Below are 72,085 nucleotides of genomic sequence, written 5' to 3'. Positions count from 1 at the left end.
CACACACACACACACACACACACACACAGATAAGTTCCATAACTTTAAAAAAAAAAATAGATGGAAGGGTAGGCATTCAGGTTAGTAGCTGCTGTTGCTCTCTCAGACAAATTTTTGTGGTATTATAAGGTCTGGGGCTTTTTTTTTCCTTTACTATAGCTTTGGTACCTTTTCCTTTTTTCCAATACCTTTTGAATGGACCCCTATTCCTAGGGGCTCACTACATTAATGTCAAACTTAGTTCCAGGACCTGATCAGCTTAAACCCACTGCAGATCAGACTTGAGCTCAAAAGATCCTCCGGGGCAGCTAGGTGGCGCAGTGGATAGAGCACTGGCCTGGGATTCAGGAAGACCTGAGTTCAAATATGGCAAAAAAAGATCTTCCAGCCTCAGCCTCCCCAGTAGCAGGGATTAAAGGCTTCACCACCACACCTGGCCCTCTCTTTGTCCTTTGTCCCCTTGCCATCTCATCTAAAAGCACATGTGGGACACTAATGTTAAGAGTCCAAGTGCGGTGGCTGTATTATGCTGGATGGTGAATACAGTTTTTGATAAATGTCTTCCAATTCTTTTTTGTTTCTCCTTTTCATTTTCAACTTTAAATAAACCTTCAACCTTAAACCATTCTTAGCTCACGGTTCAATGTACTCTGGATGACTTTTAGTGAGGTTTCTTTCCAAGATTACTTTAAACTGATTTCGGTTCACTGGTTCCCTCTGCTTTACTTGGTACTGCTGCTCATGATCTTTATCATCCTGCCCTCTCTGTAAAATTGTACAAACAGGTTTATATTTTAAAGTGGTGTTGCCTTTGGCTGCCGTTTTAACCTACCTGGCAATTAAGCCACCTGTTTGCTGCCTAACAGGCTATTTAGGTTCCTCTGGTCTCCTGGCTCTAGCGATTTATTTATTTCAATCACACGTCTAAGATTATTATAGTTTCTGTACTTTCCTTTGACTGTAACTCATTTTTCACTATCCATAACAGGTTAGAAGAGTTGTTTCAAGAAAGGAATTTGTGGAGTTGGTTTTGTCATGCAAACAAAAGCAACGATGATGTTAGATTTAAGGACCCAGAGGCAAGCTCGTCCAATCTCCTCATTTTACAGATAAGGAAAATGAGGCTGAAAGAGGTCAAGTGACTTGCCCAAGGTCACAAAAGTAGCAAAATGGCAGAGCTGGGATATACAAATACACTTCACACCATTTGACAAAGTGTTGAACACTAAGATAAAGGAAATACTATTATAGATTTTCTCCTGGTAATATCCAAGTGAGCCAGTCTTCTTTCCAAAAAGAAAGGGAGACACAAGTGTGTATGTATCTTTTTGACTTTCAGTTCAAGTCACTGTTACTCAAACACTAATGAAACAAATGGGTTGGGTTCAAGGGTCAACAAATGAGGGCAATTCATACCCCCTCCCAATTCACTCTTTTCATAACCCTTCTGGGGATAGCTTATCTCGCTGCTGCTTAAGTACTAATTTTTCCCGTGTTAGGGGGAGGATCTAGGCAGACTCATTCATTTGTGCAAAAGCCGTACCTTGCTCATGCTTTCCATGCCTCCTGCTACAACAATGCTGGACTCTCCAGTTCCAATAGACTGGGCCCCGAGGCACACGGCTTTGAGGCCTGACCCGCAGATCATCTGACAGCTCCAAGCTGGCACCGGGTAGGGGATTCCAGCCCCCACACTGGCCTGTCGAACAGGATTCTGACCACAACCTAAAAGGAGAGACTGCCAGAGTTAAGAGTTTGAACCAGAAAGAGTGGTAAGCACTCACAGGGATTAGTGAAGAAAGTGAGTTTTGACCTGGGGTTAGCAGAAGAGAGCAAGGGCTTTACAGTGAGTAGAAGCAAGAATGAGTGGAAGGCCCTCTAATGTGGTGGATTAGAGTCCTCCTGGGAAGTGTGGCTGATAGAGAGCCAGAAAGACCTGGGTTCAAATCCTGGATGTGACATACACTGACTGTGAGACTTTGAGCAAGTCAGTGTTCTAGGCAGCCCCTAAGTTTCTAAGTTGCAGAGAGGGTGCCTACCTGCAAAGGTGGAAGGAGTTTCCTCACCTGGAAATTCCCTTTTTAACCACTGAAATCACAGGTCTAGTCCCTATCCTCATTCCTGTTTGATTCAATCAACTACGGAACGACTAAAGAACAAAGAGAAATGCAAGAAAATAAGACAGTAGAGTTAGCTATGGTCAAACTTTAGGCTCTGCTTCTTTTTTCTTCATGCCTATAGCTCCACGGCAAAATGGAATACAGAGCACTAGGTCTGGATTCAAGAAGACCCAAATTCAAGTCTAGCCTCAGACACTAGCTGTAGGACCATGGGCAAGTCACTTAACCTTTGCCTGCTTCAGTTTCTTCAACTGTAAAATGGGTGGGGCAGTTAGGTGGCGCAGTGGATAGAGCACCCGCCCTGAAGTCAGGAGGACCTGAGTTCAAATCTGGCCTCAGACCAAACATCTGACATGTACTAGCAGTGTGACCCTGGGCAAGTCACTTAACCCTGATTGCCTCACTAAAAACAAACAAACAAACAAACAAAAAAAAAACCAAACAACCTGTAAAATGAGGATAATAATAGCACTTGCCTTCCTGGTGAGGATCAAATGAGGTATTTTTAAAGCACTTAGCATGTTGCCTAGTACATAAGAGGCACTTAATAAATGCTTTGTTTCCTTCCTTCTTTCCCCAAGGTAAGCAGAGGATGGTGGTGTCAAGTACTCTTATGTACCTCAGATCCCCTCCTAACCCTAGAGAAAAGTAACATGCAAATTTTATCCATGTTAAGATGTCACACTAAGATGTTAAGGACTAATGTGTTACCCTCTCAAGTCATAGCGATATTTTAACATCTGAAATTCGGTGTTAAGCTTACCTGCTGACAACACATGCCCAAAAATGACCTCAGACACATCTTCTGGAGCAACACCAGCCCTTTTCAAGACTTCTTTAATGACAGTGCAGCCCAGCTCATGGACAGGGACAGTAGATAAAGCACCATTAAGGGACCCTGAAAGAAAATATGAAAACATTCATTCTGAAACCTTAATTGAGCTTGTCACAGGGAAGCGGTTTTGAGAGAACACTACTAAGGTGTGTTTATCTCCTCCATCTCCTCTAATCCCAGCCCTCAGTTACGAAGTATCTGATTAAGTGTTAGGCATTGAAATATGACAAATGAAGACAGCTCTCTTTCAAAGAAAGCCTGGTCCTCTTTGGCATTTGTGATTCAGGGCTTTTGGCCCACTGATATATTGATGCAATAACTTATCAGAAATGATGCTAATGAATGGGTGAGTTATAGTCCTTAAATCCTGAGGCACTAAACTTCCACTTATAAACAAAACGCTGCAGCTGAGAGTCTGAAAAACCCAACTTCCAAATCCTGCCTCAGATCCTTAATAACTGCGTGACCCTGGGCAAGCTCCTTAACCTCTGTGCCTCAGTTTCCTCATCTATAAAATGGCCTTTAAGGTCCCTTCTAATAAGAGTTTGCTGGAGTCAGTTCTTAGTGGAGGACCTTAAATTTTCACTGAAGGCATTTACACCTCAAAAACCAGCAATTGTTACAAATCTTTCCCCAAGGTAAGCAGAGGATGGTGGTGTCAAGTACTCTTATGTACCTCAGATCCCCCCCCCCCAGCCCGGTTAAAAAACATTTACCAGCACAACTTTGCTTTCAACCATAAAATTATGATCCCGTGAACGCTCCATTCATTTCTCAATTAATGAACGTAACTCTTGTTTGCCTAGCTATATACCTTTCCCTAGCCTAGCTATTCCAAATTAAAACTAGAACCCAATGAACCCTTCATTTACTTCCCAATTAATGAACTACACCCTTGCTTGCCTTTAGATATACAGTAAAACTATAATTCAATGAAATCTCCCAATTAACGATCTCACTCTTACTTAGACGAGCGCCTCCCAAGCCCCAGTGCAGCAGTACCCCGCCCCCCGTAAACATGTGGTAAGATGACCCTGGGCAAGTCACTTAACCCCAATTGCCTCAACAAAAAGCAAAAAAAAACCCCAAAACATGTGGTAAGGTGATGGCGCTACTGGGCGCTGACCAATCAGACGCCAGCCCCGAGAGTGTATCTCTTCCCCAGCCAATGGCGGGGCCAGCATTCGAGCTGGTCCTATATCGGCGAGCCAATCACAGTCAGAGGAGCCAGGGGGGGCCGGGGGCGGGGCCATCCCACTACCTGGTGTCTCCCCCGTCGGTTCTCCCCCGCCCCGTCCCCTCGCGGGGCTCTCCTCCTTTCTCGCTTCCCCGTCCCGGACCACGCGAGGCCGCAGTCACGCAGGGGAGAGAACTCCCTGCCCCACACCGCCCCGGTCTAGGCCTCAAGGTCCCGGCACAGAGGTAGGGAAGCGAGCCAGCGCCGGCCGCTGCCGAGCCTCACACGCCTGGGCCCGCTCCGCGCGGCGTGGAGGCGGCCGCTCACCTATCGCAGTTCTGGCAGCCGAGACGATGGCCACGGGGTCCGAGCCTGCGCTCATCGTCCAGCTGGTCTCGGGATCCGGCGGCTGCGGCGGAGGCTGGAGCTCGACTGCACGACTTCCACGGAGCGTGCTGGCGACTCGACTCTCCGTGGCGGAGTGGGGCGCTGGCACCCTACCTTGGGAGGAGGGGTCCGGCAGAGAGACCCCTCCTCCTCCTCCTACCGCCTTCCCCACCCCTTCCTCCTCGGCCCGCCTCCAGGGCCAGTGCGCACTTCCTGGTGGGCGGTGGCCCCCCCTCGACCGAGCTGGGAGGCCGAGGGAGGGGCGCGGCCCTGCGGGGCTACCCCACTCTCTGAACGCATTCGGTCTGCGAACCCAGTCACGCATCGAACCAACTCCTGCGCGCGGCTCCGCCCTCCCCTCCCCCATCCCCCGGTGCTGCAGCGCTGCTGGGAAGCCTGGGACCCCCAGGTGGTGCGGGCATCCATCTCCTTATTCTTTAACTGGGAAATTCCATCCGCATTGAGACAGGAATTCAAAACTGGACACCGAGGAGAATGAGTTTAACTTTTTTTTTTTTAAATTTTGAGTTCCAAATTCTCTTCCTCCAACCTCCCATACCCACTGAGAAGGCAAGCAATATGATATCAATTGTACATGCGAAATCATGCAAAACATATGCGAATCCGTTTTGAAAGGGGGTATCTGTTGGGTTACGTATTCCGCATTTCTAGTCTTTCCTAGATGGCCAAATTTGCACAATTGCCAGTGTTCACTCCTTTGAACGTACATATCTTAAGAGGAAACTCTTCCCTGCTCCAGTCCTTCCTCCCTACTCAGCTGTCAAATTAATGTTTCTTAAAATGCAGGTCTGACCACGTCACCTTCCTATTCAATAATCTCCATTTGCTCCCTATTGCCTCCAGGATCGGGTATAAAATTTCAATTAAATAAACATTTACTGAACACCTACAGTGCTCCTGGCAATCGCTAGGGTATTTGTATACCTAAGAGGCAAAAGACAATTTCTGCCTTCAAGGAGCAATCTGATGGGGGAGACGATGCAAATAAATAAGAAGCCAGCTAGTTACAGGATAAATAGGAAATAATTGACTGAGGGAAAGTACTGGAATTAAAAGGGGTTAGGGAAGGCTTCTTGTTGGAGATGGGATTTTAGTTGATACTTGGAGGAAGCCAGGGTGGTCAGTAGACAAAACAGAGGAGAGAGAATGTTCCAGGCATGGAGAGTAGTCCAAGAGACTGCCTAGAGCCGAGAGATGGAGGGTCTTATCTGGTTTGTGGAACAACCTGGAGGCCAGTGTCACAGGATCGGAGTACATGTTGGGAAGTAAAGTGTAAGAAGACTGGAAAGGTAGGAGGGGGCTAGGTTATGAAGGGCTTTGAATACCAAACAGTATTTTGTATATCCTTCTGATAGCAAAAGCCAAAAATCTGTCTTTTACGGGCTTTCCTAACTTGATCCCTCCCTAACTTTTCAGACACCTTATTTCCTTTTCTTATTTACCCCACCTTTTTGTTGTTGAGGTGACGAGAAGTGTTTATTATAAAGAAGTGTTTAAAATGCTACACTAGATCATTATTAGATTCAATGTGATGCTATTCTCCCATCTCTAGCGATTCCCCTTTTGCTTGGTGTGATCCAGTGACGCTGGCTTCTGCAGTGCCTTCCCTCTGGGATTACCTCCTAGTTATCTTTTAGTGTCTTGTTTGTATGTGGCTGTTTGCATGTCGTCGTCCTCTTCCCCCGTCCTCCCCCTTAGATTGTGAGCTCTTGAAGATAAGGGTTGTTTTTTGCCTTTCTTGAATCCTTAGTACTTCATACAGTGGCAGACATATAACTAATTAATTATTGCCTAATTAATGTTGATTGGACTTGCTGACTGGGTAAATATAGTAATGCCCCTGCCAAAGATGACATGAAGTGGCCTTAATGTCTTCACAGGAGTAAAAGGTAGGAGGTATTTCTTAACTGTCTCTATACCCTCTCAGGAACTCTGACAATTATATTCTTAAGTATTTCTTCTGCTTGTCAATTTGAATTTTCCTGGAAGATGAACTAGCAGTTAGTTGGAAAAGTGTTGAATCTGCTATTAGAAGACCCTGATCCAAATCCTACCACTTACCATCTGTTTAACCGTGGGCAGGTTACTTCATTTCTCTGAGCCTAAATTTCCTCATGGAAAATGACAGGTTTAGACTAGATGATCTCTAAGGTAATCTGGAAGCTTTTGAGTGTATGAGTCATTCTTATCTTCATTACTCTAAAACAAAATCATTTCACAGTTCCAGGGTTCTTTACTAGATCCTATACCCAGTGAATCAGGCCCAGTTCCTGCCTCTTGGTAGGAGCTTTGTGTATCAAAGACATCAGACACAAGTAAACATGTAAAGTGAGGTGCAGATAATTTTTACAAATGATTGAATAATTAAATCAAATAGGGGATTAAATATTCATTTTGTTCAAGTAAAGGGTAAAGGCATTGGTGGGGCAGTGAGTTGCTAAAACTCAGTATGTCCCCAACTGAGTTAATAAACCCTTCCAATAGCATCCTTTCCTCAAAACTTCACCCTTCTGAATTCTCCACTTCTGTCCTTGTGAGCACCATTTATCTTATCTTTCATGCTGGAAACTGGTGCTTCCTTTGACTTTTTTTTCTCTTTTTTACTTCTCATATCCAAACAGTTACAACATCACGATCCTACTGAGTGTCTATCCATTCCCTAATAACCAATGTTAACAGGATTTTTACTGAGCCAGTCTCTAACCTGAGAATGCTCGGAGCCACACCAAGCAGGCCTAGAGATGGGAGTGCCAGTAATCAAACAGTTTAATCAGTTTCAGAGTGAGGAATGTTCTCTTAGCTGAAGTAAAAGCACAGGTTATATATACTTAAACCACAACTGGGGAAGGTGGATTATAAACAATAGTTTAGTAGTTTCCCATGAGAAATACAATACAATACAACAATTCTGGAGTCAAGTCTTTAGGGGTTGTGACCACCTCCGCTAAAGTATAGAAGCAGAGTTCTGTGATAGGAACAGGTTTTTCAGTCTTTGATTCGATTCAATTAAGGATGGTTGTGAACATTGTCAGAGGTTTGTTTTTTTTTGTTTGTTTGGTTTTTTTTTGTCGTTGAGTCATTTTCTTTTTTTTAATTATTAATTTATTTTGATTTATCAACAATCATTTACATAAGCTTTTGAGTTTTAAATTTTTCTCCCTCTTCCTCCCCAAGACAGCTCCCAATCTGATATAGCAGAGTTTTGATTAATCAGTTTAAGCTCCATTACGAGTTCTGACTCCCGACCCAGAGGGGCAGCTCTTGAGAAAACGAAATTATTAGTATATTCATTACACATGTCATATCGATTGTATGTTCAAAGCCTTCAGTGGCTCTCTGCTGGAAAGTTCAAGTGTTAGCTATCATTGTTATTATTGCCAGGAGTCTGGCAATGCTGTTGCCTGACTTGGATGACTCTGTGTCTGCTAGGGACAGGAGACCTGCTCCCTACTGATAATTACTGGCAGACATGCAGAGCCAACTCAAAGGCAGCCCTTCACTTCATTGTTAACTTGGAAGTAAATTGAGTGGTCACAGCAAGGCAACCTCTGGGAAGCCTGTATCTACATACACAGGAGTACAACCACAGTCTCATAGACCTTAAAAGCCCAAGGCAGGTATGGAGCCCATGGAGTTCAGGCACAGGGACTGAGGAGGGGGAACAAAGAGGAAGAGGAAAGAGAAATGCAACATCAGATTTACCTTTAAAATTTTCTGCTTTTCAGAGGCTGAGCTTTTTGTTGTGTCCTGGAGGTATTTTATGTACTATTGAAAGATTTCCTTTGATGTTTTCCTAGAAGGTCCATTTACATGGGAAATGTTCTCATCTATATTGAGGAAGTAAGGACTGACCTGTAACTTCATGGAAACTGTCCTATGCTGTTCTAGTTAAAATTATAACCAGTGGAGTTCCAGTAAAGTTCAACAACTGACTCTCTGAAAAAAAAAAAGGACACAGGACACACTTTTGAGTTTAACCTGCATTATTGGCAAGTTGTCCACCAGTTTGTTAAATCCAAACAATCAACAAAAAGAAAACTTTGATTTGTAGTATTTGCCTGTTTCTGAGGTATACATGCTCCCACTGAAAATTTAACAATCTTCAAGGCAGCAGATCCAAGCTGGCTACAGCATACCCTTGATTATATCCCATACATACAGAGTCAATTGGATGATTAAGAAAATTATCTAGATAATTCAGTCCATAAACTACTTGCCTAAAGTATTTTGGGATCTTTTTTTTTTTAAGGGAATAAAGAGGGCAGGTTTGATTATTCAAATTATGGCCCCAATTCTTTTTACCTTTTGTATTGAAACAAGCAAAGAGTATTTATGGCAGCTAGGTGGTGAGGTGGATAGAGTGCCCCTGGCCTGGAGTCAGGAGGACCTGAGTTCAAATGTGACCTCAGACACTTAGTAGTTGTGTGCCCCTGGACAAGTCATTTAACACTTTGCCTCAGTTTCTTCATCTGTAAAATGAGCTGGAGAAGGAAATGGCAAACCACTTCTGTATCTTTGCCAAGAAAACCCCAAATGGGGTCATGAAGAGTAAGGTACAACTAATTGACTCAACAACAACAAAAGATATTTATACACCAACTTACACTTACTTAAACATAGCTAAATAAACTGGTTGATCAAAACTGTGGTGATTTAAACTGCCTGTGTTATTGTTTTCTTCAAGATAAGTATCAAGGGTAAGATTCATCAGTGTTTCAGTTATATTTGCAATCAGGCTATTTGCATATGTACTCACCTATCTTCCTATAGGTACACCAGTTCTTAAACTAGTTCTACACAAACTGGAAAAGCATAACGACTATTCTAAGCCAACTGGATTAGCAACATTTTTTGAAAGATTGTAAATAATAGAATATGTGGTATTTATAGGACATACAAGTGTCGAGAAATTGATTTATAATTCAACTCAACAAATGTAAGTAACCGTGGCCTCAAGGCAAGTTGTTAATACTTTCTTCATTGGTGGATATTGATTGCTCCATGATCCACATCTTCATGAGAGTGGAATTCAAGAAAGCGTGGGAGAAGAGAAATCCTGGTCTTTTGGCTTCCAGCTTCTCTTCAGGGAGAGAAGAACTCTGGGAAGAAGCTGATAGGTAGAGGAGCAGCACCTTAGTCATGTTCCTACATGTAAGGGTATGACTAAGTGGAGAGAAGTGATGTGTATGAGAGATGCCATCAAGGTAACACTGGAAAGATTTAGCAACAGTATGCATATGGGGGGTCAATGAGAGGGAAAAGCTGAGGCTGACATCAACATTGTGAGCCTGAGTAACTGGAAGGATTGTGAATTCTTCAACAGTAGTAGGGAAGTTCAGAGGAAGGGTGGATTTTGGGGAAAAGATCATCGATTCAGTTTTCCATATGTTGAGTTTGAAATGACTATAGGACTTCCAGTTTGAGAGGCAAAAGGCAGTTGTGGGACAGGAACTCAGGAGAGACTGGACTGGGGCTGGATATATAAACCTGGAAATCAGCCACATAGAGACAATAATTGAACCCACAGAGCTAATGAGGTTTTCAAGAGAGCTGGTGGAAGGAAGGAAGGAAATAAGAATTTATTAAGTGTCTACTATGTGCCAGGCACTATGCTAAGCACTTTACAGATATTATCCTATTATCTCTTTTAATTCAACTTCTAGCCTATCTGAAGCTTTCACATGAATAGCTAGGATAGAAATCCCAGATAATATATACAATGATAACAATTTTGTAAAGACAAATAACAGGCTGAATACAAAGCCCTGGGGAACACCCACAGTTAAGGGATATGAACTAGGTAATGAACCGGCCAAGGAAACTGAGAAGGAGCAATTACATAGGCAGGAAGAGAGCTATGAGAAAGTAGTATCGTGAAAACCTAGAAAGGAGAGAATATCTGGAAACGGAGAATAACAACATTTTCAAATCCTGCCCATTAGGTCAAGAAGGATCAGAATTGAAAAGTGGCCATTAGATTTGGTAACTTTGCTAACTTTAGTGAGGGCAGTTTCAGCAAATGATGAAGTCAGAAGCAGGTTGTGGAGGCTTTGGAAGACAGTTGAGAGGAAAACCAAGATGTTGGAGTAATAGGAAGTACAGCAAGCTCCTTCCATTACCACCCCCCAAAACTCCTCCAAACAAATCTAGAAAACATACCAGATCAAATCCTGACTGGGAAATCGAAGGGGAAAAAAGAGTGAGTTTGTTCCCTAGCCCAGGTCAGCATGGGGAGATAAAAAGGTCTATGGATGTTGTAGACAGAGTCCGGCCAGGTGTGTGCTTGGAGCATTTCAGTATGGGGAGAGGCTGTGCATTGGGACAAGAAGAGGTCCCAGATCCAGCACAGAGGGGCCTGACTTTGTGTAAAGTGCAGGAACAAGTAACAACTGAGAGTTCTGTCATTTACTACCCTGTTTTGGATCATAGATACAGGGCCAACTGAGGAGGGGACCTGTACCTAGAGGTGGCATGCCAGGGTGAGGAATGGTTTCAGGCCTTAGGCTGTACACTGAGTAAGGAGCAAGTTCAGAAGGTGTCAGCAGCTGTGTGGCTCAGAGCTCAAGAGCAGATCAGGGTCTCAGTTCCAGCTTCTAGCCCATTTGGAAGCTTTCAGAGGAATAGCTAGGCTAGAATTCCAGGTAAGTTATCCAGTGATAACAATATTGTAAAGACAAAGAACTTTGAAAGACTTGGGCAATAATGACCAACCAAGATTCCGGAGAACTAATGAAGAAATGTGCTATCCATGTGCTAATAGAGCAATGAAAGATTCAGAGTACCGAACGAGACTTTTTAGGGGTAGAGAATGGCCAATGTGGAAATTTGTTTTGCTCAATTATAGATGTTTGCAACAGGGGTTTTGATTTTTCTTTCTTAATGGGGAGGGGAGAGGAAAGCAGAGAGTCAGAGCAAGTCAGATTTCTACTGATTGAAAACAAATAACATTTAATTTAAAAAACAGTTATTTCTGTAGCCTCTGCAGTGACAAATAGTATCATTCGAAAGCTGAAGATGGCCCTGGAGAGTAGTATATGCCATACTTCTTGATAGTCCAGAATACTCTGTGGCTGCAGAATTTTCATTGCCAAATTACAGTTATCAATTTTTATTAAGAATTATGAGACACCGTTATGGTAAATGAGCAAACCACTATATTTTTGTTGTTCATTAGAAAAAGGCGCCGTGTCAGGAAATTATAATATTTTTTGTTTAATAAATGCTTCTTCCCTTCCCCTTGTGAAATGGTCCCTCTTGTTGGGTCACTTCTCAGTTGAACCTGAGTAGGTTATAGTTGCAGCTGTAGCACTCACAAAATCTCTAGACCCTGAAGAAATCATTGCTCCAAAATACAAAGGATGTCTGTGAGGATTGACCAATTGCTAGGCCCTGGTTAACAGAAGTGACTTCGTATTTGGCCACGGACTGACCCACCTATGTACCAGGAAGTTCCTATGTACCCAGTACTGGTTGAGCCAGTTACATTTAGATAAAGAATGCTAGATTCTACTGATTATAATCAGTTTAGTAAACAACCTTAATCCATATAAGGTTAGCAAACTTTCCTAATTGCAATGTCCTTATCACTCCCCATTATTAAGGGGGGTTGGGAGGGTCATAGTCCAGATCACCTGTGATTGACTGTCCCTTAGGGTCTCCCTCTTGTGAATCTGCTCAGTAACAACAATTGGAGATAAGGGCAGAGATCCAGAGACCTAGGCTTGTAATTGAGGTACCTATTCCATTGTATGAGCCACCATTTTTGTGTCCATGTGACCATAGGGCTGAGAAGTCCCATGCTTACATACTTGTGAGAAATAAATTGCTTGACTTGTGATCCTGTGAGCATTTGCATTCTCTCTGTACCTCACCCATCATCTCCTCACAGTGGCCCAGGCCATAGGATGGTTGCCATGTCTTAGTTATATCAGTATAATTATGATAAGGGCAAGGGCAGGTGTTGGCTTTAAGTGAGTGGCAACCTGGAGTGGGGGTGGGGGGCGGGAAAGGGAAGGTGAGTGAAGAGAAGTAGGGTGGAGGGAAATTATGCTCACGGGTCATAGCCTATGATTTGTGAGTATTTTAGAGAGTGGATGAATGTACTGTTCTGGTAATATTTTGAATTAAAATGTCTCAATTAAAAAAAAAAAGACACTGCTTTGAACCATAGGCTTCTTCAATATTCTCCCAATTACTTCCTCACACCCCAGATGCACTGGTTCCTTGGAAAGCTGTTTGTATTTATATATTTATGATGCTTTCTCAGACCTTGGAGTACAGTATTCCACCCAGCTCAGCTGCCTAGGAACAAAGAGAGTTAAGGCAAGATTACTCACTCTTAGAGATGAGATCTTCTCAGCTTCCAGAAATGCCCTGTATTTGATAATAATAGGAGCTAATATTTATTATAGCATTTTCTATGTGCCAGACACTGTGCTAAGCACTTTAAAAATAGCTCATCTGATCCTCACTACCACCTCACTTGTAGCTGCTATTGTTCAGTCATTTCAGTTATGTTTTACCTTTCATGACCACTTTTTTTTTCTGGTTTTCTTTTTTTAGCAAAGATACTGTAGGGGTTTGCCATTTCTTTCTCCAGCTCATTGGAGAGATGAGGAAACTGAGGCAAACAGGATGAAGTGACTTGCCCAGGGTTACACAGCTAGTGTCTTGAGGGTGGATTTGAACTGAGGTCTTCCTGACTCCGGGCCCAGAGCTCTATGCACTGCACCACCTAGCTGCCCTTTGATCGTCTGTTTATTGATCTTTTAATTTAGCCTGATTTCACAGGAGCATAGACTTGAGAAATGGTCAGAATCTTAGAGAGAATTCTGTATGTTCATTAGAATCACAGAATTTTAAAAGTTATGCAGGATCATCTGAGTCTAATCCCTTCCTGAAACGTGATAATTAATAGAGGAAAAGGACCAGCATTAACGGGTATCAGGAAGGGCTTCTCTCAACATTTGTGATTTTAGCTGAAACTTGGAGTAAGCTAGGGAAGCCAGAAGGCAGAGATGAGGAGGGAGAACATTCCAATCATGGAGGATAGCTAGTGACCGCCAGTTGGTGGCAACGTTGTCAGTTGCTTCAGTCACGTCTGACTGTGACCCTATTTGGGATTTTCTTGGCAAAGATAATGTAGTGGTTTGCCATTTTCTTCACCAGTTCATTTTACAGATGAGGAAACTGAGGCAAATAGGGTTAAATGACTTGCTCAGGGTCACACAGCACCTGAGGCTGGATTTGAACTCGGGTCCTCCTGACTTCAGACCTGCCACTCTATTTGCTGCGTAACCAGTTGGTAGATGCAGTATAACAGCAAGGAAGCCACCATCATTGGATCAGTAGGAAGGAATCAGGTCATGAAGCGCTTTGAAAGACAGAAAGGTTTTATATTTGATCCTGTAGATGATGAAACACTGGAGTTTACTAAACAGAAGGAAAGAAGGGTCATACCTGTCTTGTAGGAAGAGTAATTTCACAGTTGAGTGGAGGATGGATTGGAGTCAGGAAGAGACCTGAGGGAGACCAACCAACAGGTTATTGAAGTAGTCCAGGTATGAAGGGACAATGGCCTGCACAAGGGTGGTGACAGTATTAGAAGAGGGAGTATATGAGAAGTGCTATGAAGAAAAAATGGACAGGCCTTGGCAGCAGAATTAGCCTGGAAAGATGGCCTCATGCGACTGTGAAGAGCTTTAAATGTCAAAATAAGTTTCATATTTTAACCTCAAACCAACAGGGAGTCATTCAGCCTTTTTGAGCAGAAATAACAGGGTCAGACTTGCATTTTAGGAATATTAATTTGACAGCTGTGTGGAGAATGAGTTGGAGAAAGGAGAAAAAATTGGAGGCAGTGAGACTAATTAGAAAGCTATTACAATTGTCCAAGGAAAGGCGATGAGGACCTGGATTGTGGTCATTGTTTTGTGAGTTAAGACAAAGAGATGACTGTAAGAGATGTTGTGTACATGGAACTGAGAAGACTTGGCCACTGAGTGCACATGTGAGGTAAGACTGAAATAAAGGATAACTTTTAGGTTGAGGGACCTGGGTGATTTCAAGAATGGTGGTACCCTCAACACAAAAAGGAAAATTAGGATAAAGAGTGGATTTTAGGAGAAAGATAATGAGTTGTTTTGGGCACATTATGCTTGAGAAGACTATGGGGCATCTAAGTAGGGGTGTCAAGCGGCAGTTAGGGATGCAGAATTGACATTTGGGAGAGAAATGAAAATGGGATATGAGCTATCTGCATAAATGATAATTTAATCCGTAGGGGCTGGTGAGCTCACCAAGTAAGTACATATAGAGAAGGGGCTTGGGACAGAACTTTAGGATACAGTCACGTAGAGGGAAGGTTATTTACCTGTAAAAGAGACAGGATATTCAGACAGGTAGGAAGAGATCCATGACAGAGCACTGTCACAAAAAGCCATCAGGGAGAAAGTATCCAGAAAAAGTAAGTAGTTAACAAGAGGAGAGAGAAAGAAATATTATCTTAGACAGTAATTACCATTGAGTGAAGAGAAGTCCAATAGAAATCTATGGCATAGGATCACAGATCACAAGTTTAGAGCAGAAAGGGACCTCGGAGATCATCTCCAACAACTGGGGTCCAAAGAGGTTGGCTTGCCCAAGTGTCATCACACAGGTACTAGATGACAGGTGGTCTATGAATGCAGGTCTTTTGAATCCAGATCCAGTGTTCTTTCCACTCTGCCTTTATAGTCTCTCAAGGGGTGGAGAAATAGAAGGGAAGCAAGGAAGTAGAAGCAATCAGGATAGAAAGTTTTTTTTAGGAGTTCAGGCCATCAAAGGAAAGAAGATATAGGCTGGTGTGAGGGTATGGTAGGAGGCACTTTTATTTCTCCCAAATCCCTACTCATTCTGGATATTCTACTTCCAATTTCTCCTACACATTCATTGCACTCTGCTGCCTTACTCGATTCTCTTAGCCTTCTTTCTCCTTTCTTCTGTCCCCATCCTGCTAACTCTCCCCCTATGTTCTATCTTCTGGAGACTTCGTTTTGTCCTCATAGATTTTTATTTGGAAAAAAATATAATTGTGTCCACTTTCAAACAGATTTTGTTCTTTGGTCTCCTGTATGTGCTGAAAGCACAAGAAAAAGCATAAGTGACTCAGACAATCCAAGATAGATATATTATTCCCCAACATTTACTTAAGGATTAAAAATATTATGATATGGTCATGTCCACACAGGGGAAAAATAGCAGTGCTTTTCAGTTTAGTCTTTTACATGTTAGCTCATTTGTTCCTTGCAACAATCCCTGAAGGCAAGTAATGCAAGGATTATCCCCATTTTACAGATGAGGAAACTGAGGCCGAGACATATAGACGTGGTTTGCCTGGGGTTAGTTTCATTGCACATATTCCCATTAGAAATAAGCCTACTTTCTGATTGTTCTTCATCGCAGAAACGAACTCCCCAGATGCTCCTTTCCTTTTTGTCACTGATTCAATCAATGGGAATGAAAACATGCTCCCCACTTTCACTTCAGCATCAATCCCATTCTTCAGCTTCTCAGGCTGAGAATTAGCCTCTTCATCTCTACCATCCAACAAATACTGGTTACTGCTATTTAACATTTTCTACGAACCACACCAAAAGATCAGTTCCTTATCAACATTTGAATGAAACTTCCTTCAACCAACAGCATTTTCCCTGACATTCCCACCAAGTATTAAACCTCTACATTTCCACTAAATATGAAATCTCTCTGAGCCTGTTTACTCAGATGTAAAATGAGAGAAATAGCACCCACTTCAGAGGGTTTAGTGAGGATTGGGAATGTAAAATAATTTGCAAGCCTTAGAATGACACATACCAATTGTTATTATATTATTAATAATTTCAACATTTGACTTCAGCATCTTAATTCACCCTCCTAATCTTCAGTCATTCCTAAAAATCCAGTTTCTTGATATTTGGATCACAATTCTCTCATTTTTCTGCTTCTATGTGATACACAGGATTACTAAGTGCCAAACAAAGAAGATCTGACCCATGATACATTTCACAATCTCTAGATGAGCTCTACTTTAACAGGGCCTTGGCTCACCTTGTCATCTGTCCAAAATCTTGACTCTAGTAACCAATGGTCATTCTAGTCCCTCACAGCTAAGAGCTTGCTTATTTTTTCTCAATTGTTGGAAAAGATTTCACCCGCTTACTCTTTAATTCTTAGTCTTTCCCTTTTATGTCAGATGAAACATCCCATTAGTTGTATTCTGTATTGTCACCCTCCCATGCCATAAAAGACCAGTTTTTCTGACTCATGCCTTCTCTTTCTAGCATCTTTAATCTTTCTTCTATCTACTGACTTATTTCTCATTGGCTTTAAAAACTTCTTAACTTTTCCTCTGTCTTCCAAATATATATATATATATATATATATATATATATAGGCTATGCTGTTTTCTTTATCATCTAACATTCTTAGAGAGATGTTCTATTCCAAAGGTCTTATTTTCTGCCTTCCTCTACAACTTTTTGCAAAACTGACTTTTCCACCATTTTACTGTTCTAAGATAAAATACAGCCTTTCTACTCTTGACCACCACACTCCATTTTCTTTCCTCCCTTGACTTCTATGACATTCTACTTTCCTAGTAATTGTCTGTTTGGCAATTTTCCATCTTCCTGCCCATACAGTAACTATGAGTATTCTCAGGGTTCTACACCTGGCATCCTGGTCCCATTCTATCTCTTATCAAGGAAGTTCATCAAGTCCAATGGTTTCATCTTCTACCTTCTTCATGATTCTTAAACCTCCATTTCCAGCATCTACCATTCTTGTTTGCATATGCTTAGCTTACAGGTCAGATCTCTACTTGTATTGTTGCTGCTGGAAAAACTAAAATCATGATTCTCCTCTAAACATCCTGTTCTTTTACCACCACTTCAGCTTACTCTCCCCATTGAGTTTCCAAGTCCTGCCACTGGACTGAGTTTCCTTTCTCTTGTATAACCACCATCCATGTCCAGGCCTCAACAGCTCATGCACTATTGGTCTTCTAAGTCTCCTGTACTTCCAATTCTTCCAATTAAAGAATTGTTCCTAAAGTAGAATGAATTGGAAAAAATACAGATAACAGAATTATCTCTTGTAAATAAAATTTCCATGTAATTCTCCTGCAGTGCTCCCTTAAATCTCTTGTTCTCCAACTCAGCATCTCTAGTCAAGGATAAAACGTAAGAAAAGTAAGAGATTTGCTGATTTCCATGACCAAAGGCACACCATGGAGAGACAGACAAAAGAGGAATCTACCTTTGGTGACAACTATTTTATACAAAGCATTCTTTTTTATTAACCACTTCCAAGATATCTTGTCTATTTAATCTCATACCATGTTACTCATTTTTATGGTAGTACTTATGCAATACCATTTGGTAAAGGTATATTCTTTCCTTCCATTCAGAATATTTTACAAAAGATATTTAAAGTAAAAAAATAAGCATGCTTGTCTCTGGCATATTTGTAAGGGAGACAAGAGATCATACATTACTAAAGCAAAATATAGTATAATGATTAGAAAGCCTACTAAGTCCTCAATTATATTACTGAAATTTTCTTGGTATTTAAGCTGATCATAAATGTTCATTTGTAATTCACTTCCCAGTACAGAATTTATATAATCCATCACAAGAGGAAAATATGCTTCTACGGCACACATAAAAGATACACATGCCCTCTAAGAAACTTTTCACAAAGTATTTTTTTCTTTCTACTTCAATGATTTACAGTGCATATATGTTGAATTAAACTTGCTGAGGCTTCAATAAAACTTTCTGTCCTATTGAGTGCTACCACTAATTTCCAGAGGAAATTAAACAGAATAATTCTATAGAATACTTTCGTTTGTACTCCATCATCCTCAGAGAGAAGCAAAGCACAGCCTTGAAAAAAAATTAAAAGAAAGCCAAAGCATCCTTTTTGCTTATTTTGAAAAACTTACTTGAAAGACTACTAATGTAAGCTTTAAAATTAAGGCTGTTATTTAAAATATCTGGGCAATAAGGAATACTTTGTAGAAGCTGATGATCTTTTTTGATAATCCTGGATTATATGTAGGAAATTCATATGATGAAATTACTTATATTTTGATGAACTCACATGGGAAAAAGTCCTACATTCAAGGATTTTAATCTACATTTGATACTACTCATTACCATAGACATACAACCTTAGTAAAAACAAATTATCAACATTTACTATGTCCAATATAACTAGTACATTTACTATGCTTGAACTATTGATATTAGGGGACCAGTGATTTCAAGAACAGGTACATTGTAAAAACACAGTATTCTGATGGATATTTTGAGGGAACCAATCATTACTTTTAAGTATTAAAACATAAACAAGAAAATTACAAATCCATTTATAATAGATAGTGCAGGATTCTAATAATTCATTTTGACATCTTACATATACCAAGATTTCAACACAGTCTAGTGGAACATTTTACACACCACTTAAGACTTAAAATTTACTCAACACCAGTTAAAAAAGTTTTTTTTTTTTTAAATGGGCTTACACTGTGTTATCCATGTCAAGTATTAATATTTCTATCAGGCTTAAAAGTTTCCTGACAACTTCTATGCTACTTTAGTTAGTTAATAATAATGACTAAATCAAATATTTTGTGTTTGGCAATGCATTTTTTTAACTTCTTAAAGAGTATACATTTTAAAATACCCTAAATGAAATCATTCCAACATAACTAAATTCTTAGAGACAATGTTTCATTCCTATTACATAAGAGAAAATTTCCAAAATTATTTGTTTACCTGTGACAAGAGATGGCTAGCCACTACATAAAAAACTATTTAGGCTTGATCTTGTGATCAGAAAATGTATTTTTTCCTATCGTAACATGTTATACAATTACAAATTCTAATACACCACAGTATTAATAATGTAGAAGTATAATTGAAATAGCATTGATTCAATATTCAAAACAAGCATCAACAACATAATTTACTGGATTGCATTTAAATTACACCATAAACACTAATTGTCCCTCTTTAAAAGCAGCCTAGACTTAGCATAAACTTAAGTCTCAGTCTTGCAACTGGTTGAAGTATGATGAACTGGAATTCAGATATTCATGGAAAACAGTGCTACTTAATACTAAAAAACAACTAATGAAGGAGTTACATTATTAAAAATCTTTATTTAGGTTTGGTCAGTACAGGTAAGATATAGTGGAGTCACAGAGCAATCTGCATTAACAGGATACAACAGTTCATAAAAACTGAGTAACTATGCACACAAAATTCTTAAACATTCAGTCACCTAAAGAGAAAATGCACAGATGTATGGTGGAAAAAACTGTAATTAACACTGAAACTACTACGGGACTCCATCAACAATCCAACTTTTAGTGATAAAACTACTGTACTGGGCAAACTTGGCAGTCATAAACCCACAACTACTATGACAAGTCTGAATGTTGCATAAGGATAAGAACAATATGAGTAAGAATGCCCTTACACAGCACAGGTTCTAGATATACATGGATTTGTACAGACATCATTGTGTTATACTTTGTGGAAATTATTTTCATTTTCAACTTCACATTAACTCATATAAAAATAACTTGAGCCTACACAAACGTCCTTTTAGCAACGTTCAACGTAATTAACTGTTACAATTTCCAAAGTGGCAGAGGTATTGAAGCAAGGAAAAAAACAAAAACAAAAACAAACAAAAAAAAACCCCACACTGCACAAAAAGGCAAATCGTGACAAAAAGTATGCACTAATTAAAATTGTTTCTGGACAGTATCCTCTCCCAAATTAAATGACACTGTATAAAAATGTTGCTGGAAAAATGTTACAAAACTGAGCCCTGTACATTTACACTTGAGTCCAAACCATTTTGAACATGACGGGAACCCGCAGTTCGGTTACCTTTCCCAGTCACTGCTTTCTCCTCTTGAGGATCATGATTGGAGTCTGTGTCATTTGAGTGGTGTGTGAGAGAGTTTTCACTGCCCGTGGGAGAGTCTACACTTTCATACCCCGTACTGAGTTGGTTTATGTAACTACTACCTCCTCTGCCAGTTCTCTCTTCAGAGTTGTTGGAGACCTTATTACCATTCCCTGGAGATGTAGGAAAATCATCTTCTGTTGTGTTACCCTCCCTAAAAAATCCAGGCCCAGACGTCCTCTGATGGGAAGAGCTGCCGTTACTTGGTCCATTAGCCAGACGGCTGCAGTCTTTACCCATGACCTCTCCCTGGTCTAAAGGCTCAGAAGATGGAGTCCTGCTGGTACCTGGGACTGAGGCCTGGGACTGCTGCTGGTACTGAGCCAACTGCTGACGGGTCTCCTTCAGTTGTTGCTGAAGAACTAGAATAGTACTCTGCATACCCTCTACTTCTTCGTCAAGCTGAATAATGAAATCATTGAGTTCTGTACAAAGAAAAAGTCAAACCTGTTTTTATTATCACTTAAAAACAAGTTTCATATAATAGGATAGTAATAGTATTATCTAGAATTCAAACAATTCAAACTTATTCAAGTAAAATACTGACAAACTGGATTTGAAATTTATCTAGAGTTAACTATCAGATCAGTTTCACATATTTTATATATATTATAGATGGTCCACTTGATGTCTTCTTCCTAAACCTTCTTACAGAAAGTTGCTTAAAACAGAGGTTAAAAGAAAAAAGTACAATAGACCACCTTATCAAGACACATGAATTCTGAGTACTAGGACAACTCACGGAAATTCATTTCTACTTGTAAGCACAGTTAATTAAGAAACCCACTAACTGCAAAATAGTTACAAAACACATTTTCAGGATTTAGGAAAAAGGAGAGAAGACTCTAGAAGGGAAAAGGCACACTTTCCTAAAAACCTCTAAGGCACTTAAGAAAAACAGCACATACGTGGGCAAATTTTAGTAGGCTATATGGATACATCAGAGTTTTTGTAAAACTTACAGATTATGCTTACTAGAAGTAAAAAGACAAGATAATATATTTTAAGAAGTTATCTGAGCAATTTATTCCAATTAAGCCCATATATCACGTCAAATATGAATTCTAGTTTGCAGAATCAATTCTTGGATATTTCCCTCCATATATTTCTACTGTCTCCATTAACTGTTAAAGAAAAGGAGAAACAGGATGGCTGCAACTATGCTGCCTGGCCTCCGTTAAGCACTTAACATACATGCATATTCACTTAATAATTTGGACAACAAAGGAGTGGCCTTTGTACTCATAAGATATCTACCGTTTAAATGTCCTTCTGCTTACTCCTGCTGCCCTTTCCCATCCTTCAGATACTTCTTTCTCCATACTGTCATTAGGTAAAGAAGGTAATCCTATACTACAACCTGAACTACTACATTCGAGCTGGCAGATTTTTAAAGCCAGCACAAAATTTTCAAGGAAACACTGTTCAGAAAGTAAGCCCTTACCATCCTGACTGCTCTTAAGTTCTTCACTATATTTCTTCTGTAAAGCCAACTCTGCTTCAAGTTGCGCAATACGTCCCTGGGACAGTTGCCTTCCAAGTTCTTGATTCTCCTGAATAAGCATTCGACACTTCGCCATTAACTTTTTGCCTGTTTGGCTGCAAAGGAAAGAGCCATCCATCACAAAATGAAGACAAAATCTTTTGTAATCTTCCTTGATTATAATTTTAATAGCAATAGTAAATGTTTTCCAGATATCACAATTTACACATTATAGCTCAAAATAGCTATGTCACAACAGTAAATCTCTATATAATTACCACTTTTTCCTCCTGTGCATGTTGATCTTCAGCATTTCAATTACTTGATGTCAGAAGTAAAAGAGCAAAACTGAAATATAAATGGCTAAAATGGCCATTTCTTGCTTTCGTATCAACAGGAATAAATCCAATCTGGAATCCATTCTTCCTTACCCCAATTTGCTAACAAAAACAATATGCACCTGGAAATCTAAATGCAGAGCACACTACCAAAAAATTTATCAAATATTCTGCTTATGGAATAATAATTAAGTAGTAAGGGATGAAAACTTGATATTCAAAATAGGCATATGTCAGGAATGCTCTGTTTCAAAGAAAATATAATGTAAAAATCTGTCTCAACACACACACACTGAAGTGTATGTTTGCAGGAAGGGTTATGCTGGGAATGTTGGTAAAAAAAAAAAAATAACTTCATTTAAATAACTACTTATTCTAGAGTAATTTACACCTGACTTTTAGGAACAAACACACAGCTTTGTGGATCATATCCACTTCATAAAGATGTTTATTAAACAGAACTTGATATTTAAAAAAATTCATTAGGCTCTTTTCTAAAGCAAAGAATCTATTAGTAGTAGAAGTACATGGTCCTTAATTTACCAGTTTTTAAAACTTTTTTTTTTGGTACATTAGTTCTTTCTAAACTTGGATTCATCTACAGGTCAATTTTGGGTTTGTGAAACACTTTATTTTTAGATATTTACAATCCTGGGTACAAAATGAGGCATCTAGGGATAGAATAGGACTAGGGGATATACTTTTCAAACAATAATGCAAAAATGGATATCTACCTAACTAGGCCATTTATACTTTCTGAAAACCATGATGGGGAACTATGTGTAAAATACAGCAATAAAAAATGTAAATCTAAAACCCCCCTCATTTCAGTTTGTCTACAAAACTGGAAGAAAAAAAAATCTTGTTCAGCAATAAATAATATGAAACTGTTTTTCATCATATATGTTTAAAATCCCTTAAAAAAAGACCTAATTTTAAAAATCTTTCAGAATTTGAATTTCTGTAGAAGGATATTGCTATCACCAAGTTTCAAACTCACAGAGCTCTTCAGTGAAGGAACAAAAAAGCTAAGTTAAACTATTATAAATAATTTAATCAAAGCTTTCCCTTACAAAATTAAATCAGATGTTTTAATTTGTGTTTTTTTTTTTTTTCTGGAAAGTAACTTAAAACAGGTTATATATTGCAAAAACTCAGTGCCAATACTGTGTTCTCTTTAATCTTTCCTTTAGGCTTCCCATACTTTCCAGATGTGTTGCTCCCAATGGCATCTGGTCCAGTCAAGTCTTGAAAACTTAACAACTAGAACATATACAACCACTTGTTCTCTGTCCTTGATGCGATGTCCAATGCCAGGTCTTGTAGTTAATTCAAGTAAATATTCAGTTTCAAATGCAAAATATGAATTAACTGAATTTCCTTATAAAATAGGAACTATGGCTAAACCTAGACAATTGGGGCTTAGGCAAAACAAAAGCAATTACAAAGATACAAACATTTATCTGGCCAAACTATAAGTCAACACCTACTAGGGGAATTATTCTGTTGCATTAAAAAAAAAAAGAATCAGATTTATATTTAGTATCCTTGCTCACTTCACTGCCACTAAGAACTCCAAATTCTGTGGAATGCTTTCCCAGCATTTTGTAATATTGTAATATTATAATTTGTAATATTACAGTTCCCAAATTTTTACTACTAATTAAGAATCAACTAGGAAATATATGTAGTAAAGATGCAGTTTGAAATGGATATTATGGTCACAAACAGAAATAGAGAATGTTAAAATTTTTCTTCATAAATACTTTCTGGTAACTCGCTTTCCTTGTAGTATCTGTGGAAATGAGCAAAATCAGTGTTTTTGACTACAATATGAATTATTCCTGAGATGCCAACTTATGCAAGGATATAAATGGATATTAATTGTAAAATCAATTGAACTGTTTGTTTCTCCTTTAGTTTTAAGCATGACATTTAACTCCATGTACTATAAATGTAATAAGGAATTGTTTTGTATACACAAAGAAATTTAGATCTTTCTAAAAGTGTTTTAATGCTGTTCCCTTCTATTTCCACAATGCAGCTACTCTATATAGTTATAAGATGGTTATCGTATTCTATTTGAGTTATTCATCGTGGGGTAGCAACTATACCAAAACTATTAAATGACATCTAACTTAGCAAATTCAGAAGAATTATTTAAGAGACTATGTGGTAAAAAAAGACTCTATCTCTAGAATAATTTTAAAATTCAGAACCTTTTTCAACCCACAAATCAAACATAATTCAACAAGTATTTTTAAAAGGGACATAATGTTGTACGATGCTGTTTCCCTGGTTTCTTTCTCTCTCTTTTTTTTTTTTAAAAAGGGAATTTGGCCACTCAAGAGATACAGCTTCTCAAATATTTAAATGCAAATAGGTAATTCAAAAGCACTGGGATTTATTAGTAGTTGAGATGTTCCTAAAATGTATCTTCACACGAATATGTAACAAGTATTTCTCTAAGTTCTTCTCCCCCTCAAAAGTAAGAATTAAATTGCATGTATGAAAAAAACCATGAATTTCTATTTGAACTATACAAGACAAAATATTGCTAAACCAATGATAATCTGTTTAAAGGCAATCATATAATTAATAAAACCTGGGATAATCTCTTCTATATTCTGTAATTTTAAAAAAATGTAGACCTCAAAGTATTCTTTCTAGTTACCTGTGTAGCAAGTTAAAAAAATGTCATATATTGCCTTGAGTAAATACATATCAATAAAATTTCCTATGATATTGAAATAATTCTCTTTTACCTTTAATGGCAAAAAGTTCACACATAATCTCCATGCTGTCACAATTGGCTAATTTCAAACACAGATTTCGTTATTTGTTTAAAAAGTTTGGAACCATGTTTTGTTTTGTTTTTGCTGAAAATTATACAAATAACCCCCCTTCACCAGCCCTCCCACTGCCCCACATAACAGTTCCCTAAATCATACACATTCAAGATACTTACAATTGATTTGAATGATTAAGAGAGAACTTAAGTCACCTTTCATAAAAATTACATTTAAACGCTGGGACATGCTGGAACATTTATCTTCCACTCATCTTAGAATCCAACATCACCTTATGAAAACTTGAATTGGTGATTTATAGAATGATCTGAAGAAAAAAATTCACCTCCAGGATAGTCGGATGGAGACATGAAGAAGTAATGCCTTATTTATCTAAGTGAGCAAATGGATTTGCTAGCAACGAACACTAGACCTTTGCCAATGCACAAAACATCAAAATTTTGCCAGCCCACATTTCCAAGACTGACACCCCAATCTTCAGGCAGGCATTCTGTGAAGTTGTCCCACAATATTACTGCAACGTCTTGGGACAAAATGACAAAAAGCACCAAGAATGACAAAGCTCCTTGACTGATATCAGCTGGATAAATGCAGGTCTTTAAGAAGTGAGAAATAAAAGCCTTTTTCCTTCATTTTGAAGAGCACAACAATACTCTTTCAACTGCCCTTAATAGTCCCCAATGATTCAAAATACAACAGAATAAATCAATAGAATTCCTTGAGCTATTACAACTATTTCAAGTCAAGAAAATAATTACAAAAGGCCCCAATACAATACGAAATAAAAACACATCCCCATTAACACTGAAGAACGGTTGCCATTATAACGTCCCTAATTAATGTGGAGATGTAATAATTTTCATGATACTGCAAAAAAATAATGCAGTGAGGCTTATCACAACCAATATCCTTAAACAGTTTAGTTGTGAAATGATTGCTTATATATAATTAGCTTCAGACAATTTAAAATCTATAGATACTACACCTTCATTTTTGTACAGTCCCAAATCAATTATCTACATCATTTGCAACCAAAGAACAAACCATTGCTTAAAACCACAAAAGAGCCCCAAACTAGATGGGCCCAAAGGTAAGCATAAGAACTATGATTGGTAGGTGTTATTTGATCCTGTCATCACTATTGAAGCAAATGAACCCTTCATATATATAGATATAGATATAGCAAAATTCACCTCATTTGAGTTTTGACCCAGAAGTTCAAAGAATAAGCAGGAAGTCCACAGTCTTATTGGCAAAACTGACTTCTAGTGTCTCTAAGTCACTAGGCTCAACATTAAGAGCGAAGCATATTCCATTTTTACATTTTACTGGAATTTTACATGTTCAATTCATGATTTAAAAATCTCTAGGTTTTCTTTCCTCCAAACTGTCTGTAGACACAGTGTGCCACAGACTTAAGACTTCTGTTTCTCCCTCTATTTTCTTCAAACAGAAACACTTGTCAAGTGTCTACATGTTCTAGAAAGGGAATTTTTTCGAAGTTGGCCACTTCTTCGGAATAGTCCGACGCTGTCAGGCCTCTGAAGCAAGGGGGGGGGAGGAGAGAAAAAGCTGAAACACAAGGTTCATCTGGTAAGTTTTACATTAAGCATTACAAGCTGGACAGTATAAGAATGTGGCTTTTTTGGCTCAAAACGTCTGAGTCTTGGTGTGGAAACGAGTACTTGGCTGTCCCACCACAGCATTCTCGTAGTGGGACTGTCAGGGAAGTCTTGACTGGGGAGTATGTTTTGTTTACCTATCAGGCGTAAACTTCCAGGCACTCAGTTCATTTTGGGCTTGTTCCAGTTTGTCTTTAGTCTGTTCCAGTTCACCTTTCATTTTTAGGAAAAACAAGTTGATTGCTGGGTCCACCATCGTCGATCTCAGTTGGGCAACACTAGGCTGCTGAACTTGTTTGAGGTACTGGATTTGAGTCTGTGCAAAATGAAAAATAAATTATTACTACCACATTGAAGAAGGAATTCATATTAGTTTCAGAGAACACAGTTCAAATTATGCACAAATAACAATGGGAAAAAAAGCAGCCCCAAATAGAGAAAATACTTGATTAAACTGATTAAATAAAACCTTTTAAAAACTTTTCAAGTGCTTTCAAATCAACAAAAAATAGCTATAATCTTTGTAAGGCTGCTTGATTTTACTATTTAAATTGTAAGTTTGAATTCGAAGACCCTATCTTTGTGACTTCAAAAGCATCTATACCAGTGACATTTGGGAATGGAACTAAAATGCTATTCAACTATTTTATAGGCCTACAGGGCAGAAATCAAATAGTTCCAGAAGGAGTAAGCAATTTTTGTTTTCAAGACATACTATTACGGAAAGAAAAATGGATTTGACTTAGAAAAAATAATGTAAAGAATGAATTCACAGGTCTGAAAAAACAAAAAGCATCTTTCATTCATATATATAGATATATATCTATGCATACCTGTGCAAACTACTAAATATAAAATGTACCACAAAAATATAACTAAAAACAAGACTAATATTAAACTAAAACTTCTGAGGTAAGATCTAGATAACCAATGTGACTTTACTGGTAAAAATAACTCCTATTGAGGAAATTCTTCCCTACTAATCCTGTCTAGCAACTTATAACACTGAGTCACCTGGGCCACTGAGAAGTTAAGTAACTTGCCCTGAGTCACATCACCAGCATATGACAGAAGTAGGACTTGAATTCAGCTTGTCCTGACTCCCAGGTTGGCCTTCTACCCACCGTGTTATACTGTCTCTCACAAATATAAATGTAGAAAAATAGACTGAAAAGTGAAAAGTTTAGGTCTTAGTTTGGCATTGTAATCTGATTTTTAAAAAACATAAATGTGGTATAACAAATTTAAAAAACAAAATTGTAATGTAAGTAGCAACTTAAAATATACAGCCAACACATGTGGTGCCCCCAGCAGAGTACACCCTGCTCATACCCCCCTACCCCAACATACTTGCACACAAAGTTCCAAAATTGTCCACTTCATTATTATTTATTAGCATAATAAAATTCCCATCGTGCAGGGTGTCCCTAAAGTCCTAGTGAAGTATAAATGCCACAAACTACAAAAAGCATCACTTGAAAGTTTAATTATTTAAATTTCATTTATACTTAGCTTTATGAATTTAAAGTAAATTTTAACTAAGATGTGGTGGAATCATGTCATCTATACATTGTGTGTGCATGCAACAATTTGTCAATGATACTTTCTTAGACTGGGGGATCAAGGGAAGGTCTTCTTGCCTGGCCACCCTTGTCACTTGAGCTATCTCCATTAGATTTTTTCTCTTGTGGGTGATGTCAAAACTATCAAGTATAAATCAAAACTTTATTCTTTGGACGATCTTAAGGCTAAGATTACAAATGCAGTCCTTTCATTCACTAACCAGCAGCTGATCAAAGTTTTTATAGAGTTTGAAAATTAATAGAGTTGTATGGCACAAGATGATGGTTATGTTGAATTTTATTAAGAAACATCAACATTTTAAAATTTTAAATACTTTCAATTTTTTTGGTAAGTTTGTAGTATTCATACCTCTGAAATTACTAAAGCTTAAAACTGCACTAAGACTCATAGGGCACATTGTATAAATTTATATTTAGCAATTTATAAAATACAACTGTACTAACATATTAATCCTCTTACCCCAAAGCGGATTTAGTTCAGGTGACCTGCCCCAAAGCTAAAAAAAGATTACAGCTGATGATTTTAAAAACACCTTTACTATCTTCTTTAAGTGGCACACTGTGGGGATCATTTAACTTTATTTCACTGTACATTTATTTTGAGGATATCTATAAAAGCCTGTGTGCACTACCTAAAACCAAGACTTTAAAAATGCTTACAGGGAATTTGTTTATTGCACTGGCCATACATTTAAGACTGTACAACACACAGCGACAGGATAGGATAGCGTGGACCTGTGATTTCATTGGTGCAGGGAGCTCCAGAAGAGGAACTTTTGTCTATCAACACAGGCAGGCAACTTCTCTTACACTTATGATCTTAGAGTTGCTTAGACCACACAGAGGTTAAGTGAGTTGCCCAGGGTCACATATCCAAGACGTGTCTGAGGAGGGACTTGAAGAGAGTTTGCTGGCTCAGAGGCCAGCTCTCTATCCCCTGTCATGATGCTTCCAAACACAAAACCACTTATAATTGCCATGGCAATTCACATACAACCATGTCACAAATAACTGCAATTCATAAAAGGTTCCAAGAGTGTTGATGTAAATTTAGTTGCTTATGGGAATGTTTACATTCTAATAGGCAAGTCTCATTTCAAAGACATTTAAAAAAATCAGTTAAGGCAAAAACAGTGAGGAAGATACAATGAACTCTTGCCTTATTTGTGAATATAAAGATAAAATTAGGGCAAAAATACCTGAATATATTTGGCCAATGCCTCTAAAACACTGAAATCAATCAAGAAATTATTCACAACATAAAATCATTCAATTCATTCATAACTTTTTGGACATTTTAAAACTGATGGTAATTTATAACATATCCCAGTTAAATCTATCTTTGTAAGAACCTAGAAGCTAAACACCTACTGCACTTTATTTAATGACAGCATCAACCAGTGAATGACTACAGTGAAGCAGGGGAAAGTCTCTGAAAGTAATACATTTAATTAATAATTCTGTCGGTAGCATAAAGGGAAGTTTTTGACAGTGTCCTGTCATAAGTTCTTCCCCTCATTTCCCAGGTGACTTAGCCTGGAATGGGATGTTATCTATCTTTGTCTAACATGGAATTGGAAACAAGGAAGATTTAGAACAGAAAATGAAGTAGTCCTCTAACTTCCTTTTGAGGTCAGGTTTTCAATACTCTTATTCAATTAAACACAAAAAATATATCCCACCAAATATACATTTTTGGATTACTGTCAATGCATATCATTAGCATAGCATCATTGAGAGTTGAAAGTAGCTTTCTGAAGACTTCTGTATTAAAAAAAAACTCATTTATTACTCAATTTCCCATAAAAAAAGGTAAATAAATATCTTACAGATGAAGAAAATCAGATGCATTAAATGCTTTGCTTAGAATGACAGGAAACATAAGAGATAGGTGTATTGCTCCTATTTCTTAGCCCACAATTTTACCTATAGCTAGAAATTTCGGCTTCTCATCAAACAACACTAAACAGGGATGGGCTAAGATGGGGAACTAGAAATCCTTTTATACACAAAACCTTTGAGTCTAACAAAAGTACTTTTAATGCTTTCCAAGATCTCAATCAGAACTGAGAAAATATTAAGTATTTATGGAATTCTGACAAAAGTTCAACTTCAAGATATGCATTATACTGTAGGTTAATTTGGATTATTTGGTAGGGTGTCTCATTTCTATATTCAGAAAATTTCAGTCAATGAAAAGATACTGATAATCCAATCAGTCTTCCATAGAGCTGCCAAAAATGTTGATCTGACCACAGGACTAACTCTGCTGAAAACCTGGAGTGGTTCCCTATTATCTCCAGGATAAAACACAAATTCCTAAGCACATTTTAAAGCCCTTTACAGATTGGCTCCGGATTTTTTTTTCCACATTATTCCCTTTACACACTATCTATTCCAACAAAAGCAGCCTACTTGCTGTTAGACAGATGGGGTATTCTATCCCTTGCCTCCTCTATGCCTTTCTTTGCACTGACTGTTTTCATTATGCCTAGAATGTACTCTCCCCTCACTTCTACCATTTAACATCATTTGCTTCCTTAAAGCCTCAGCTCAGGGCCATCTCCTATTGGAAACATTTCTTTTGGCGAGGCAATTGGGGTTAAGTGACTTGCCTAGAGTCACTCAGCTAGTAAGTGTTATGTGTCTGAGGGCAGATTTGAACTCAGGTCCTCCTGACTCCAGGGCCGGTGCTCTATCCACTGCACCACCTAGCTGCCCCCCATTGGAAACTTTTTGAAGCCCGTTAGTGTTCTCTACCTCTTTAGAGTTATCATGTATGGCTTTCCCATCCACCATGCAGATGCAGATAAATTCCTATATATGTTGTCTTCCTAATTTATCGTGTAAGCTCCTTAAAAGCAGGGACTCTTGCTTTCTCTATTTATATCCCCAATAAATGCCCTTTCATTCATTCAAGTGCAGTGGTAATCTCAGAAGGACTGACATTAGTTGTTGGGTATATATTAGGAGATGGTTTAAGTTAATTTTGTTAAGCATTACATTGAGTAACAAAGAACTAGTACTCTGAATTCAAATCCTCAGACACCTACAAAGTGCTAGGTACTATAGAAAATAAACCAAATTTTATCCCTGAACTCCAAGAGTTTATAATCTTGTTAAATAGGTCAATTGTATTTTATCATAAATTTAAAAAACTGACTCTACTTGGAGGGTGGGCAGTAGAGATTATATATTCTGTCCAGACATTACCATCAATTTTCCACATATAAAACCCACTTAAGAAGAGGTAGATTTTGAATTACCAATAATAATTTGGCTGACAGGTTCTATGCTATTAAGAAAAATATGGTTTTTAAAAAGGCATAAAGACCTAGTGGGAAATTATCCTGCCTGAAATGAAATTAGGCTTTTGGGCAGGATTACACAATGAAAACCAGCAAACCTCATTCCCAAAGCCATTCTGAACTAGTTTAAAAAAAAAATGCAATGGTGATGGAGTATCATTGAAAGCAAGGAGAATAAGGATTAAATAATTTTATGGAGAAAGCTGCAGCAAGATTTAAGAAAACAAGAACAGGAACTGGGAAAAAAAAAAAAGAAACTCATGGTGTTTTCCTTGAGAGAAAAAAGTATTCTTAAATAAAGTGACTAATGACTGATATGGTAACATAATAATGAGGAAGAATCAAGTGGGGACATTTAGGTATAGCCCAGAGTGTACAGGAAAGATCCACAGAGCAAATTATCTTTCGTAGGTTTTGTTTAAAGTAGTACAACAATGAGGCTGTTAAGAGCTCATGGGTATGGATAGAAAGGAAGAGGGCCAGAGTCTAGGATTGCACACTGAAGAATAAATCTGAGGATCCTAGAAATTTAAAGAGCTGGAAGGGACTCCAGAAATCAATTAATGTAACTCCAAGCCAAAGCACAGATTCTCTACAACTTCTGAGAGTGGCAATGCAGTCTCTAATTTAAGAACTTGCAGATCTCCAAGGACAAGGAACTAACTATTCTACAAAGTAGATCTAGAATTTAAATTTAATGAACACTTATTAAGTATCTTCTGTATGTAAAGGTTACAAGGATAAAAAGTGAAAAAACAAAACTGTTTCCCTTAAGAAGCTCACATTCTATTGAAGATGGGGTGTGTGGGTCAGGGATCAAGGGAGACATAAATAAGTTGAAGCATATGATAAAATTAAGTACATCATAGATGAGAAAAATTAGAACATTCTAAAAAATGTAATGATGTTGGGGTGGTGGGAGGGAGATGAGAACGACACTCAGGCTGGAGAATTTTTGTAGAATAGGCGACAATGCTCAATTTGGGTCTTGAAGGTAAGGAAGTGATCCATATACTTAGGGGGGTAAAGCTGGGTTGGGGGAGTGAAAATCCAATCCAGGGCTGGGAAAGAACATGATTGGAATACAGTAACTAGTACAATTAACTTAGAGACAGGACGGACAGAAATAGACAAAAGCTAATAAACAACATATGATTATCACAATTGAAAGTTACAGAAATTTTAAGGAGAATTAGAAAATGGGCACTAGATTTGATACTACTAATGACTAGTTATGGAAATGCCGGAATTTAAAGCATCAATGGGGATAGAGATAGCAAACTCCTTAAACCAGAACCATAAGAAAAGAGAAACAAAGAGATAAGTCAATGGAGAGGCTAGGTATAATCAACATCGTCTGTGGCTGACAGAACTCTCACTTGTATTTATAATAAGTAGCTCTAGTCACTCCATGTTATTTTAAGAATTAGTGAGTACTTTGACTTCTGGCTACTCATCTCCACTGACAAGTTAGTAAAGAAATGAAGAAGTGCAGCATACAGAATGACACTTCTAACCTAGTTTAGAGTAAGGCAAAGTTAAAATATAAGTAATTTGTTGGAACATTAAGTGAAGTGTGAAAAAAGATTTTATTTAGGTTGGTTTAAATTCAGATAAGGGAAACTGAAATAATAAAGAAAAAGAAATGTTTTTAAAAAAGAGATTAAAAGGATCATGAGGATACAGATGAGAAATTAGTGATATGGTTGGCTCACAGAATGAAAGAAAAAGAGGAAATTTAATTTAATACCTTTTCCTGAGATAAGATTGTTGATAGAAAGAACATAAAACAGGGTACTAACTCTTTAAGGTTGTGAATTCAGAGATACTCACTTTAAAGAAAATACAAACCTCGACCAACAACCCCCAAATTAAAAAAACCAATCACAAAGTGTCAAAAGGCTAATCTTAGCTGGGAGGAAACCTAAATTTAGCCTAACATAAGGTCAAAGTTTATCTATTCCAATGCTGAAACATGCTCAATATTATTATGCTGTTTTGAAGATAACATAAAATAGATAATACACTTACATAAAAATTTTTTTGCAAACTAGTTTTAAAAGACATGTGAAGTTTTAAATACTTACAGTACACTCTTGCATCTCTTGTTCCTTGGTTGCCAGTCTCATCACAAGAATATTTTCTCTTCTTGCAGACTCTTGCTGTTGCTGCTTTAACTTTTCTTCAGACTCTCTCAAGCCAGTTACATCATTAGCTAATGTTTTTGATAAAAATGGAGAGGGAAAAAGAAAGCCACATTGAGATTACTTGAAGCATTATTTGAACACTACATAGAAATATCTGCTTCAAATCCATTGAACACCAGAGTTAAAAATCTCAAATCATAGTTCAGGATGCCAGTGCCATCTATAAAAAGAATATGTGTGCTCTAAATCACAAAGTCTACTTCAGAAAGATATAATACAGTTTTATAGAGTAAACAAAAAAAGGCGCCTGCTAATAATTAGTTTAAAAGGACAAAATTCCACAATCTAATCCCAGCTCCACCCTATCTCCTCTAAAAAACTTTTGGAAGAACCTTCATCCTACATAATAATTGCTCATATTTATTGTTTATTATTATTTATAAAGTAACCTTATTACAAGAACTGTGTGAGGTTGGTAGTTATTAAATATTATTCTCATTTTAGATATGAGGAATCAAGGATCAGAGGGGAGAGGGGACTCACAGAAGCTAAGTGAAGTCTGAAAAAAAAATTTATTTAGGTTGGTTTAAATTCACATAAGGAAGGTGAGAATGAAATGATAAAAGTTTTTTTTTTAAAAGATTAAAAGGATCATGAGTCACAGCGATTTAAAACAACACATCCTCCTAACTCCAATTCTGATGCTCTTTTCACATTATCAGTTGCTTTTTCCTAAGAAGTATCAAAAATCTATAAATTTGTCATTTCTAAAAATTTTAGCAATAAATCATTATAATTTTTTATTAGCATGAAAAGCTTATAAGACTATTACTGTGTAGGCATTTAAAATAAGGTTTTTTAAACTAAGGTTTAAAAAAGTTTTTTTTAGTTTATTTTTTTTTAGAGGTTTTTAAAGTCCAGAAAAAACACAATTATATGTATGTGCACATGCGTGCAGACACATACACACACACCTCCCCCTTCCCCGATATTCTATATTATATACTAGAACTCAACAACTTATAAATGTTGTCAGGATATAACTTCTGGAGCTAGGGACAAATAGTTTACTATCTATTATAAACTATAAAGACTATTACTCTGACTTGTTTAAAGTGACCATTAAGTTAAAGGACCTTTTCTCAGAATAAGGTTTTCAAATAATTGAAGAAAATGCTAAATTTCAGTTAGAATTTAGTGAAAATAAAGACATAATGTTTTTCTATGCAAGTTCAGTGATCCCCTGAAATCCATTCAATGACCTGTTGGAGGTCTGTGAACTCTTGGTAAAGAACTATTGTACACTTAAGTTGAACTCTGATATCTAATATTGGCATGGCAATGATGCCATTTTTGAAGGCTATGCCAATGATGCAAAAGCTTTAGCAGCTCTCACTAAGGTGCAAAGACTTTTCAAGCTTGGACCTGAAGACAGAATTGTATTATGTTACATGACGACCAGTCCAGGTAAGTCTGGAAAGAATGAAGATCATCAGAGTGTTGGCCACTAAGCGACGAATGTCTCAGGGCATAGTAACTCATGAAAACATACAAGGGGAAAAAGGTCTGTCAGTGGAGGAAATACTCATACTGATGAAATCACAGATCTTGTGAAGTACTAAACCTTGTTTAAATATATAGTATTACAATTAAAGTCACTATGGAATATTTTATGTTGCTTTTGCATACTCACACTGATATCTGTACTGCCATTTGCAAAATCTTATTTTTCAAGTTATAGCAATCTATTCTCAGAGAGGTTGAAACTCAGATTACTTACAGTTTAAGTCTGTGTACTTGCCCTCCAAAGCTTGTACATATGCTTCATACTGCTTCCATCTATTATAAAAACAAATGCTTCAGTTTATTAAACAGGTTGAAGAAGCTTATATAATAGCAGGTTACATTTACATGGCACTTACAAAACACTTTCCTCAAAACAATCCTAAAACAAAACTAGCACAAATACTATTCTCATATTAAAGTTTAAGTTCAATTCCAAGAACCTAGTAGGCAATTAATAAATGTTTGCTGGATCAACTATTCAATACCTATTATCAAGGCAAATGAAGAAACTGAAGATCAGGGAGGTTAAATAAATCGTCTAAGGTCACAATAAGTGTCAGAGTTGGGACTTAAATCCTTTGTACTACACAGGGATACCATTACAAATACTAGAAAAGATGAAGTTATTTCATAAATCCAAGAAATTTACTATTCAATTAAATGCATCTAAAATGAGAGCTACTTCACTACCACAATGTTAATTCACAGGACCCTTGGTTTGGAAGAACTAAAGATGCAGTAAGGAATTTATGCTAAGTATATACTATATATTTATGAACAGCTAGGTGGTACAGTGGATAAAGCGTCGGGCCTGGAGTCAGGAAGACTTCTTCCTGAGTTCAAATCTGGCCTTAGACACTTATTAAGTGTGGGACCCTGGGCAAGTCATTTATCATTTTTGGCCTCAATTCCTCATCTGTTAAATAAGCTAAAGAAAGAAATGACAAACCACTCTAGTATTTTTGACAAGAAAATCCCATTGGGGTCACAAAGAGTCAGACAATAAACAACTGAATTAGAACAAAAATATGCTTATCAATAAATGACAATCCCTTCAATAACAAAATAGGCCAGACCACCAAGACAAACTGAGGGAAACTTGCATATTACTCTCTAAAAAAGTACTCAGGCAATGTGTACTGTAGGTACTATTAATAAATGTTACTTATTCTTGGATTAACTCAAACAACATCTTATTCAGTTAAAAAAAAAAGACAGAGAAAGCATGGACGTAGAATGATGAGCTGGAAAGAATACTGGATTTGAAATTGGGGAACTTGGGGTTCCAATCCCAATACTGATCCTTATATTTGTGTGACAATGGACAATTCACCAATTCTTCTTTCTGGGCTTCAGTTTTTGTAAATGAAAGGACTAGATCACACCTGTAAGGCACACCTCTCCCCCCTCAATGATCCTGTGGGTCCAGCAAGCTATAAACTATAGAGCTAATGATTCTTATTCTTGGCTCATGATTCTAGAAGTTTTAGCAACTCATTTGAACATAAGATACTATTTACTTATGTGAATACCATAACTCAGTAGTATACAAGTTGGTATTTAGTAACTCACTGTATATGTTAGCTCAATAGTGATGTTACCATTGTCCTGATGTTGCTACAGATGTTGAATAGCTACAGCAGATGGGTAGCAGAGATCTCTTTGTTGCTAATAGTGAAAACTCCACCTCCTGCCCCTTGATGCTAGTCAACCAGCAGCTGCTTTAGTTGCAGACTACCAAGAAAACTGCATTTCCAAAGTTACTGCTAGTGAGAAACTGTATCACAGACACATAAATTAATCCCAATTTTTTTGAGGAAAAAAAAAAAAAGATGTTCATCCCCCCTCCCCAATAATTTTTTTTTAAGTGTTAAGATGTTAATAGCAAGACATCTTAATTAAGAATTTTAGAGCTGGAAAAGCCCTTAGGAGTCATTCTATCCAATTCTCTAATTTTACAGATACAGAAACTGATCTTTAGAAAGGTTAAATGGCTTGGCCAAAGACACAGAAGGAAGAAAAACAACATATATCTCACACAGAGAGATTGCACACAGACATACATCTCATTATCATTTTTCATTAAAACATGATATTAATGAATTCTTTACAGACACTAGGGTGCAAAAACCTAGTTGACCACAGCTTTGGCTTTAACTCTGTGTTCATAATGTATGGTCTTAAACCGTATTAAACAATCTGTCTTTACAAAGCATTTTCATAAAATTCATCTAGACCTTTAGGAAAATGGAAGGCCACCACCTAGAGAAGGGCACAAATAGCTGTTTTTGTGAGGGGCAAAATTAAGGCTTTCTCTAGATGACTGGAGGAAAAGGAAATATAGGATCTCAACCAAACTACACATCAACTGGGTTCAAATTTCAACTAAAGAAGATCTTAAATACATGACTCTTAATTTAAAAGTGCCTTTAGGAGTATAAGTGGTACAAGAATCATGAGCCAAAAGTTGTGCTTTCTTGTAAATCGGTCTTTAATTCTCCGTATCTCCTGGGACAAACTCAAGAGAAGGCCAGGACAGAAGCAAGGATGCACCTAAAAAGAGTTATAGCAAAGGATAGTTCCTTGCATAAGGACAAGTGGACTACTGAATGGTGGGTGTTCTAGGATGCTGCTAATCACAAATTATAGTCAAGAAGGTAAATATGGAAAATAAGACAAATTGTCATAGACATGTAAAAGGGATGGAAGTAGGATGGCTAAGGGAGATGATTAGAGATAAAAATGGGACATGTTTCTAAGTATCCTTCCAGTTTACAAACCTTCTCTCTCTCTCTCCCCCACTTTTAATATTCAGCCTTTTTAACCTGCTTAGTTCTTCAAAATTAAGAGATTCCTTGTAATCTCTAGAGATGAGAAAACAGGGACGTTAAAATACTTTCCTCCTAGGTTACTGAGAAGAACTCTATTAATATCAAGTCACCATGAAAGCCCATCAAAAATAATTAAATCTAGAAAGAGTTCAACTGATTTCTTAGATACATAGGTATACAGCAATTTCCATACAGTTCCAAACTTTAAATTACAGCAAGCCACCATCCCATTTTCGGCTCAACTGTGGTGAAATTTAAAATTTTAGTGTTGAATGAGACCTGGAACATCACCTAATCCAACTAGTTCATTTAAAAAAAAAAAAAAAAAAAAGGAAATTGACACACAGAGAAGTTAAATGACTTGCCCAAGGTTACATGCCAGTTAGAGGCAAAGCTATATCTAAAATCTAGGTTTCCATTTGATTAACTTTTCATTAATGAATAATGCATAATTTATTTGTTACAAATAGAAGTATCTTTTAAGGCACCTATTTTCAAGTGTTAAGAACAAAAAAATGGGGGAAAGGCTTAAATAATATCATAGTATACAGGTAGTCTAGCCCACCCATCATTAGTTGTAGGGTTTGGTTCTTCCCCTTTGGAGGAAAGAGGAGAGGCGGAGAGAAAAATAAATGGAAAAAAACCAGTGCATTACTAAGGAATTACTATCTTGGAGGGCACTGAAATAGACTTAGATTACCTATAATAGTTTTATTCATCTCAGAGTAAGTTTAAAAGTCTTTACTTTTAAAAAATTATTTTTATATCCAGCATATCTATTAATCTAAAATAAAACAAAGGTTTCATGGTACAGTTGACAGAGTTAGGAAAAAAGGCTCTGCCTCTGTCACATACCAGATATGTGACCACAGGAATTTCACTTGTCCTAGGCCAATTTTCTAAAACTAAGTTACAGACCCTCTGAATTGCTAATCTGCATTAATGGACTCACAGATTTGTATTCTTCCCCACTAAAAATTGTCAAAAACAAAGCCCAGTTTTTGTGGCAAAGGTACTGTATGACCCTAGGCAAGTCACTGAGCCTCAGTTTCCTCATTTATATAATGGGGCTATCCATTACATAATACCCAATAATGTATTCATAGGGTGTCATGAGGAAAGCACTTTGTGAATTATTATACAATTGCACATAAACTCAAGCTATTACTACCAGTCCTGGTTGTAGTCACAGTACAAAATAAAAATATTACAGAACAGTTTAGGGGAAGATACTATTCTATAGGAAGAGTTGTACATTTTTAGTTAAATAGTATTAATTACTTTACCTTAGGATTAATTCATCTCTTGCCATAACTTTGAAGTCTGTTTCACTGAGTCGAACCTTTAAACAAAAGGCAAGTAAAAAATGTGAACTGGATGCACATTAACTTATTTTTTGAATCTCAAAACACTGTGTTAACTACATTTAGGCACTTATTTTTGATAATGTAGAAGATGAGGCTACGCAATCTTAAAAAAAGGGCAAATTGGGCAGCTAGTGGCACAGTGGATAGAGCAATGGCCCTGAAGTCAGGAGGACCTGAGTTCAAATCTGCTCTCAGACCAAACACTTGACAGTTACTAGCTGTGTGACCCTGCGCAAGTTACTTAACCCCAACTGCCTTTTAAAAAAAAAAAAAAGGGCAAACTACCCATTTATTCTTCAGATCTTTAATTACTGGGTCTAAAACTCATTCAGGCAGTCAGTAAGCATTAAGCCCTTACTATGTGCCAAGTACTGTGCTAAGTAGTAGGGATACAAAGAATGGCAAAAATAGTCCCAGTCCTCAAGAATCTTACATTTTAATAGGAGTGATATACTGTCACAAAACTCCTCAAAAATTCTCATTTAATTTCTTTTGCCAAACTGTGATATATCACAACTGAGATGGAGAAAGTTGTGATGTGGAAGGGATAACTGTAAAAACAACCAGGTATATACGAGATATATACAGAATACATAGAAAGTAATCTCAAGAGGGAAAGGTCCTAGCAAGGTGAGATTTAACCCCTATCTGCCAAAGACAAGTCAAACATCCCTTCGAAGGCCACAGTAGTTTTGAACTTGAGATATGTGAAGCATAAACTAGTTGAATTACTGAATGCTGCTTATTACAAATGATTTCTTTGTTCACATTTAATCTTCTATTTGGTTGAAGAGGTTTTAAAAAAGTTGAGAAGTCTGGTGTCTCCTGACATCTGTATAATGTCCTAGGGTCACTAAAGTTTCTCTCAGCAAAATTATAAGACAAAGTATTTTGAGATATCCTCTGAGGATAAAAAATGAAAAGACAGTTTCTACAACTCTTCCCTTGGCGTAAATACAACAGTTAATCTGCCTCAAGAGACTGACTTTCTTGAACCGTCCCATAATACAATCATTTCAAGTGAACATGAATCTAAGGAGGTAAAGAAGAACAAAAAGATTACAAGGAAATGCTAAAATGTTAAGAAATTAAAAATAATTCAGATTTATACCACACATGTATTTAAGTCCCATGGATAGTTTATGGCTCAAAAAACTCAGAACGCAGAAGACATCTTGTTTATATTACTTAATTTGCAACACACAAAAAAAATGCCTTGTATCATTAGCAATTTCTGGAATATATGTTTTATTTCTTTACTTCTACTTTAAGCTCCTTGAATACGGATATAATTCATATGCTACTGTAGCTAAGGCTGAGCAACTATGTTATCTAAAATACTTGCTTAAATGAACTAAGTTTAGAGAGAGTTTAATGGAGGAATTGAGCCTCTGAGGGAGATGAGGAAAAAACCCAGACACAGGAAGAAGTTCTATTTCATTGCAACTGGGATTTAAATAAGAAAAACAAAATACTTCCTTACCCAAGGGCATAGGTAACCCATTAGAGTTTTATTTCCTATCTTGTCAATATTTAAGATATAGCTGCAAAGTACCAACGCTCAAGTTTGAGAACAATAATCTTTTCTGTTGATTTCACTATATGTATAATTTTATGGGGTGGAAATTCTCAAACTCTATAAACTTCAAACCATTGTTTGCAGGTGAGTTTTACTGTTCCTCTAGAGAGAAGGATGTGAACCAACTAATTCCTCTCCCTTTCTCCTTAACAGGAGTTCTTAAACTGAGGCAGGGTCCATGATTTAAAAAAAAAAAAAAAGGTTCAATGACTGCATTTCAATATAGTTAGTGTCCTTTGTAATTCTAGATTTTTGTGCAGTTAGAAACATTATTCTGAGAAGAGATCAACAGACTATCAGACTGCCAAAGGGTTCTATGGGGAAAAAGAAAAAAAAAAAGACTTTCCTCTATAGCATCACAAAACAAACAGCACTGCTGTAGTCTAAAATCATTTCAAACTTACCTTTTTGGGGAGAGGTTCTTCGTTCGTCATTTTGTTTTCTAGGAAAGAAAAAAGGGTATATGAGAAAAGAAACATACCATTTTTAATTGTTAAAACTAGATTTATAGTCATTTTTCATTATTGTGTATTTTATCATTCTTAAACTCCAGAAATCATCATCCCATTCATTCTACTTCAAACCCCTCGAGCAAAGACCAGCTGCTTTATCTTTCAAGATCTCACTCACATTGGCACGTTCCTCCCTGACATTGTTTATTAACTTATCCATTCTCAACACCTCAGTCTTGTAGCTATGGGAAAAAGATGATTTCCCAGTATATTCCTACAAGCCCCTTAGGAATAGTTCCACTAGGCTTGTTGAAAGCCATAAGTAGCATAGGAGCTAGGAAACAGGTGTGTAATTATCTAGGTTTCTTACTAGCAGAAGAGAGATAATGGTGGCAGAAACAATCAAAACACCCTTTCCTGTCATGTATTATACATTTTTTGGTTGATAGCAAAACACATTTTCCCATATCAATATTACAAATTTCTTCTATGACATACATTAAGTAACTTTCAACAAATTCTACAGACTGGTAGCTCTCTCAAACACTATATCCCAATCACACAAATTCAACCAATGTTTGCTACAAAAGATAGTTTAATGTATGGAATTAGAAAGAAACTTTTATAGCAGCTCTAGGTAATTTATGAACTTGTATACATAGTGTTTTTTGCTTTCAGTTACCTCCAAGCATGGTAACATAAAGCCAATAAAGTAATGGAACTATGTAACAGGTTCTATGTTCCAAAACTGACTACACTGTTTTACATATAAGTTAATAAACTTTGTATTATGAAGCTACAGGTCAAAAAGAATATTTTATTTCCATCAACTACTTCGAGTTACATGAGACATAAAAATCTGAATCTGCCATTCTTAACTAGAAGCCATAAATGAGGAAATATAGGAGAACATAGAACTCCATTGGTGGGCCAAGATTAACTTTTAAGAAGATCACAAAAAGTGAGGTATACCAAGTATCTTAGAGAGTATTGTTACTTTTAAAAATGTACCTAATTTTGTTTTGGAATCATGAAGTCCATTTATACATACTCAGAAGTTATTTCTAAACCTTAGATTTTTCAGGTAATTATTGACACCTACATTTAATGCTAGATTGGAACAAAAGAAATGACTAAACCAAAGTAACATTTCTAAGGCATAATTCTTTTCCAAATACACAATTCTGGACATTCTCTTGAGAGCTGCATGCTTACTTTATTTTTCTAGCTTTACTTTTTTATGTCACTAATTTCAGATCATCAGAAATGTAATTTTAAGAATTTAGGGGTTTTTTTGGCTAGGCAATGGGGTTAAGTGACTTGCCCAGGGTCACACAGCTAGTAAGCGTCAAGTGTCTGAGGCTGGATTTGAACACAGGTCCTCCTGAATCCAAGGCTGGAGCTCTATCCACTGTGCCACCTAGCTGCCCTGATTTTAACAATTGGGAGCAGTTAACTAAGACTTCCAAAAGGAATTTTTTTTCTCCTTATTTAAGAATCCTTGCGGTTTTCAAAGAAAATCCACCTTCACTTACCATCACACGTCACAGTACTGATATAAATATAATCCCAGTGCCACTTTTGTCAGAAATAAGTTGAAAATTGTTTTTAAATCTGAAGACTTTGCTAGCATGCTGACTCATCTAGACTTTGATTTTAACATCTTCCAGCAGGATTACTGGTGGACAAAGTAATTTATAAATAGGTCATTTGATGAAATTTCCAGCTTAACTCTTAGTTAACAATTTAGACACGGGGTATACCAAGCAAATTGTTCTATTTCAGTTATTTCGTACTTGATTAAGTTGAGCTTCTGTATGACCAGGATTCAAGACTACATTTCTGCATAGATCAGATGAAGCTAGGTGGCGCAATGGATAGAGCTCCAGCCTTGGAGTCAGTAGGACCTGAGTTCAAATCCTGCCTCAGACAATTGACACTTACTAGCTGTGTGACCCCTGGCAAGTCGCTTAACCGCAATTGCCTCACCAAAAAGCAAAACAAGAACAAAAACAAAAAAAACCCCAAAAACTACAGATCAGCATGCTTATCAATTTTTTCTTTTCAATTGTTTCTTGGCTATTGAAATTCTGAAAGCTAAAGGGTCTTTTGCTAAGTAGAAGCCATTAACAAAACCTCTTAGAATTGGGAAAAAAAGATCTGACTTGATGTACAGAAACTACCATACAAATTATAGTGTTCAAACAGGTCAAATTCCATTGTAAGTTGGCCTGCCAAAATGCTTTAAGAGAATTCATCAATAGAAGGCAAAGAAAGAAAACTGGGGGGGAAAAAAGACTCAAATGGAAAAAAATCTTGCTAATGTCATCAATTATCAGATTGAAAACTTATTCCCACTCTTGACTGTTCTTTGCCCCATCACATTCTACCATGCTTTATACCTCTGTATATGATGTATCCCTCCTAGTAGAGTTCTGGGCCTGGAATCAGGAAGACGCCTCCTCCCAAGTTCAAATCTGGTCTTAGACACTAGCTGTGTGACCCTGGGCAAGTCACTTAACCCTGTTTGCCTCAGTTTCCTCATCTGTCAAATGAGCTGGAGAATGAAATGGCAGGCCATTCTAGCATCTTTGCCAAGAAACCTTCCAATGGACAAAGAATTGGACACAACTGAAATGAATAAACAATAAATGCTTGTTGAATTTAATTTTGGTCAAGTAAACTATAAAAATTTAGTCCTATCCCTTTATTAACCACAATAGACCAAAAGGAAGTCATCTTTATGTTTAAAAATGACTTCCTTCTTATTTGTTTTTAGGTTTCATAGGTGACAGTACGAATACCACAGGCATTGAAAACAAAGCTTTCTTTTAGTTAATCATAACAAATTGGGTCAAAATGAGACTTCTGCCAACAGATATACCACATGGTGTGAAAGATAGACTGGAGTCAAGAAGACCCAGATTTAAATCCTCCCTTAGATACTTATTAGCTATGCAATCTTGGGAAAGTCACTTAACCCCAGTCTGCCTCAGTTTCTGTAAAATTAAGGAAGGGGTTTAACCCAATATAAACATATAAGAAATGTACAAGAAATACAACATTTGAGGAAATTTCCTCAAAATTATGGTAAAAATTTTCTACCACTGCCTCATTGACACTGAGTGCTTAAAGACATAAAATGTTTATTCATAAGGTAAAGGTAACAATTCCAATCTTCTTCCATCCCATTCCCAATCCAGGTACCTCTAGTTATCTAGCATTTTCAATATTTTCATTGTTAATATTGCTACTTTAGCTAAACTTTCCCCTTTTCCTTTATATTACTTACCTTGTTTCAGTAAAGCTATTTTTTTATGTTGAATTTTCAACCTTTTCCCACAAGAAACTTATTTCAATTTATATATATTGGGGGAAAATGGAATTTGGTTGGAGTGTAATGTGCTGGACAGGGACTAATATGAGATAAGGTGGCACAACACCATATTGTGGAAAAAAGGCATCTGAATGCCAGGCAAGAGTGTAGGAACTTTACTGAGTACCTTTGTGGATGCTAGTCTAGATTTTTGAGCAATAAGAGTAACACAAACAAATCCATGTGTTAAGAAAAAGATTATGGGGTAGCTAGGTGGCGCGGTGGATAGAGCACCAGCCCTTAAGTCAGGAGGACCTGAGTTCCTCAGACCAAAACGCTTGACACTTACTAGCTGTGTGACCCTGGGCAAGTCACTTAACCCCAACTGCCTTTAAAAAAAAAAAAAAAGATGATTCTGGCAGTATAAAGAATAAGGAGAGGAAGAGAGAAAAAGACTTATATGAGATCAGTTGTGTCAAACTGTACATAGGGATCTTTGTGGACTCTATAATGCATTACAGAAAGGCTACTTTATTAGATTATAGATTTCTTGGGAGGAGGGACTGTCTACTGCCTCTTTTTGTATTCTCAGCACCTAGCCTAATACCTGGAATATAGTAGGTGCTTAATAAAAGATTATTGATCAATTGATCCTGCTTAGAAAACTACATATTAACATTATCTATTTCTACTGCATTTTAAATTATTTTGTTAAGTATTCCCCAATTGTATTTTAATCTGGTTCAGGCCAGAGTAGAGCACTAAGTTGGGAATATTGAAGGTTTTGTGTTTGACACCTCAGGTTTAGATACTTATAAAGTAGACTTGTACTAGGGTGTTGCCAGGGGAAAGAGAGGATGGGACAAAAATTTGCTAGAGATACTGGCCAGGTAGAATCAACTGACTGGATGAAAGACAAGCAAAAGGAAGAAATGGAGATAATGGCAAGATTTTGACTGTGGGAGACATTGCGAATGGTAATACTGTTGACAGAAATAGTTAAGTCTGAAGGATGAGCAAGTTTTGGGGAAAATGTGATGAGCTCAGTTTTGTATATGTTGAGTTTGAGGTCCTGGCAGGACATCCAGGTGATGCCTTATAGGCAGCTTGAGATCTAGGTCTGGAGACAGAAAATCAGGGTTGGTAATCACCTCACTAGAATTCACAGTAGAAGCTATGGAAGTGAATGAGATTCCCAAAATAAAGAGTATAGAACGATAAAAGGTCAAGAATAACCTTAAAGAACACTCAATCTAACGAGACAAGAAGGAAGCAATGCAAACATAAGGAAGTGTCAATAGAAGAGTTATGTCATATGCTGGCCAAAAAAATTGAGTATCTAGAAAAGAGAATGGTCAGTATTAAATGGTGCAAAGAGGATGGGGGAGGGTAAAACCACTGGATGTAGTGATTAAGAAGTAACTCATAACCTGAGAGAGCAGTTTTAAGCCAGTTGCACGAAAGTCTAACTACAAGGGACTAAAGATATAGTAAGGCATGGTAAGGATGCAGAGGCATTACCCTTTCAAGAAGTTTAGGGAAAATGGAAATGGTAGAGTAGCTGGATAGATAGAATCAATGAATTAACAAATATTCATTAAATATCTATTACACACCAGGTGCCATACTAACTAGGTACTGGAGGTAAGAAGAAGAGCATGTGTATAAAGTACATTCATACAAAACTGGCAGATGAGAAGGAGCCAATGAACAAAAAAGATGAAGCAGCTAAAAAAAAAAAAATCAGTCAATTTTTCTAGTTGCTAGACCTGCCTTCTGATAAGGGTTTAGTGTAGGTTTGCCTACCAGTTAAAAGGGATGTTTTTGAATTATCAGTGAATTCCAATCATTTAATACTACTTAAGTTTCTTCTTAGTATGGATAATTAAGGGCTGGCTTGGGCTAACAAGAAAAATGGCTCCTTAGCGTTGGTTTTGAGAATAGGATCACAGTTTTAGAACTCAAGGGACCTTTAGAGAGAGAGATGTAATGAGTTCAGGTTTGGCCAGCATGGAGTCAAATATCCTTTATCCCAAAGTTTACCCTTATACGGTCATGGCCTCTGTATTTTTCTGCTTCTCAGTTCCCTCTTCTGGCTCATCCATCCACATATCACTGCCCCTCCCTCCTATCCCTCAATGTAGGTATACTTAAGGCTCTATCTTGGCCCCCTTTGTTCTCTAACTCTCACAAGGTGGCTTCATGAACTCCCATGAGTTCTGCTACCATCTCTACACAGAGGACTTTCCAGATTTATATATCTAGTCCTATACCAACTGCTTACAGGACATTTCAAATTGGATGCCCAGTAAGCAACTCAAATACATGTCAAAAAGAGAACTCAATGTGTTTTCCCCTAAAGAATTTATTGTGAACTTTCCTACATCTGTCAAGTGCACCACCAAGAGTCAGACTCTTCACTATTCCTCACCCCACAGAGCCAATCAATGATCAAATCTTGCCATTTCTACCTCCACAGCATCTCTCACAGCAGTCCCTTTTCTCTACCCACAGAGTCACCACTTTAGTTCTTCCTTACCTCTCACTTGGACAGCCATAGTGACCTCCTAATTGGTCTCCCTGCCTTGTCACTCCTACACCAATATATCTTCCACGAAGCTTCCAGTGATTTGCTAAAGTACAAGTATGACCATGTCACTTCCTTTTAATAAACTCCAGCGGCTTCCTATTGCCTTTAGGATCAAATATAACCTCTTCTGTTTGGCATGTAAAAGCTTTTCACAAGTTAGCTACAAACTTTCCAGCCTCCATACAATATTCCTTCTCACTCTTAGTTTAATGAGCTTTGCTGTTTCTTATACACAGCACAAAAGTTCTTCCATTTGTTCAAGACTTGGCTCAAATGCCACTTTCTACATGAAGCTCGTCCTGACTCTCCCCCTCCCCAAACTCCTGATGCCCTTGCTCCTCCCTAAATTACCTTGTATATACTTATATGTCTCATTTGATAGTAAACTCCCTGAAAGCAAGGTCTTTTTAATTTTTCTCTGTATTCCTATCACCTAGTATAGTGCCTCACAGAGTAGGTGCTGAATAAATGTTTGTTGATTGATTATACAGAAGCTCAGATTTTGAGAGTTGAAAAGTACTTCTCATCAAGTCCAATTTATAATAGCAATTTCCACCATAACATAACTGACAAGTGGCTATTCAACTCAGTTGAATCTGAACAAGAAGGGAGGCAAAGACCCAAGGTAAATGAATTAATAAAGGATGCATGATTGAGGCTGATCCTGTATCTCAAGAATCTTGGAAAGTAATCCACTGTAATTTCCATTTTTCAAAAAAAATAAAAAATAAAAAAATTCACTAATAAAAAGCAATTAAAATATACTATAGTTATATTTACATGACCAATAGGGTAAATTTCATATAAGTAGACTTAAGGGCAAATAACTAACTTTTAGAACCTTTTCCAATTCTGAAAAATGTATTACTACTTTTAATAACAAATAGTGTTGGAAGTACTTTACAATAGAGCACTACGGGTCAAGTGAGGGACCTGCCTAGAACGCAAAGATGAAGGGTTCAAAAATACAAAATACGCACCTGTTATCACGACCATGATTTTAAGACAAGCAAAACTTATATTCCTCCTCTGGGTGCAAAATGAGGTAATTTATAGTGCTGATTCACATTGAAAACTTACTTTAACATAGACAAAAAGAGGATAAACTTAAATTTAAGTTTAATTAGAAAGTTATTCTTTAAGACCCATTATCAAACTGAGATTGCATTTCAGAGAAATTGTTGAAAACAGTACCTCCTATTTTTCTTAAGGCTTTTTAATAGACTGTTCTAAAGTGAAATCTAAGAGGAAAGGAAATCTGAATATTTAGCTTATTTTAAGGCAGTTTCAGTTGGAGGAAGGGGAGGTGGCAGAGTGGATGGAGGTTAGGCCTAAAGTTGGGAAGAATCCAGTCCCAGATTCTTCCTAGCTATGTGACCCCAGTTAATTCACCTAACCTTTGTCTGTCTCAGTTTTCTCAATTGTAAAATGGGGATAATAAAAAAAGTTGTTGTGAGGTTCAAATGCAATAATATTTGTAAAGCTCTTAGCATAATGCCTGGGACAGAGTAAGTGCTTAACTGAAAATATTATTGCTTTAATACAGTATTGGGTTTTTCTAAGCAAGAACCACAAAAATCCCATTTGGTATACCAAAAATCATAGGCAAAATGAGGAAGTGCAAAGATGGAATGGAAAGAACACTGACCACTGCATTCATTTCTAAAACCTCATTCTCTTACTATCATGCCCAAGTAGTCTTAGGCAAGTCAAAATCCATATGGGCCTCCATTTCCTGATCTGTAAAATGAAGGGGATCAGAATACATTACCTCAAAGGCTCCTTTTAGCTCAATCTACGAATCTATAGACCTTTTCTCATTCAACTTCTAAATAAAAGGGCTTTTTTTTTTAAAAATAAAGACTAAGATTGATACCAAGGAACCCTAATATTGGCCAAATAACATTAATGTGACTCTATACCACATACTCATTTCAACAGCATTTAAGCACTGCACATATAAAAGGCATTGCAGAATACAAAGACAAAAGTAAAAGTCCTTTGCACAAGAAGTAATACAGTGTGGTAGATAGAAGTGCCAGACTTGATGCCAGGAAGACCTGGGTTCAAAATCTACTTCTGATAGTTATTAACTGTGACCTTTACATTTGATCCATTCCTCAGTTTCCACATGAGTAAAATGGGAATACACTTGTATCTACTTTTTAGGGCTTTCGTAAGGATCAAATTAGATAAATGCACATAAAGGTCTTTGCAAATTTTAAAGATGCTATGTAAATCTTGTTATTAAAGACCTTACTTTTTACTGGAAGGTTACATGTACACAAATACAATATAAGTCAAGGAAGGAGAGAATAAAAACAATTACAGGGTTATCAGGAAAGGTTTTCTATAGGAGGTATCACTTGAGGTTCGCCTAGAAGGAAGTTAAGGATTCTCAGAGAAGTAAGGAGGGAATGCATTCCAGGAATCTGGGACAGTCTGTGCAAAGGCCCGGAGGCAGGGAATGGAAAGCTAAGTTCAGGGAACAGTGAAGGCCAATTTGGCTGGAACAAAGAGCCCATGAAAGGGAGTCATATGAATCCTGGAAAGGTAAACTATAGCCAGACTGCAAAGGGTTTTAAATACCAAGCTGTGAAGAATGCATTTTAGGCAAAAGGGATTCTTAAGCAGGTTACTGACACGCTGAAGTCTTTGCTTTAGGAAGACTATTTTGGTAGCTGTGTGAAAGACAGATTGGAAAGGGAAGTGCCCAGTTGCAGGGATTCTTATTAAGAGGTTACCAGCAATATCTAGTGGAAAAGTGATGGAGGCCTGAACTAGGATGATCTTTTAATCCCAAGGCTACTACACATTTTCTAGACACAACTGTACCAACAAATGGCTTCATAGATAATGGGAACAGGCACGGTTCAAATATTAGACTGATGTGAAAATCCTATGGATTTCAATCCAAGAGCTATGGCTTGCCTATGATATGGCTGTGAATCTATGACGACTAGCTGGCACAGTGGCCACAGCACTAGAGTTGGGCAGACCTGAGTTCAAAACTCAGACACTACATGTGTGACCTGTTTATCTCAAATTTTTTCAACTTTAAAATGGGGATAATAATAGCATCTACTTCACAAGGTTGTTGTGAGGATCAGATATTTGCCAAGTGCTCAGCACTGTGCCTGGCATGCAGTAGGTGCTTTTAAAAAACGTGTCCCCTGGACTTCCCCAATTTCTCCATCAGTGAATTGGGTGAACACTGCTTATTCAGTTACCTACTTCATACTAATAAAACATAGAATGATTAAAGTAATCTGTAAATGTACACTTACTCTAAAGTAAGTAATATGCCCTCACAAATCCTTAAACTTTAACCTTTACATTACAGCAACATCAGAAGGCCTGGGTTCTGAACTGACGTTACTAATTCGCTTTTTTAATCTTGGCCTCAGTTTTACAAATGAAGTTTGATTAATCTTTCACATAGCTCCCAACTAAAAAAAAAAACTCAGTAACTTCATCTGTGGAATAGACCCTATGTTGGAAGTATCCTGGAATAGTGAAAAAAATACTGAACTTGGGAATCAGAACACACAGATTATAGTTCTGGCTTCACTATTATCACAATTATGCAACCCTGGATAAAATCAGTGGCCAAACCATCTTGTAAGCTTTAGTTTCCTCATCTGGGGAAAATCGGGATAAATTATCTGCTCTGCCTAGGGATCAATGGGTTGGGTATATAACTAAAGTTATGAAACTAGTTTCTTCCCCTCTCCTCAGTCAAAATATGACATATAATACTCGATAAATATCGTTGAAAAAAAGTGAAAGGAGATGAACAGGTCTCTCCTACTACTTAAAATGGGACCATAGCAAACCATCTTCTTAAGCTGCACTACTCAGAGCTAAAAGAAAAATTAGAGAACTAGCTTGATACTCTTTCAAGAAACTAAAGGCCCAGAGAAATTAAGTAGCTTGCTCAATGACAAGTATCCAAGTCATGGTTCAAACTCAGATCTTTCAAAACCAAATTCAAATACTATTTTCTACAGAAAACACAATCCAAAGAACATTTTTCTAAAAACTGTTCATATGTTGCCAATAAAAATTTTACCACTCAGAAAATGCTTAACTTATCACTAAGAAAAAAATAAAATGGCTAGAAGTTTAAGACAGGAGAAAGGAGGCTGGGGGGTAGAGGTGCGGTTCCTTTGATTTTCATTTATCCTCTACAGTAGCCAGGTGATTTAAACACCACTCTTAATCAGTTTAAGAGCAAGATGTAATCACAGGACTCTAACACCTCAAAACCACGATGCACTATTTAAAATATTTGCTACCCGAGGAGAAAAATCATATTAACCCCTTACAACTAATATTACCTGCAGGTTTAATAGATTTTTGTAAGATCAAGTATCAAATTAATGAGTGTCAAAAATTCAAGACACCTACTTTTTCCTTCCCCCAAACTATTGATACAAAAAGAACCTCATGTAAAAATGAGCGGGGAGAGGGAGGAGGCATGGGATCCTGAAGAAGTTTCAAGATGTAAACAAATTAATACTTCTTTAAAGCTACTTTGTTTTCCGTTCCCATGGATTAAAGCTCATTCTAGCTCTTAGGTTTGTGGAAACTCCTGGGGGTGGGGGTGGGCAAAGAGAAGTCCATTAGCGCTCCCACAAGCTATTTTTTGTTAGGATAAATTTGAATTTAGTCTCCCTAGGAAAAACAAACAAACCCAAACGTTTACTTTTTTTGCGTAGTTACATCTTTTTTAAACCCCAGCCGGCCCAGAATTCGGCCCAACGTGGCGGGAGCGGGCTAAGACAGAAGCGGGGAAGGGATTTTCAAGCCCCGGCCAATGGGGCAGCGGGAGCTCCCTGCGACCGGCCGCGGCTGCAGCGACCCCGCGCCTGCGCCCACGGACCGGCCATCGGTCCGCTCGCCCGCTTCCCACCGCAGGCACCGAGCGGGGAGGGAGGACCGGGTAAAATGGCCTCGGGCAGCAGCGTCCGCGTCCCGGCATCAAAGGAGGGAAGCAGTTAACGGAGTCGGCAGCCCCGCAGGCCCCGGCTCCTCCAAGCCCTCCCGGCGCTGCCCCCACGCCGAGGGAAGCGGCTTGACGGGCTAAGCGAGGCCGGGGTGGGGCGAGGGTGGCGTCGGGAGGGACGCGGCCGCTCCGGGCCCGAGGCGGGCGAGGTCTGTTCCGGCGGCGGCCCCGCGCCCCGCACTTACCTCTCCACGCCGTGGCCACCGCTGCCGCCGCCGGCTTGTCACATAGACCGGCCCGGGCGCTGACCCCCCTCACGTACGGACAGACGGACGGAGAGGCGGGCGGCCGGGCACGGGCGACCGCACCACCGCAAGCCGCCTGGGTGCCCTCGGCCCCAGCGACGGCTCCTCCTCCCCCTCCCGCCGCAGAGACGGGCTCTCCCCTTTATTTGCGGGTCTCGCTGCTACAAAATGGCGCTGGAGGAGGAAATGAGGCTCCGTCACCCCCCCACCCCCTTCCCTTCCTCGTCTTCCCGCACCTCCCGCCGGGCGGCCCCGCCTCCAGCTCCTGCGGCCCCGCCCCGGCTCCGGACGGCGGCGGCGGAGCCCGCCCCCTCCCTCGTCTCGTCTCGTCTCGTCCGGCTCGGGCGGGTTCACTCACCCGGAGATCGAGGCTGCAGACGAGTCGCTTTCGCTTCCAGCCGGAGTCCGCGGCGGCTACACGCGGGTGGGCCGCCCGCCCTCGCCACGCCGCTCCCGTCCTGGGGGCGGGGGGAGGAGGCGGCAAGCGGCGGCAGCAGCCTCAACGGGAGCTAGCTCGGGCGGCGGCGGCGGAGGCGGAGGCTTCGCTCCCGCCCCCCGCCACGGAGCCCGAGCTCAGGAGCCTGGAGCGGCCGCCCAGCCGGCCCAGTGACGGGGGGGGGGGGGGGGTCGCAGACGGGGAGGGATGGGGTCAAGGAGGGAGGCGGGCAGAGAGCGAGGGAGGGGAGAAGGTTGGAGTTCAGCCGTAGAGCATCTTGGGAGAAGCGGCGGGGGGCGGGGTGGGTTTCGCCTACCCCGTGGGGCGGGCCGGCGCGGGGAAGGAACGTTCCCGGGGTCGCCACCTGCTGCTGCTGGAGGGCGCCCGCCCGCGGAGGAATGCTCAGAAACTCGGTGATTGGCTGTCTTTTCGAAAGCTCGCGAGGAACCCTTAGTCCGTGGTGTTTGCTCGCGCGGTTGTGTTGTGGTTGCAGGGAAACTTGCTCACTAGTCGGAGTAGCCCTTCGCGCGGCTGCTGCCGTGGCTTGTGATGTTTTGAGGAACTTTGAGACTTGTGTCACTCGTCCACGACGTTGTCGTGAGAGTGGAGTCTGGAGACCGTGGCTCCCGGGGGAGGCGGACGGGCCATTGTTCTCGCATGGACTTGGGGGCAGACGCGGGGTATGGAGCTCACTCCCAGTGTCGGGGAAATAAACGCGAACAAGGGGATGTGATTCACCGCCCGTCCCCCAGGAACTGCGGGCTTTTGGGTGTAATTGTATTCTGTCGTTACAAATTTACTGAAATAAAGTTCACAACGAAGAACCCAACCAAGGTAGACTCAGCGAAATCCCTTTGTTGTTGTTTTTTTTATTTTTCTTTACAGAATAGAACCTAGAAAGGGCTTTAAATAAGACCACCCTTAATCTGTACTAAGTACTTACCAAATCTTTCCTCTAGTAGATATCTCTGCACAAAAACTCAGGGAACTGACCTTAAAGAAGCTGGTCTGAGTTTATTCATTAGGATAAAATTAAAGGTCAGATATGCTTTGTCGAAGGAAATGGAGGAAGTTCCTGTTAGCAGACGTTGCTGAAAAGTAATGATCGTACTGAAAAACATTTCTTTAGCTTTCAGATACGGTTTTCCCCAACTTATTCCTTAATACAAGAATGAAATTGCTTTTCTAATAATCTTGGGAAACCTTTTAGGGTACTATCTTTTTAGCAACCTCGAATTAGTAGAATCATAAAGTTTTAAAGCTGTGAAGGGAACTTCAGTATTGTATAGCCCTTTGCATCTTGGCTCCAACCTATCTTTCCAGCCTCGTTGGACTTAACTAACCCACCTTGTGCTGTGGTCAAACTAAACTGGCCTCCTGTCTGTTCCTCACACATCTCTGCTTTTGTGCTGGCTGTTCTCCATTAATGGAATTCACACCCTTCTCAGCTCCACTTTATGGAATTCTTTTCTTCCAGATGCAGTTCAAATACATAAAGCATTTCCTGATCCCCCAACTGATAGTGCCCTCTCAAACTATCTTGTATTTATTTGCATTCTCTTTATACTTATTCAGCATGTATTTGTTGTCTCCCCATTAGAATGTAAATCCGTTTTGAGCAGCGTTAGTTTTATGGTATTTCCATCCCCATGGACACTCTGCTAGGAGTATATTCGGTGTTCAGGGAGGACTAGCACCTCTGGTGTGAGGGCTTTCAGAGCTCTTTTCAGGCTGCTCATCCACCTTTGCTGTCCACTTGTCACCCAACTCTCACCTATGGTTCCAAGAAGCTGTAGCAAGGGCAGCTGCCACACCCTGGTTAAAAAAAAAAAATGGTCTTGGCAGACAGGCTAAACCAGGTTGAGAGTAACTGACAGGGTTAGTGGGTGAGGGGGATGTCTACCCCAAGTATGTAAAAATTTCCCCTGGTGAAATGAGCAGATGAGAACACTTTGTTCCAAAGGCTATGAAGGTGCTGTGGAGTGCTTAGAACTTGGTTAGACATGGAAGATGCCAAAATCATCCACTGCATCTAGGGCCATGGCAAGTCATCCTGACTTTGGTTTTATCACTGGACTTTGATGACTCTGGAAGAGAGAATCTGACAACTTTGTGCAACTTTGCCTCACTGAAATCCAATTCACAGGTTAGTCAAGACATCACTGTGATGTCATTGATCTCCTTCGAAAAAAGGAAAGATCAACCACAGCAATATCTGTGAGGGCAGATAGGTGGTGAAGTAGATAGAGTCAGGAAGATCTGAGTTCAAATCCATCCTCAAACACTAGTAGTATGATCCTGGGCAAGTCACTTTACCCTGTTTGCCTCAGTTTCCTCATCTGTAAAATGAGCTAAAGAAAAATGGCAAACCACTCCAGTATCTTTTGCCAAAAACCAAAACCAAATGAGGTCACAATACAACTGAAACAACTGAACAACAAAATCCCCAAGGCCTCCCTCAGTACCCCAAGCATAGGAAGCACTGAATAAATGTTCTGTATGTCCGATTTTTTTCTGTGGTGTCCGGTTCTTCATGACCCTATTTTGGGACTTTCTTGGCAAAGATACTGGAGTGGTTTGCCATTTCCTTCTCCCACTCACGTTACAGATGAGGAAACTGAGACAAACAGGGTTAAGTGACCTATCCACGGTCACACAATAAGTGTCAGCCAGATCTGAACTCTGGAAGGAGTCTTTTTGATTCCCGGCCTGGTGCTCTTCTCCACCTAGCTACCCTTAAATACTTAAAAAGTGTTTTTTTAAAAGACCCTTTAAAATGTTTTATATTAATCTAGTTAGAATTTTTTCATCAAAATTCCTGCTCCCACACTTAACTATTGCTTAAAATGTACTTTTTAAAATTTCACTTTGTAAAGTTTTGATTTTGAGTTCTCTTATCACCTTGGTGAGATTATAGGGAGGTTAGCCTGTCAAACAGATGGTATTTTCTCATAGAAGGTAACAAAGAGGCATTCATTGGCACCTCCTGAAGGGCAGGTCTTATTGACTAGGACTGTTTCTCTATGTACTTGTTGACTTGGACTCCTGTTCCATGGGCATAGGGGGAAGAGTTTTGTGTTGACAGGAAATGAGTTGACGCCCACTGTGATGGAGCAGGTTGTTCAGAATAACCAGCTTTTGAAAGTGAGTTTTCATAGAGGACTTAACCAGAGCTTTCCCTTTTTCTTCCTTTCTTCTGGAGAAACCCTAAGAGTATAGCAGAACTAAGAGTGCTTAAGATATTAGTGGGTGCTTTGGGAAAGAAGCATTAGGCACATTATGAAATGCATGTGCTCATGCCTGTGTGGCCTGAGAAGAAAAATCCTGGACTCCAGGGACGGGCTTTACCTCAGCCCCAGAGATGTAAGCCTTTATGCCAAGAAACTCAGTAGCAGTTGGAATTTGGGCAGTGTGTCATGGTATCAGAGCATCATAGCTCTAAAGCTCAAAGGGACTTTAGAGAGTATGGAGTCAATCCAACTTCATTTTACAGATGAAGAAACTGAGCCCAGAGAGGTTTAGCTACTTGCCACAGTTGCACAGCTGGTGGTCAGAATTCAAACTCAGGTCCTCTGATTTCAAGTTCAGTGCTCTTTCCACTGTACCATGCAGCCTTAAGAATTGCTGGAGAGACATAGAACGAAGGTAGACCATATACTTGCCCTTGTGGGCCAAGAGAAAAGTTCCTTGGCAGTATTCAGCTGCTGGCTGCACCCTCAAAGAGGCAAAAACCTTTCAACCACTGGGCAGTCATGCTGGGGCAATTACTTAGCTAAGTGGTGAGAGTCCTTGAGGAATGCCTCCCGAGTAGCAATCTAACAGGAGAGGGATTTCTTAGGCAGTGCCAGCCTCAGGGGTTGCCTTACAGATAACCCTTGGTTCAAGAGTTTGGGGATCTAGCCTTCTGTTGAGAGAAGGGAAATTTCCAGCATGCTTCAGAGAAAGATTCCAATATCTGTGGCCCCAGTCCTGGGACGAACAGTATAAGGGGCTAGAATTATAATATGGAAGAGCAGGTGATATGATCAAGGGCGAGGTGTTAACTCCTTTCCTGGCCTGCTCTGGTCTATGAATGACCACAAGCACTCTTTTCTGCCTTGGAACTGTGAGGAAAACTGTGTCTGAAAAAAGAATTTAGATTTCTGGGTTGTGGCTTATAATGTAAGAATGATATGTTCCTGACCAGGGATGTAGTAGACATAATATGTGCTGGTAAGAATGTAGTTTTGCAAACCTAATCAAAAGGTCTTTACCCCGAAAGAAAGTGGAGAGGAAAAAATAGCTTGTGTTATCTAGATACTAGAGAAAGTAGATACAATGTAGGAAACAGAATAGCAATAGAAATGCCCAGATATTCACAGGAAAAAAATTCAAGAAAGGAGGTAGCAATTAAACCTATAGCCTCAGATATCTGTTCTCAACTGCACAAAGCATGAGTAATAGGCAAAGTGAACTAGAGATAATGACTCAGGAATATAAACTTGACCCCATTGATATGATGGGATGAGACTCAAGACTAGAATATGACTCTGAAAGGGTATACCTTATTCAAAAGGACCAGAATAGGTAAAGGAAAGGATAATGGAATTTTATTATACATTATCTATTATTTTCCAATAAAATCAGAGGTGAAACAAGAATGTCCACTGTCACCACTCTTGATATAATATTAGAAATGCTAGCTATAGCAACAAGAAAAAGAAATTGAGAGAATAATCACAAGTAAAGAAGGAATAAAATGATCACTTTTGCAAATGATATAATAGTATACTTAAACCTAAAGAAAAATTAATTTAAACAATAACTTCAGCAAACTTGAAAGATATAAAATAAATTCACACATCATCAGCATTTCTGGATAATACTAATAAATTCCAGCAGGAAGAGATAGAGAAATTCTACTTAAAGTAACTACAGAATGTGTAAAACATTTGGGAGTCTACCTACTAAGATACATACAAGGAATAGGTAAATACAACTACAAACCACTTTATAGAAATACAGACCTAAATAATTAGACAAATATTAATTGCTCATTAATAAGTCAAAACAATAAAATAACAACACTTTGAATTTATTACTAATCAAACCACTAAAAATTTCTCTGATAAGGGATTCATTTCCAAAATATATGAAAAACTTATTTAAATTTATAAGAATAAAAGCCATTACTCAATTGATAAATAGTTTAAGGATATAAACAGGCAGTTCTCAAGGGAAGAAAACCAGGCTATTTATAGGGCAAGGGAAAATGACACCAAAATTCATATGGGGCAAAAAAAGCCAAGAATATCAATGGAAATGATGAAAAAAGTGGAAACAAAGGAGACCTGTTCTTTTTCTCAAACTACACTACAAAACAGTAATTCTTTTTTTTTATTAATTTATTTTGATTTATCAACAATCACTTCCATAAGCTTTTGAGTTTTAAATTTTTCTTTCCACCTTCCTTTCCACCTCCCTCCCCAAGACAGTGTGCAGTCTGATATAGGCTATACATATACATTCCTATTAAACATATTTTTACATTAGTGATATTGTAAGGAAGAATTAGAACCAATAGGAGGAACCACAAGAAAGACAAAACAAAACAAAACAGAAGAAAAAAAGAGCAAATAGTATGCTTCAATCTGCATTCAAACTGCATAGTTCTTTCTTTGGATGTGGATAGCATTTTCCATCATGAGACCTTTGGAGATGTCTTAGATCCTTGTGCTGCTGGGAAGGGCTAAGTCTATCAACAAAAAACAGTAATTCTTAAAAACAATGCGGTACTGGTTAAAAAAAATTGAAATCAATCACTGGAACTGATTAGCCACACAACATATAGAAGCAAATGTATCCAATAGCTTAGTATTCAATAAACACAAAGACCCAGTTGCTAGGATAAGAATTCACTATTTGATAAAGGTTGCTGGGAAAACTGGACAAAAGTATGGAAGAAATTAGAGCAACACCACCCACTTTATACAAGCATAAGTTCCAAATGGATATATGACCTACATGTGAAAGGTCATATCATAAACAAATTAGAGAAACATGGGGGAAAATTATAAGGTCTATGGATAGAAGAAAGGTTCAAAGAGGATTATAGAAGATAAAATGAATAATTTTGATGACATAAAGTCAAAACGCTTTTGTACAAACAAATCCAATCAAACTAAGATTAAAAGGGAAAGAAGTAACAGAGGAAATCATTGCAGCAAGTTTCTCTGATAAGAGTGTCATTTCTAAGATATATAAGGAATTTATTTAAATTTATCAGAATACAGGCTGTTCCTCAATTGATAAATGGTTTATGGATATAAACAGGTTAGTTTCAACAGAAGAAACCCAGACCATCTATAGCCATTAGGGAAAAAATACTCCAAATCATTACTAATTAGAGAAATACTAAAGCAATTTTGAGTTTATACCTCATACCTATCAGAGTGGCACAGATGACAAAAAAGGAAAATGATAAATGTTGGAGGGATTATGGGAAAACAGCCACATTGACGTGCTGTTGGTAGAGCTATACTGAGTACAACTAGTCTGGAAAGCAATTTGGAATTATACAGAAAAAGTAAACAAGCAGTGCATGCCCTTTGATTCAGTTATGCCACTAGTAGGCCTATATCCAAAAAAGATCAAAGAAAGAGGAAAAGTTCCTATGATGTACAAAAATATTTATAGCAGCTCTTTTTGTGGTGGCAAAAAAAATGGAAATGAAAGGGATGCCAACTAATTGAGGAATAGCTGAGTAAATCATGGTATATTAATGTGATAAATACCACTGTTCTGTAAGAAATGAGATGATTTCAAAGACTCATGGAAAGACTTAAACTTTTGCAGAGTGAAGTAAGCAGAATCAGAAGAATAATTTATACTTTAACATCAGTATTATAAAAATGAACAATTTTGAAGACTTTTACTAATTGATGAAGAATGAAGTGGGCAAAACCAGGAGAACAATTTATGTAATAAAACAACACTGTAAAGACAAACAATTTTGAAAGCTGTAAGAATTATGATCAATACAATGACCAACCCTGATTTCAGAGGACTGATGATGGAACATGCTACCCACTTACTGACAGATGATAGATTTAGAGTACAGAATGAGACATATTGACTATACATATTTGTTACAAGGAGAGTGTTTTTCTTTTCTCTTTTTGGAGGGCTTTGAAATAGGGAATTTGCGGGATGATACAGATGTGGAATACTGCATACACATTCAGATAAGGTCATTGTATTGTTAGTTTTGCTTAAATATGTGACTTGTTACAGGAAAACTCACAAAATGGGGGTGATCTGGAAATGTTTGTAATATATAAATAAAACGAGCCAATGAAACTTCAAAAATAAGATATGCTCATTCAAAGAAATCCAGGGAGCATTGAAAAAGCATGTTGGAGATCATCCAGGGGGAGAACCAGAGAGAGAAATAAAAGCAATATTATAATCAGACCAATTGAATATAAATAGGAAAGAGACGAGGAGTTTCAGGAACAGATCATTTAGTCCAATGCCATGAAATTACAGATGAGAAAATTAAAGCCCAGAGAAGTTAAGTTACTTGGTCAGACAGGTAATAAAAGCTGAGATTTGAACTTGGGTCTTCTAAGTCCAGATTTATCATTCTTTCCACTGTGCCACACTGCCTCAAGCCTGTGGCATAAAATTCTATAGAAGAATTCAGCTAAGGAGGTATGGGAAGCTCTGAAGAATAAAAATCTGAAGGTACAAAAGGAAATAATTCCAATGAGGAAAAAAAGGGATGATTATCTAGAAAGACTGATACAGATTCATGGGGACCTAACTCATCAACTCAAATTTTAAAAAGACATGCATAAGATGGAAGCAAAGAATTTTTAAAGCTATTTGGAAGAAAAGAGGAGGATCAAAGAAAAGAAAGAATGAGACAAATGGGATCATGATGATGGATGATAGAAGCCAGTGGAACTGGATTTTGTTAAGCACAGAACAAAAGTAGTTGATAAGGAGTTAATACCCAAATTAGGTAGGGAGACAGAAAAAGAGTATTTTGCTGCCCACTTGACACAATCAAATCATGGATTTAGGCCCAAAGGAGCTATATCATAAGGAAATGAAAGTTCAGGTGGATGTGGTTTCTGAGCCACTATTAGTGATCTTTGGAACTATCATAGAGAATGGGAGAACCTCACAGGATTGGAGGTGGGCAAATGTTCTAGTGTTCAAAAAAGTGGAGAGAATGAAATCTACAAACTATAGGCCAGTGAGATAAATTTAGTATGCTGCCAAAATTCCAGAAAGTGATATTAAAGGGATAGCTAGTGAATGTCCAGGAGAGGAAGCAGTGATCACAAGGTGTTATTGTGGTTTCAACAAGAACAGGTTGTGCTAGACTGATCTCATTCCTTTTTTTTTTTTCTTTTTGGTAGGGTCACTAGGAGGATATATCCGGGGAATGTATAGACATAGATTTTATCGAAGTTTTTGGCATAATCTCTCATGGAGAAATGTGGACTAGATGACAGTATAGTCAAGTAGCTTCAGACCTGGTTGAATGGCAGCCCCGAAGAAAACTTAATAACAACCCAATAGCAACATGCAGGAAAGTCTCTAGTGAAGTGTCCCAAAGATCTGTGCTTGACCTTTTTAATAAAAGGTTCGCAGATTTGGAGCTGCAACAGACCTTAGAAGGAATCTAGTCCAAACCCCTAATTTTTTTCATGGATGAAGAAACTATGGTCTGGAGAGGTTAAGTGACTTTCTCAAAGAGGACCAGACCATACAATCCAATTTAATCATTTTACAGATGAGGAAACTGAGACCCAGGGAGATAAAGTGGTTTACTCAATTCCATCCAGATTGTGACAGAACAGGGATATAAACCAAGGATTTCTGACTATAGACAATGCTCTTCCACTAGACACTGCCCTGGTTCCCAACATTTTCGTAAATGACTTAAATGATGATATGCTTATCAAATTAGAAGATTGTGCAAAAGTAGGAAGAATAACTAACATTGGGTGACAGAATGGAGATTTTAAAAAGTCTTCTTGATGAGCTAGAATCTTGGACCAAATTTAATAAGATGAAATGTAAAAGGATAAATGTAAAGTTTTATGCTTCAACATCACAAATATAAGTCTGGGCAGGCCTGGTTAAACAACTGTTGTTCAGTTATTTCAGACTCTCCATGATCCCATTTGGGGTTTTCTTGTCAAAGACATTAGAGTGGTTTGCCATTTTCTTCTTCAGCTCATTTTACAGCTGAGGAAACTAAGGTAAACAGGGTTAAGTGACTTGCTCAAGTGTCTGAGGCCAGATTTGAACTCAGGAAGATGAGTCTTCCTGATTTCAGGCCTGGCAATCGATCTACTTTGCCACCTATCTGCCCCTAGATAGACAATAGTTTAGTGGTTTTAGTGGACTACAGGTTCAATATGAGTTAAAAATGTGATGTAATAGCTCCCAAAATCCAATGCAACTTTAGGCTAGTATAAGAGAGGAGATACTAGAGGGTTGATATTACTGCTGTATTGTGCCCTGGTCAGACCATATCTGTAATAGTGGAGTTAGATATCATTTAACCTCTATTTTAAGATCTATCTTGAGATCACAATTGTCAAATGATTTTATAAAATTAAAAAAAATTATTCATTAAAATATATATGTAGGGACATGGCCAACAGAGCCCCATCCTCAGAGAATGCAAGATGTATCTCCTACTGCCTTGTCAAGCATAAGGGCTGGGGTACTTGCTTCTGAAAAGGCATAATGACATACATGGAAGGGCCTAGCTTCTGGATTCACCACAAATACAGGTATTCTGACTGTTTCTGTCTACTTACTACAGGAGAAAGAGGAACCTTTTTGATTAACTGCTGAGCTATAACTAAAAATGCATTCAAAGGACTCTAATCACCCAGGGCATATACTCTTTCCGGCCTGGCTGTGTTTGATTGGGGAATCAAGTACTGCTTTAAGCCTATGGTGAGGATGGAAGCCTCAGGCTTTTATCACCTTGTACCTCTTGTCATTACTTCTGTCTCTACTGTATCTTAGGGGAAGCATTAGAGATATCAATGACTTCATGAACTTTTAAAGGTTGGAATAGTGAGCATCAGAAGTCCAGGTGTGTGAGTCCCTGCTGGGATTTTCTGGAGGCTGAGCAAGGGTGAGACTACAGCAGGGGCCATGAAGAACAAACAGCTTGACCCAGCCCAGCAGTTAACTGAGATGCTGACTCACCCAGCTGTTACGCTAAATCAGCAATCTTTTGAGGGCAAATGCTTTGTAGGAACTACTTTAACTTTAAGCCCACTCTCCCTAAGGGACCAAGGTAGCACAGGGGAAAGTGTTCCCTAGGCATTAAGGAGAAATGTTTGTACTTCTGTTCTCGTTAAATATCCCATTGTAAAAGCAAATTGATGTTAATTAGTTAAATGATACTGGGGTACTGACAGAGTTGATTGCAATGTAAATGACACTGGTAGCTAGCATTAGAGAGAACACACCAGATTTGGTGGAGGGGGAGGGGAGTTGAAGTGATAACACTAGTGAAAGATCCCACTTCCCCAAACTCCGTAGGAGAACCTCTCTAGGATTCTGAAGGAGAGATGTTAGCTAGCCTTACTCTGGGGGACCTGATTCATCATTGTGAATCTGAGTTGGGAGGAGGATTCCTACAATTCTATAAAAGCTACATATATATTTTAATGTATGTATGCACACACATATAGATGCACACACAATGCTATACATACATACCTACAAACACACATACATACATACACCTAATATATGTATATTCCACAGTTGGAAAAGTTATAATCCCCTCCAAGAAATGGAAAGAGACACATGGAATTCTGAGAGTTAACTGATTAGATCTGAAACGGGACATTCAGGAGCTAAATCATCTGATATTCCTTCTTTTAAAGTCTGGATGAGTAGAGAAACCAATAGGATAGTGGTTTTGAAGTGGTAATTTTAGTAATTTTTAAAACATCAAAAATTGTTTTTCTATTCCCTAGAACAGCTAAGTACAACAATTATCAAACATGATGGCCATTGTTATGAATAGGACTGAGAAGGCAAGGCCTTCATAAGTTAACTGTTTATATAAAGTATTTAACATCTGGTTGAAGTACTTAACTAAACTCATCATTTAATGTGACTCAAACTAGACACTAGTGCTGAATTGACTTAGGATAGGTTAAAACAGTGGTGTCAAACTCAAATAGAAATGAGGGCTACCTCAAATATAAACATCCCTGTGGGCCACATACCAACTTAGAAAAAAAACACATATTGATATTATCTATGATTTATTGTATTTTTTCTTATTTTGTTAATTTCCCAATTACATTTTCATCTGTTTGGATGGGTCAGGGACACTTGGGAGTGTTATACAGTCTTTGGCTTTGTGTTTGATGCCTCTGGGCTAGAGGATGATACTTTTTATGGAATGTGGTCATAGTTCATGGGAAAGTTATTTAACCTCTGAGTCTCTTCCTTCATCTGCAAAATGGGACTACTAATACCTACTATACCTACCTCATAGGGTTGTTGTGAAACTCAAATGAGAATCTGTAAAGCGCTTTGCAAACCCCAGAGTGATACATACCCACACCCACACCCACACACTCACATCTACATCCACCCACACATAGAGGAGTTATTATCTTTTCAATGCATTTGGGCTACTGAGTGTAGTCTCTAGTCAGGCATATGCCCAGAAATATTATAAATGAAATGCCCTAAGAAATTGTTTTCCTTACTTCTTCTGATTTTCTAACACAAAACAAATGTTTTGTCCATTAATAGGAGAAGGTACAGAACGCTGGAATCAAAATTCTGTTACAGTTGAGGGCTGCCAGTTTCAATTGTCACTTAAGTGGATTTCTTGCATCTATCATTTTTTTTTCCTCAAAATGTCAGTCGCTGATCAAATCCTAGAAAAGCTACTGATTTAAATTTTAGAAGCAACAAAGTTGAACAGTATCCAAGTTTTATATGAGGAAAATTTACTTGGTATTCTGTTAGGACTTTATACAAAAAAGATGGCTTATCACCTCATCAAGGCTTTAACATGATTTAATTTATATTTACTTCAAGTAATTGAAAAAAAAAAAAACTAATTATAAAAGACTCCTAGCCTTGGTGGTCTCTGTCTCTTAAGTTTCTCCTTCACACCAAACTTCTGCTTCCTTAAATACATTATTTTGCTTCTCTGGTCAAGAACTTGCAGTGACTATAGCTCTTTGTGGCCTACACCATTATTCTAAGAGCTTTTGCCTAGCTTTGGAGGCCTTCTATTGATAAAATGGAGACCAAGTCAGTTTAAGTGACTTGTACAAAGTCACACAGCTATTATTTCAGAACCTGTGTGAAACCCTAGAATTTCGTTTCTGGTGAGAACAATGCAATCAATCTTCCTCTAACAAAGAGGAACATTTCCTTTTCAACAGGGCTATTTAGCTGCTTGTTACTCAACTAGGTCCTGCTTTATTTAAATAATACTAATATGCATTAATAATAACACTATAGCAAGCTTTAGTCATTTAACCCTCCTCTGCTAGTTCCATTAATAATATCCTTTAACACAAAAGTAGATACAAATTTCTTTAGCAAAAATGTTCTTTGAAACTGACTTCTAAGAGATTGTATCCTTATCCTAGAACATTTAAACTGCAAATTTAAGATTTTTCCAGAGACAACATGGAAATAGTGCTGCCTTGACCACCAAAAGATAGTATGACCAGGGATGAGCTGAATCTACAAAATAGGACTGAGAAATTCTTTGATGCCAAGATGTCTCTAGAGCAGAGGTATCAAACACACCAAAGATTCCACTTGCAGCCCACGATACTCCAGAGTGTGGCCCAAACCAGATTAAAATGTAATTGGGAAATATTTAACAAATTAAACAAAAAGAAAATAAAACAAAGATAACATTAATATGTGGTTTCTAAGTCAATATGTGCCACAGGGATGCTTATGTACAGTTTAGTGGCAGCAGTTTCTATCTCTTTGATGCCACTGCTGGAGAGGAAGCAGGCCCCTGATATTCCTTTCCTAAGTTGAAAACCTGCAAAAAAATGTGGGTTACTTTATAACCTATTGGGCAGACACCTATTTGTTTTTCTGGTAGTCTAATCTTAGTTGTAACAATAAGCCAACTCTTACATAATAATAATAAGTCACATTCATGAAGTATTTTTCTAGCTTCTAAAGTGTTTTCCTCAAAATAAATATGATTTAGTACATCTATGATTATTCCTATGTTATAAATAAGGAAATGGGGACTAAGAGATATTAAAAGACTTCCCCGGAACTGGCAAAAACTTGAATTTACTTCTGACTGAGAATGGCAATTCTATCACATCCACATCTGGGCCTCTGATATTCTCTGTCTGTGTCTGCCTACTATCCTTTTGAAATTCAGCAACTGCTGGATGATGGGCATCTAGGTGGCTCCAGCTGGGCCTGGAGTCAGGAAAACATCTTCCTGAGTTCAAATCTGGTCTCATATACTTACTAGCTGTGTGACCCTGAGCAAGTCACTTAATCCTGTTTGCCTCCATTTCCTCATCTATAAAATGAGCTAGAAAAGGAAATCTCAAACTACTCCAGTATCTTTGCCAAGAAAACCCCAAACAGGAGTCACAAAGAGTCAGACATGATTGAAAAATGACTCAACAACTATAACAACAAATGCTGAATGATCCTCTGCTTCATTCAAGTGAAAGGAGGAAGGTGGAAAACCACTTTTTTCGTGTTATTGGATTTTCTTGACTTTGTAGAGGGAAAACCTGAGCTGTGTTTAGTTTGTTTCTCTTGATAAAATCAAGATAAAAGGTAGACCTGCATGGGCAGCAGCAGCAGCAGAATGAGTCTGATAGAGAATACTATTCTCTGTGGCTTATTGGACAATCATGAAAATTATGTGAATTGCATCTTCCAAATAATTTATTTTCATTGATTCCTGCTATGGTGTATAAATCTTTTCATAAAAAGATTAAGGTACCACAGTTAAAGGTATTCCTCTCTAGGATATTGATTAACTATATTTGTCATTTTAAGATTGTTCAGGTTCATTTAAAGGTACCATTCATCTGTTCATTCCATATTGACTTATTGAGAACTTATTATGGGTGAGGCACTATATATAGAGTGTCAAAGATGAATGGTCATGGTGGTTACCTTAAAGAAACTTATAATTTAGTAGAGGAGATGATAAATACACAAATATTTATAATACAAGACATTGTATAAGTGCCACAAGAGTGAATCAAAGTACAGGAGATGACCAGAGGAAGGAGAACTATGGCCAAGATCATCAAGGAAGAATTTATGAATAAGGCAGTATTTGAATTGGGACTTGAAGGATGGATAAGATTTTGGCAGGTGGGATGGGGAAGACATAGTGGGTAGAGAAAATGGCATGAGCTAAGGCACAGAAGTAGGAAAGAATTTTATATGTGTGATTCATGGCCCATTGACAAAACTCTTGACTCAGAGATTAGGTTTGTTTTGTGGAGCTTTTCATATAATTAATTCGCTTTGGTTCATGTTCCCACCGAACATTCCTTCTGGAAGTTAGAATTTGACTGGCAGGGTATTTGTCTCACCTGCTAGCAGTCGATCTGCAATATAAGCATAAATATATTTATTACAAAAACTTTAGAACAAAAATAAGTCTAAACCAGGGCTGATACATTTTTAACAACTGGTTTTCTGGGGCGGGGGGGAAATGTAAGCAGGACATACTTTTAAATTTAAACTGCATTATTAACATTCTCTCCATCACTTTTAAAAGTCTAGAGTAGGGGCAGCTAGGTGGTACAGTGGATAGATCACTGGCCCTGAAGTCAGAAGGACCTGAGTTCAAATCCAGCCTCAGATAAACACTTAACATGTGCTAGCTGTGTGACCTTGGGCAAGTCACTTAAACCCAATTGCCTCACTTAAAAAAAAAGTCTAGAGTGACAATCAACAAAATAATAAATCAAGCTCTGATTTGTAGTATTTGCCAATTTCCAAGGTTTTAAATACTCATGCTGAAATTTTAACTGATTCCCAAATTCAAGCTGGTTCCAGCACAGGACACCCCTGGACTTAACCCCCAGTCCAAAAGCAAGAAACAAACTTACAACAACAGCAAAATCCCATCAATGTGAGTGGCACTGGAGCTTTTTCCTCATGTGCAGTCAGCATTAGTCACCATACTGCTCATTAGCACATCCTAGCCGGGTCACCACAGTTCTACAGATCCTGCCTGAGCTCAAAAAGCCCTGTCACTTCTGTCTGCTGCCATTGCTACAGCTGTCATTATAGCCCAGGCTCTGCAGATCCTGATTTAGTCTAGGAACACCTGCCATTCTTCCAGAGATTTCATTCCCCCTTCCTCTTTTTTTTTCTTTCTCCTTTTCCCCAACACTCCTGCTTGATGCATTCATCTATATGTCTTTGGTCTGCAGCACTTGAGAAAGTGTAGGCTTTGGTATTGTCATCATATTCATTGCATATTTGGAAAATGGCTAGTTATAATGAGATTAAAACTTGAAAGATAATTTTGCTGAGTACCTGGCTAAAAGTTTGACCTTTATTTGATAGGCAATAGTATATTATTGTACATTTCTCAGTAAGGGAGAAAAAGGATCAATGGAGGATTTAAGGAAGAATAATTTGGAAGTCACTTGCACAATGAATTGGAAGAGATACTCTATATTTATTGCATCCCCCTCCTCCCTAATTCCTTGCAGTCTGAGTTTTGGTGCCACCATTCCACTGAAACCGCTTTCTCTGAGGCTATCAACAATCTTTCACCTGCTAAGGCAATCAATAAATACACATTTATTAAAGACCAGGTATGTGCCAAATACTCTGGAGGTGCCAGAGATACAAAGACAGAAATGAAACAGTGCCAGCTCTTGAGGCCCTTACTTTCTAGTATGGGATACAATTTATACAAAGATAAGTAAACACAAACTATATATAAAATAAAACATTGTAAAAGTTTTTGGAGGGTGGGGAATGCACCAGCTACTAGCTGAAGGAATCAGTAGATGGGGGAGATTTCGGATTACATAGGAATAGTTGTGGAACCAATCTGCTGGAGAAGATGGGAAAGGATGGAATCGAGTCCATGCAGAAAGGTTGGCCTTGGTGAGAAAAGGGGATTGGAGATAAAAATGCAATAATACCATTAATACTAATAACACATAATACATTATGCTATTATTCACTATCAGAGATAGGAGTAAAGGAAAAAAGAATGAGGGATAATATTGGGGGTTTTTGACATGCACGGAAAAGGGATCTTAGAGTGAATGCTCTTGATTTTCTCAATAAAGTATGGGGAGAGGTCTTCAACTGGCTTGAGGACCGAAAAGAAAACTTACGTGTGAAGATCTTCTCTGTTCTCATTCTCCTTGTTCAATCAGTTGCTTCTGATGCTGTTAACCACTCCTGTTTCCAGGATACTGTCTCCTGTCTTTGCTCAAACTGGTTGTGTTAAAGCTTTGTCCAAACTCTGTAATAGGGCTTAATGAAGTAACCCCCTCTCACCTGTTAGCTCTTCTAGTTACCTTACTTAGCTATCTTACCACTAAGTTATCTTCTCCATCTCCTTTGTTGGATGAAGGCCAGCTGCCTACTAGATATATATATATATATATATATATATATATATATATATATGTATATATGTACCTTAGACTCAACATGTCCAAAGCAGAACATCTTAGATTCAACATGTCTAAAACAGAATTCACTGTGTACTTCTGTAGAACTGCCGCACCTTCATATTTCCATGTATCTTATGAAGACACCACTATTCTTCCAGTCACCAGCCATCATAATCTGGTTATTATTCTTGACAATTTTTTCCCTCATTCTTCATACTCAATAAGTTTTTGAGTCTTGTCAATTCTACCTCCACAAAATCTCTTGAATCTGTCTCCTTTTCTCCACTTATACAATAAGCCACCATTTTGTTTCATATCTTCATCATTTTTTTTGGATTAGACTTTTGTAATCGCTTATAACATTACTATAGCTCATGAAACTCATGAAATGCAAAGACATTTGCTCAAATAGTATAGCAAGAACAGTAGTTAAAAAACATTCCTCCCAAGAACCTGGGTATTACTTTTCCACAGATGCACACAGTATAGTGGGTTGGGGAAGGAAAAGTGGGAAGGAATTTAAAGTACAAGAGTGAGAAGTACAGTATAAAAGTATAAAGTATATATAGTATAGTATAAAAGTATAAAGAGTACATGTGGCCAAGGCAACTCTTAGCCCTGGAACAACAGGGTCTCCATGCTTTCTCTCTGAAAAGTCCTCTCACAGTTCACTTTAGGGTAGGGCATTGATGCTGGATAGGTTGTTCTCTTGTTAGGCTGGGCTGGATCCTCCCAGGACAGAGATGATCTCTACTGGATAGGTCTATCCACTAGGCTCCCTGGGTTTGCTCTTACTTCTCTCCTCTCAATCTGCTGAATACATACTCAACCTCTAAAGGCCAACTCAAATTCCACACCCTCCGTAAAGCCTTTTATCTCACATAGCACTTTGTTTGCAGCATTCTTAGGTACTTACCATAGTCTATTTGCAGTAGAGCTATTTGTGTATGTGCTATACTTTCTATTAGACCTTAAATCTCATGGATTCAGGGGCAGCTAGGTGGTGCTGGATAGAGCACCAGTCCTGGAGTCAGGAAGACCTGAGATCAAATTTGGCTTCAGACACTTGACACACCCATGGCCTACAAAAAAAAATTTCGTGGGTTCAGGGACCATGTCTTATTTAAACTTTGACTCTCCTCCAGCACCTAATATAGTGTTTCATAGACATCCAAAGATTAAAAAATGTTAATTGGGTTTGAGTTAAAATTGGTATTGTATTAGTCTTCCAGTCATTACTAAGTAATGGTATTTTCTTGTGTTAAGTACTAAAACAATACAATGTAAATATATTAAAACTCTTAAGCCTCCCTATAGTCCTTAGTATGAATTTCTTTCTATACAGCCACAGAATTAGAGTTTCAGAGTTGGGCAGGACCTCTGAGGCCATCCCACCCACCCTATGGCTGAATAAGAATTTCTTCTACAATATTCTTGACAGGTGTTTGTCAAGTCTTTGCTGGAAGATCTCCAATAAGGGGAAACTTAGTTCTTGCCAAAACAATTCATTTCATTTTGGCATAACCCTAATCCTTAAGAAAATTTTCTTTATCTTTGCAACTTCCATTCCTTGCTCCTAGATCTGTCTTCTGGGTCCAGCAGAACAAACCTAATCCATTTTCCTTAATCCTAATTGATTTCCTTCAAATAGCTGAAGACAGCAGTGACACACCCTATAAGTCTTTTCTCTAATACGAATTTCCTTTAACTATTCCTAATGTTATGGGACCTTGAGTCCCTTCACCATCCTGGTCACCCTCATCTGGATAGTGTTTCTAGCCTGTCAATATTATTCCTAAAAAGCGGCACCAGAATTGAACACTAAGCTCCAAGTAGTCTAACCAGGATAAAGTACACCAATGCCACTGACAAAAGGTAAAACTGAACAAAGCATCATCTTCTTATTCCTTTGTTAGCTTTTGATCTTAGAAGTAAAATAATCAGGGAGATGGCTAGGAGGTACATAATGAGAGGAGGCTAGAATAATCCACAAACTGGATAATCTACACTGAATAATTAAATAGTTGTTTTAAATATTTTTAAAGGTATTATATGAAAATATATTGGGAAAGAGCACCATCTGGTGATGAAACGAGCAAAAAAAATTAAAAAATGTTAAAAAAAAATGGGGAGAAAAACAAGCAACTAAAATCCTCAGGTACTTTTTTTTGAAAATT

At 38.2% G+C, this 72,085-nt stretch overlaps 2 protein-coding genes across 4 annotated transcripts in view; both read right to left on the bottom strand.

Moving 5' to 3' along the window:
• Positions 1 to 4,684, bottom strand: part of LOC114031427 (acetyl-CoA acetyltransferase, cytosolic-like) — a 12,853-nt gene extending 8,169 nt beyond the window's left edge. Inside the window, exons 1-3 of the mRNA XM_027846497.1 lie at positions 4,460 to 4,684; positions 2,884 to 3,018; positions 1,544 to 1,725 (exon numbers count right to left, since the gene is read on the bottom strand). Coding sequence (XP_027702298.1) covers positions 1,544 to 1,725; positions 2,884 to 3,018; positions 4,460 to 4,514 — 372 coding nt within the window. The 5' untranslated portion in view covers positions 4,515 to 4,684. The remainder of the gene's footprint in view (positions 1 to 1,543; positions 1,726 to 2,883; positions 3,019 to 4,459) is intronic.
• A 15,041-nt stretch (positions 4,685 to 19,725) lies between these two features.
• LOC114031489 (pre-mRNA-splicing regulator WTAP) lies at positions 19,726 to 53,237 on the bottom strand. Of its 3 annotated transcripts, none has more exons than XM_027846581.1 (8): positions 53,167 to 53,237; positions 41,602 to 41,639; positions 39,538 to 39,593; positions 35,635 to 35,693; positions 33,795 to 33,922; positions 26,954 to 27,132; positions 22,008 to 22,162; positions 19,726 to 20,988 (listed from the first exon to the last, which is right to left on the bottom strand). In XM_027846581.1, the coding sequence occupies exons 2-8, from the start codon at positions 41,629 to 41,631 to the stop codon at positions 20,408 to 20,410; spliced, it is 1,188 nt and encodes a 395-aa protein (XP_027702382.1). In that variant the 5' UTR covers positions 41,632 to 41,639; positions 53,167 to 53,237; the 3' UTR covers positions 19,726 to 20,407. The 3 variants fall into 3 exon arrangements, with proteins under 3 accessions (XP_027702382.1, XP_027702380.1, XP_027702383.1); XM_027846579.1 differs by lacking the exon at positions 53,167 to 53,237 and adding an exon at positions 52,749 to 52,849; XM_027846582.1 differs by lacking the exon at positions 53,167 to 53,237 and adding an exon at positions 44,052 to 44,119.
• Positions 53,238 to 72,085: the final 18,848 nt, after the last annotated feature.

The sequence above is a fragment of the Vombatus ursinus genome, unplaced genomic scaffold (assembly GCF_900497805.2).
Source record: "Vombatus ursinus unplaced genomic scaffold, bare-nosed wombat genome assembly UNPS02015175.1, whole genome shotgun sequence".
Lineage (NCBI taxonomy): Eukaryota > Metazoa > Chordata > Mammalia > Diprotodontia > Vombatidae > Vombatus > Vombatus ursinus.
This window is presented reverse-complemented; position numbering and strand designations above follow the sequence as displayed.

Excerpts from the sequence above, each read along its gene's own strand:
- LOC114031489 (XM_027846581.1), bottom strand. The coding sequence starts at position 41,631 with ATGACGAACGAAGAACCTCTCCCCAAAAAG. Across the intron at positions 27,133-33,794 it reads AAGAGATGCAAGAGTGTACT|ACTCAAATCCAGTACCTCAA; the intron begins GTAAGTATTTAA and ends CATTTTGCACAG. Across the intron at positions 22,163-26,953 it reads TGGAAGTTTACGCCTGATAG|CCAAACAGGCAAAAAGTTAA; the intron begins GTAAACAAAACA and ends TTTCCTTTGCAG.